This window comes from Mchenga conophoros, linkage group LG23, assembly GCF_057382185.1.
Source record: "Mchenga conophoros isolate Kocher_MC1m ecotype Shallow Benthic linkage group LG23, M_conophoros_male_GT1.1, whole genome shotgun sequence".
In the NCBI taxonomy this organism is placed as follows: domain Eukaryota; kingdom Metazoa; phylum Chordata; class Actinopteri; order Cichliformes; family Cichlidae; genus Mchenga; species Mchenga conophoros.
The window spans coordinates 24,894,074-24,964,758 of record NC_140547.1 but is presented as its reverse complement, the minus strand read 5'-3'; the positions used below and the strand labels follow the sequence as shown (position 1 = coordinate 24,964,758).

The window sequence follows — 70,685 nt, the reverse complement described above, 5'->3', positions numbered from 1 at the left end:
TCCAGGGAGGCTGATGCTGACTCCGTCTCCGTCCCCGGCTCCTTCATCCACCAGAGCCAGACTGCCGAACTCTGTCATCTTCCTCCTGTCCAGGAACTCCTGAAGGTGAAGCAGGACAACAGGATAAGCGAAACCTGTCATAATTAAAACCTCTTCAAGGACTAAAGATGCACATTTTCACGATGAAGCGTCCGATCCATCCATGTTTACTCATCTAGCATACGCTTTTAAAAAATGCCTTAAATTCCTATTTTGGGTTCACCTCGTCTCCTTAACCCCCCCCAAAAAAAAAACCCCTCAACCATCAACCATAGATCTGTTTTTCCAGGACAGCCGATGCTATTAAATATGTATGCTGCAGTCATGTGACATGGAAATAAACTCGCTGAGCAGACTGTGAGGTCGCACCTCCATAGCGTCGAAGGACAGGTTGCAGGAGATTTCAAACTTCTTTATGAGCATCTGCTCCTTGATGTTGTAGATGCAGACAAACTTGGCCTGACCCCCAGCCAAAACAGACTCCCCGTCCGCAGAGTAACACAGTGATGTAAACGACCTTAACGAGAGACAGAAGAAAAAAATAAAGTCACATTAAACGAGATGATTTGAACCAGTGGAATCAAACCTGAGGCTCAAATCCCATCCACTCACTTGCCCTTGGCGGACTGCTTGGCTGTGATTTTATCCGTCTCCTTGCGGCCTGTCTGCAGGTCGTGTCGTCCAGCAACGGAGCCGTTTTGTGTGGCCGTGTGCGGGTTCCAGAAAGAGATCTCACCGTTCAGAGTGGCCACAGCCAACTCCTGACCGTCGGGGCGGTACGTCACTGCCAAGCCTGAGGAACAAAAGACATTTAAATTTAAAAAATAAATAAATAAAAAAACACAGTGAGGGAGGCAGAATACAACATAGACATATACAACAAACAAAAGCACAGAGAGAACTCGCCCTGAAGGGCTATGCTGAAACTTGATGTTTTATGCTGATGTCAGCACTAACAATAAAAATCCAGTACAGCGTATAAATGTTTTTCTGTTACTGTGAAGTCACATGATGTTGTAGAGCTCAGCCAAAGAAAGTGCTGATGTCCCAAAATGACTGTTATTTTATAATCCAAAGGAAACTATAAAGCCTTTAAATAAATTCGTGTGACCATGAACTTTGACCTTGAAACATTGCATAGTAAAATGGTTTATTTTATCATCTTTACCTATATAATCAGAGCAAAACTGGCTAAAATCTTTGGCTTCTATAAGCTGCAAAAAGTTTAAGATAAATTTAAGGATATATTCATGCACACGTGTAATTTTACAAAACTTCATGGGGTCATAGTGACATTATAGGGCATCGTATTGAAAAAACAAGAAGTGTTGTACAGCTCTCTCTATGCCCTTTCATATGATATATCACTTGATAACTTTTATTTAAATTTTTTTCAACATTGACTTTGCTAACAATGAAGGTCAAGGCCAAATGCATAGCAAACCTAGGTAGTCAAGGCCTAGTATATTTTTGGGAAGTTTGAAGACGATCCATAAAAAGTCGTTACTGATTTTCAGTTTGGTGTGACCTTGACTTGGACGCAATTTTCACCCAAATGAAATAAGCTTGAGCTGTTTGTAGTATCTACCGTCACACAAAAGGTTGAACATGATATCTTAAAAACTGTGGACGCTAGACTGCTAACAAACAGACAAACATTACAAAAGAAACAAAACCAACTTAAAAGCAACTTGAATCTTTCAATCTGTCCCCCCTCCCCTAGTGGCAGCATAAAAAAACAAAACAAAAACAAAACAAAACACCCAAATCACAAGACGATCACTGATGGCTTCACGAAGGATCTGAATTTACCATCAGATGTGAGGGGAAGCGTTTCCTTGGTCTGCCAGCTGTCCAGCATGTCCCACAGCCGAACGGTTCGGTCCCACGAGCAGCTGGCCAGGACGGACTGAACCGGACTGAAACAGAGGCAGCTCACCGGACCCTCGTGACCCGCCAGGACCTGTCCGGTCGCAGGAAGGAAGCGTTAATCTGAGGGATCCTGGCAGCTTCAATCAAGTTAGTCTGTCTCATAAGGAAGGATGAAAAAGCGTAATTAAAAAGAAGCATGATGCCTACCTCTAGCAGCCTGCCTGTCTGCATAGACCAGAGGAAGATCTCAAAGGAATCCTGAGCTCCTGCGCTCACCAGCTCCCCACTGGCATCTACTGCGAGGGAGGAGAACTGCGCAGGCCGAGGCGACGTAAAAGTCCTGAAGTTTCGGTATCTGCCAAAAAAAAAACAAAAACCCAAAACAACATTACAGGAATACATTCTCAACCATCTTTTAAAAGAATACACCCCCGTCCTTGCCGCCAGCGCCCACCTGTGCAGGTCGAAGGCTCGGACCGTCCCGTCCAGAGAAGCGCTGACGATGACGAAGCCGCTGGAGGTGAAGGTGACGTTAGTGACGCTGCTGGTGTGTTCGGTAAATGTGACAAAGCAGAGGCCGGTGTTGGTGTTCCACACTTTCACCTGCAGGAATTTATTAACACAGTGTGGAGTCAGAGACGAGACCTTGAGTCTTCATTTATCTGGTATTGAACTAATGATTGGATTCAGGTATGTTGATTCAGGGTGATATCTAAAACCTGCAGGACACCGGCCCTTGAGGCCTGGAGTTTCCCACCCCTGTTCTCCTGTCTCAGCATGGACACATGAAGTTAAAGGCTTCACTCTGAGACTCACTTTGCTGTCGTCCCCTCCCGTCACGATGTACTGTCCGTCTGGAGAGTAAGCCAGCGACGCCATGTTGTTGAAGTGTCCCTGCTGCTTGAACACGTACGACTCACTCTGCCACTCCCACACCAGCAGCTGGCCCATCCCTGAAACAGTCGATGTGTTTACCTTTTGAGTTTTACTCTGCAACACCAGTAAGCTAACGCGCGCGCACACACACACACACACACGTAAAAACAAACAAATTCTTACGCGAGCACCCAAAGCCGATCCAGTCTCCGGAGCTGTTTATAGCCACCGAGGCAATCCTCTGGTCTGAAATACTGCAGGGAGACACATCCACACGGTTAGATGAGAAAACACATCTGTCCTGTAACTTTTTAAACCCAACCACAGCTTTTCCCTCACCTCAGGGAGTGAATGAGGTTAAACTCTGGAAGTTCGTGCAGGTGGAATATCCCAGAGGCGAAGCCTGTGACCAGGATGTGGTTCGGTTTGTGGTACGCAGCAGCAGTCAAGTTGTTAAAATCCCCTTCTTTGTTGAAAAAGTGTCTGAATGTGGAAACAAAAGGCTGTTTTTAGATCTCACTAAAATCCTAATGCCAGCATTGTCTTCCATTAATGTTACAGAGCTGGATATTCATAATAAATAAAGCCAGAGCTTAAAATAGTGAGGTAAGCATGCAAAACTAACCCCTCTGAGCAAAAAGCTCAAGAATCAGCAAGTTCTTACAAACCAAACAAAGCTAGAATGTGTTTTCCAGCCCTGAAAATTTAACATGGATTCTTCCTGTAATTATGTAGTTATGAAAGCTCATAAATGTTTCAAACAAATCAGACAAAAACAGAAAACTCTGATCCATCCCTGTGAAATTGAAGTGCCGGTAACTGAAAATATTCACAATATGAAGGTAAAATCTTATATGACATCATTAAATATACTGAAGTTGTTAGCACCCAAAAAAACCCTCATTTGATTTAACTGATTAAACTAATAAATAAAAATAAATATGTAAACTTTAGCAGTTATAAAATCAGAATTGCAATTAGAGAAAAATCAGGAAAAGAATCGGGAAATTGGAGGTGTCTTACTTGCTCATCATCTTGTATCGAACATTCTTCTTCTTCTCTCTCTCTTTGGCGGTTTCAACTTTCCCTCTGATCACCTCTCCCTCCTCTCCCTCCACCTTGTCCCTCTCCTCGCTCTCCTCTTCTTCCTCTTCCTCCCCTTGTCTCGGGAGCTTGGGTTTGTCCTGGCTCTTCTTCAGAATGAGGCCGTCCAGCTCGGTGTCGCTCTCCCACACACACAGCGTCCCGTCCTGGCTCACTGTGTACAGCTGAGTAAACATGCACAAGAGGGATGAACACACAGAACCACACCTACAAACACATATATGTATATATGTAGATTAGCAGAAGTAAACCTACATCTAAGCTGTCCTTTTCAAAGAAACAGCCTACGACGATGTCCTTGTGTCCACCCAGGGAGTAGTAGATCAGGTTGGCCCAGCGCTCTGCACCGAACACCCACGTCGACATGTCTTTGCTGCCCACCACAAAACACCTGGAAGAAAAACGCCACAATCACAATGTATTCCAGTCCAATTACAGGCTTCTTCTGCACTCTCATGTTTGACAAACTCACTTGGAGTCGTCTGTCCAGTCGATGCAGGTGGTTTCATCGTAGGGACCGTAGTAGCTCTTGTCTAAGACGAAGGCATTAAACTCTCGCTTCTTCCCAGGAGCGTGGTACATCAGAGCCACGTTTTCCTTTGTTACAATGAACTTCCTACAAATTAAAAATGCAGCAAACAGTCGTCAGAATAATTTTTGTTCTCTCCAGATAATGATTTTACAGCACACGTCTTTAATGACTTTAAAAAAAAAAAGAAGTGGATGCACAGGTTTGAATTTATTTGGGATTTTCTTCGATCCACAGAGACCTCCACTCATGTTTGCTTAAATGTCCCTGAGTAAGCCGCACCTTGATCAGACACGTTTGGAGCCTTCAACAATCCAGTGGTATAACCTGGCACAGACCCGGCTTTTAAGTGTAGTCCACAAATTTCCAAAAGGGTGGAGGTCGGGGTTTTGGGAAAGCCATTCCAGAAGCTTAATATTTGTTTTATTAATTAAAAAAAAATAGCCTAATCTCACAATCTCACATCTTAAGTTCACATTCACTCCTACAAACATACCTGTTATCATCGTGGCCAAGCTCAATTTCTATCTGGTCTTACCATAAAACGTTTTGACTTGTCCATGTGAGCATCTGCAAATTTCAGTTGCGCTTAAATGTGTCAATTTTGGAGTATGGGCTTCTCTCTTGGTCGACACCGTCTCAGTCAATGGTGATGTAAATCTGACTTCACCTTGGAAAGACTTGAGCCTTGGTGCTTCCTGAACATCCTAACCAATTTCCTCTCATCTGAGGGTCACAGTTTGGGTCTGCTTCCTATTAAAAGGCCTTGTCAAGTTAAAAGATATTGCTGAACCTTCAGCACCACTTATTAAAAGATTCAAGTGGGTGAATGTATACATAACAGCCTGTATCTATGTGCTTGAACCTGTGGGAATTACATCCATCTCTTCCGCTTATCCTTTTAAGGCAGGGTGCACCCTGGACAGGTCGCCAGTCTGTTGCAGGGCTAACACATAGAGACAGACAACCATTCACACTTGCATTCACACCTATTGGCAATTTAGACCTACCAATTAACCTAACCACACTAACTGCATGTCTTTGGACTGTGGGAAGAAGCTGGAGTACCCAGAAAGAACCCACGCAAACATGGGGAGAACATACAAACTCCACACAGAAACACCCCGGCCTGATGGTGGCAACAGTGCTGACCACCGTGCATGTGAATTACAGAAAATCCAAAATAAATGTAAACTTGTGCACCCAGTTCTTGCTTTTTTTGAAGTCATTAAAGACGTGTGCTGTACAATCATTCCACTCTGGATGAAGATCAGTTTAAAGAAATCATTAAAATCCTGAAATTACCATCACATTCACGCCTATGATGAGTGGATGTAAACGTCCGACTACAACTGTCATATAAACTCTGCTGAGCTGTGTCTTACTAACACCAAGAAGAAGTAGTGCAAAATGCGTCGCACAGTTTGAACGTCCTTACCTTCCATCAGGTGAGAAGCGGATGCTGCTCACAGGTTTGTGAAAGTGGAAATGATGAAGGATGGCTCTGGTGATGAGACTGACCAGCACCGCTGCACCATCTGTTTGACACAAACATGATCAGACACGCTTGGATTTTGTTCTCGTCCGAGTCCTGAAGAAGACCTTAACTGTAAATATTTTGTACCTTCATCCACAACGATCGCCAGGCTCCCATCAGGAGAGAGACCCACACAGGTTATATTCTTTGTCGTGGAGAACGGCAACGTCTCAGACGTGTTGCTGCAGGGCAGAGATTAAAAACACATCAGTCTTATTTTCATTATTTTTAAGATAAGGTGACTTTAATGGTTACTTACTATGCTTTTTCTTACTTTATGACATATATGAAATGTTTATGTGTGCAAATGTAGACAGAGTTTCAAATAAGAAGGCAAATGTGAAAATAATCCTACCAATAGCACAAACTTTACCTGGAGCCCCTCTGCAGGCTTCCAGAAGTTGGCAAATTAGAGGAAAAATGTGCTTTTAGGCAGGAAGGGATAAAGATGTCAAGTGACAGAAGCCAAAAGAGCAAAGGGTTCAGAAGAGAATCATGCAAAGCTACTTCAGTGTAGATTTATCATGACAAATACAACTTTTAGATGCAACTGAATGGAAAATATAATTTATTTTTCATTATCCTACCCCACCTGCACACTGAAACCTATACTGCAGCACAATCAGTTGTATTTTAATGTGGACACCATGAAAAAAAAAAAAGTCCGAATACTTTTAAGTGACCACAAAAAACAGTGCATGCAACTCTTCTCTTTGCAGATCCAATAACATCTAGACGCTGGACACTGCATCCAGATGTTGTAGGACAGGACTTTACAGATAACCCTTTCCTGTATGTGTCCTATACCACTGTTTGTCTTACTTCTTCAGGTCGAAGACAGAGATTCTGTTCCCAACTGGACTGATAACAACGTTGCCATCTCTGGAGAAGTTCAAATTTCCCTGGCGATAGACTGCGCCGAGCAAATTGGAAAACTACAAAATAAAAAAAAGTGATTTTACTTTTGATCATCAGCCAAGTGTATGCAGTTCCTGTCAAAACGTGGGAATTCAACACATTCAGAGGCAGATTCATTAAACTGTATTAAAACACAGACACACACGCACAACTAAACCGATATTTTGTTATTATATACACAAGCCGAAATAATTATGAATGATATACCATTGAAAGCAAAAACACTTGAATGTTTACAGCACTTCCAACATCGAAAAACTTATTAAGTCTAAAACTTTTTAAATGGAGTTTGGTCTGACACGCATTCCCGCTACCAAAGCATCGCGACTATAGCAAAGTCGCTAACAGCAGCGCACTTACCCTATAAGCAAACTTCATTTTACTAAATATTCATTAACTTCAGAACATTAATCTTCTTTTTAACTCTTTATAAATCCCAGGACTATGAACGTGAGACCAACATGCTTCTTCTTCCTCCACACGTGTGATGCGTTTTGTTGACAGTCGACACATCCGGTTTGAGTTGACTTGGAAAACTGCACGGCGCCCTCTGGTGACAAGGAGGTTAAAGTACAAGGTTTTAACATAAAAAAGGGGTTTGACTACATGCATAGCTCCCCCCTTCATAACATGTGTATCCACCTGTATAGGCCAGACCTTTTTTTAGAACTCATAAATCTGGATGGTGACAAATAATGTTGGACTGTTGATGTAGATGTTGGAGGTGACTGTGTTATCTGTGTTATTTTAATAATATTAATGTTTTTTAATCAGTCATGTTTATGCAACTAAAGATCATTTTGGAAGTAGAGCAAGATAGTATATGTGCTAGATGTCATTATAGCACATATATAGAGTTATTTAGTCTTTATCCTTCAGATGGCAATTACTCCACAGTGTTGTTAGAGGAGGCGAGAGTATCTTCTCTGACACTGGTAATAAACTGCTTTTATTACCAGTTTATTTCTCAGTTGGGGACTCACACCCTCAATTTATCTAAGTTAAAGTCAGACACATGGCCATTACCCCGCATGGTTGCACACCGACGTGTTATTCTCAAGATGGGATTTCTGAAGGGAGACTTATGTAAGTATTGGTCACTGGCAGAGACAGTATTTGACCAAGTATCCCAGAGCACGATGTTCAGCTTAAAATAAATATGCAATACTTCTTAAGAATAAAGTAAACAAATTCTAAAGCTATCTTAAAGGTACTTTTTATGATTAACACTGGCAGAATTTGACTACATCTTTTACCACTGGGGGCAGTGTTTCACTAGTGGTTTTCATTACCTGTGCTGATGCGTAACTTATGACAACCTGTTTCTTTTTTGCTCTCCCCATTTCCCCAAGGTGGCTTTATCTTTCCCCAGGTCTTTGTGGTTAATCTGCTTTTTAAATAACACCGGGTACAATATTGGTAATATGTGTGTTGTCAAAGGAGCTTGCAAAAAAAAGCGTCTGGACTTCTTTAAGTTGCTTGAAGACGTTTCACCTCTCATCCGAGAAGCTTCTTCAGTTCTAAGGTCAAATGGTGGAGAGTCCCAGATATAAACCTAGTGGGAGTGACCCCCCACAGAGGGACAAAAGGACCCCCTGATGATCCTCTAATCGCCTGAGCCAAGGTGGGAAACTGGGCGTGGGTCCCAATCAGCCAGAGTTTCGGGTGTGTTCATTGTGAAACCTGGCCCCACCTTATCATGCGAATTCCTGAGGTCAGATGGCCCAGGATGTGAGTGGGCGTTAAGGCGTCTGGGAAGGGATCTCAAAACTGGATTATAGATGGCAGAGAGTTGGTGTCGTAAACCCCCGCCTCTGTTCAAAGATGGTCGCTCACAGTGGACATAGATGGCTTCTTTCACTCCTCTTTCAAACCATCTGTCCTCTCTGTCCAAAATGTGAACATTGGCATCCTCGAAAGAGTGTCCTTTATCCTTAAGATGCAGATGGATTGGGACCCACGCCCAGTTTCCTACCTTGGCTCAGGCGATTAGAGGATCATCAGGGGGTCCTTTTGTCCCTCTGTGGGGGGTCACTCCCACTAGGTTTATATCTGGGACTCTCCACCATTTGACCTTAGAACTGAAGAAGCTTCTCGGATGAGAGGTGAAACGTCTTCAAGCAACTTAAAGAAGTCCAGACGCTTTTCTTTGCAAGCTCCTTTGACTACGATGACCTGGATGACTGAGAACCTTCACAGAAATATGTGTGTTGTTTTCTTTATCTTTTTTTTTTCACTGGAAAGCACTTTCGTCAACCATGTTGCTTTTAAAGTGCTCTATAAATAAAGTTGGATTGGATTTTAAAATAAAAGTTGAGCTGATTTTAATGTATTACAAGGAGTGTTTTTCATTATTATTTTTTAAATAAACATACAGTGTTTATATTAGATGCTGTACTAGGATTAAGCTCAAGGATGATAAAAGGTCATGTGATTTTGTTGCATTCAATTTGTATGCAGCAAAATGAAAAACAAGTTACCACATGTTGTTTTTTAATTTGGTAATTAATTGATAAAATGTTAAAGTGGATCTGACAGCGGTGGATGGCGAGCCATGCACACCGGCGCCAAATAACTCACAAACCACAGCTGACATGAGTTGGATATAAACAAAGTATATCATGTAAATAAAGTATATCAGCCAACATACTGGACACTGTTCTGCTGAACAAACACATATTATCCAATATTGTAGCTGGTGTTATTTAACCCTCTGAGGTCCAGGGTATAATTGGCCGTTTTTGACTACTTTTGATTTTACCTCTACATTTCAACTTTAAAAACTGTTTATCTTGCCTTGTCATCATTATTTGTTTATCATTATTTTCAGCACAACCTCAAATATCTGAAATTTGAGTTATTTTTTCATTTTGGCATACCATATTAGCACAATTGATATAATTTCAGACAAAAAATTAAAAATCAGAGTAGAAAAAAGTTATATTTTTTACTATAAAACCCACAAACATGTTTAACAAATAATTTTCATAACTTGAAATGCAAATAGAAATCGTACATTTGTAAAAATTATGCACAAGTTTTGCAAACAACAAAGTTATAAGGTACTATTTACCTAAAAATGCAATCAAGGCCTCAGGCATTTTTTTATATAACCATTTAAATCTATTTACAGAACAATCAGGTGTGCTGCATCAAATAAAAAGGTACACAAATTATTTGTGCCAGTCCAAAAAAAAAGAAAAATAGTTTGTGTCCAGTATAAGACAGAGGAGAACACCAAACCCTGCAGGTCTGACAGCAGGAGGTGCATCAGTCCTGTTTTCCATGTGGGAACAGCGTTTACACTGGAATCTGAATTTGGTGGCTTTTTTGGAACAAATGTGACATTCACTAGTATATCTGACGCACAATACCAAACAATAACTACACAACACACTAACTACAGCCTCCAAACACGCTAAACGTCACTAATGTCGCTCTGAAAACTCTCTCTCTCTTTCTTTCGATCGCCCGCTTTCCGTCGCGGGTGTCACTCCTAAAACGTCCCCCTCTCCCGAAACAACCAAGTGTCACATGTTGCCATATAATTTTTTGGATTGGCTGACATGGTAAATTTTAACACCAATAGGGAAGGGGTGTTTTTTTTTTTTCACTCGCAAGCGGAGAGTGTTTGCTGTCCACAGAAAACGCAGTTTTTTCCGTTCTTCCCGCTGTAAACACCGCGGTTTTGTTCAGAAAAAAACATGGCGTGAATTTTTTTTTTATCATAACTGGTTATACGTGGCCCATCGATACAATTCAAAAAATGTCGACCCAAGTTGAAATGGAGACTCTGAGTTGCTGCATCTTGTAGCTGTGTAGTCTTAAATTGGTCATGTGATTTTGATACGCTGGTGCATCAGTCAACCCCAGAGGGTTAAAGGTGCAGTGTGCACAATCTCACCACTAGATGTCAGTAGATGTGCCACAATTCAATTTTGAGGCAGTGATTCTGCTCACAACTTTGCCACTCACTCTCACTTTGGGTTGTGTCTAACCCTCATCTCCTTGCCTTTTTTGAAGAATAATTTTCTTCTTTTTTTTTTGTACAATTTATTTTCAATAACACGAGAGTCATCATTATGCTGATCAGGTGTGTTCAAGCCTTAACAAAATGAATCTACTTTTCATTGGAATATGGAGAGAAAAATAAGATAAAGATCAAGCTTTCTGCAATACCTGAAACACCAGCGGAGCTACTGAAAATCAGTATCAATATTAAACTATATACTATTGTGTGTATTTTGTGAGTGTAAAAAAAGAGAAATTACACTTTATTAATTTTCTTCTTGTCTGCAGGCCATTAATAATACATTTTAAGGTAGAAACGACGGGCCACCTACAGCCATGATTGGCCACAGGGGCCAGACTTTGGACATGCCTGGGTTACACTGACTCATTGCACCATCTTGTGGTACAAATTGTTATTACACAAAAAGTGCAGCATGGCTCTCTTTAAATGTACATACATAGACTTTAAGCCATACAAAATATTTGAAAGTAGAACTTACTTTTTTACATATTTTTCATTCTTACATCTTTCAGATCATCAGACAGATTTTAATATCAGACAAAGGTAACCTGAGTAAATTAAAAATTCAGTTTTTAAACAACGATTTCATTTATTAAAGCAAATTAACTCTATTAAGGGAAAAATTCTATCCAAACCTACCTGGCACAGCATTTTACAGTTTCAAGTACCTTTAATGATGTGTTCAACCAGGTGTTCACTTAAATAATAAGTTAAAATAAGAACAGAAAGATAGAAATATGTTACCCCTAAAACATCTTATTTTCCTAGTAAAAAGACATACAGCCTTGATAATAGTAGATTAGGACATAACTATTGCTGACTTTATGGCTCTTGTGTAGTTGTGTTTCTTAGCATGTTAGAAGTGCATGTCTTTAAATAAAACAATCCCAAAGGAACAAAAATAATTTTTTAAACTGAAATTCAAGCGAGACAAATTTAAAACAGAAACTCAACATCAGTGACACACTTGGAACTTGTTCCTCACTGGCCTTCACACGATCCCTCCTCCTATCTATTTTTAATACCCTCAGTTAATAATAAATCAGCTGGCAGCTACAGTACACACACAGCACACGTGCAGAAATGCGCCGGTGCCAGTGGGAAACTGAAAATGATACACCACAAAGGTACGGATAGCACCAGGTTTATGTTTACATCTTTTACTGGATCACTTGGCTGCAGCTGAAGACATGGTGTGTTGAGGCTGTCGGCAGGAGTGATAAACAGTCGCACTTGTATCACTTGTGAGAAAAAAAGGCCTTTTTCACCTCAAGGTTTTATGCCAGAGATCAAAACAGGGTACCACATGCAGCCGGACGTATTTCTGGCCCCCAGTCGAGCACTCCAGGCAGCCGTACACGGTTTCCCGCCGTTGGTTGCCCATCCCGCAGAGTGCGCAGGGGCCCTTGGGGATGTTGTGTTTGAGGAGGTTGACCCTTGTATGTGAGCTTTCCCTCAAGTAAGCGGTGGAAATGTCCGTCATGCTGGCAGCCTTCTCGTAGTAGTCGGTCACCATGTCGTCCATGTAGGTGTCAGAGTGGGTGAGCTCTTCGAATGTTCGGTCATCTACACAGGGGTTGGATTACAGTGGACTCAGTCTATCAGAAGGATGGGTCAGTTTATTTAATGAAAAATACTGTAATCATACCTGCTCTAAAGGGGTTTCCGTAGATGATCCCAGAGAGGAAGCGGCGTAGTCGCCCCATGGAGAAGCGACCAATGAAACCACCAAGCTGCTCCCTGATCTGCTCACGCTCAAAGCCTCCCTGTGACTCCGGAGCCACACAAATATCTGACACACAGGAAGAAGAAAACCAGGCGATGTGCGTTGTTTATTATTATTTTTGTAACAAATCAAAATTTCATTATTGACTTTGTATATCTCTAATAACAACTTAGTCTATGGAATGCTGGAGTAAGATTTGTTATGGTTTTGCTATGCTAAAAGTTTATTCTTGCTGCAGTATCAAACACTTCAAAAACTTTAGTAGTTGTAGTAAGGGGTGGCCAGTGTGGAGACTGAACCTGGTCTAAAAGTTCCTTCAATGCCTGGACATTAGCTTGGATGCTGTGTTCAATCACTCAAAAACATTAAATTCTTATTTAAAACACTTTATGACTTCATTCCAAGACTTCAAATGTGTGTTCACTAGCTGGTACTGAAGTGTCAGAGTCCCTCTGTGATTTTCACTACAGGAACACAAGGAGTCACGCAGCCTAACAGGTAAAGTATCTGCCATCCGACACTTTATCCATTAGATAAAGTCCCAGAAATCCAGATGAGGTTACAGGCGTTGCCCAGCTGAAATTCAGAATAATTTGTTTCTAGATGATTTCATGAAACGTGTTATCAAACCAATTCAGTAATTAACGGATGTTTTTACAACCACCATCGTCCCAAATTGATGACAAGCTTCAAACACTCAAATAAATGTCACGCAGGCTCACAATTATGGTTTCAAATCATTTTGAGTATTTCATTTTTGACTGTTTCTGACCATTTAGACTTATTTCATCACTTACACTTCACGTAGTTCTTCATACAGATTTTGTCACCTTACCTGTTGACTATAAGTTCACCTGCTTTCATAGTGACAGTTAGCCTGCAAGGCTTTAAAGACTAAAGCTAAAACTTCAAAGGGTCAGACACTTCAAAGCCATTTGAAGTGCTTCATCTCATAAACATGAATTAATTGGCTAATTAACGATTGGCATGGTTTGCCCACCTACCAAGTCGTCCATCCAGTCGAACAAAGAGCTCACAGATGCTGAAGGCGATGGTGGTGTGAGCTGGGATGACAATGGCCTTGTCTCGACCTTTGGGGTTTCTGCCGTCGTCAATCTGAAACTGGAGCAAAGCAGGAAGCTGATAATTACACATGGAAAAGGCGGTTAAACGGAGAATTTGGGATTAGGTGAGGGAAAAATGATTGAGTTAGGGCTCGTTATTTTGAGTAAATGATTGGGAGATGGATTGTTCACTGCCCTTGACGCATTTGTTTTAAATATAAGTGTTATGAATTTAAGCATGGCCCCATTACATACATAGAGACATAAAGTTTATTTCTATAGCAGATTTTCAGAACAACTTCAGCTGATCAAAGTGCTGTACACATTATGCCAAAATATACATTAACGATTTACAATCACTAATTAAACTATAAATACACATACATAAACAATAAAAGTCAATAAAACTTATCTAAATAAACAATAATTCAAGTAAATAAGACTATTTGTGCAGTAAAAGCCAGGATACTGAGCTCAACTAGAACTGGCAGTGAGTGAAAGTAAGGAGTTTTATTTAAGAATATTTAAAAATATCTGTGAAGGTTCTCAGTCATCAAGGTCATCGTAGTCTAAGGAGCTTGGAAAGAAAAGCATCTGGACTTCTCTAAGTTTCCTTAAAGATGTTTCAACTCTCATCTGAGAAGCTTTTTCAGTTCTAAGCAACTGGTGGAGAGTCCCAGATTTTCAGCCATATGGGAACGTCCCCAAGAGGGTCATGGACCCCCTAATGATCCTTTATCTAATCACATGAGCCGAGGTGGGTCACAATCAGCCAAGGTTTCGGGTGAACCCATTGTGAAGCCTAGCCCCACCCTATTATGTGACTTACTGAGGTCAAATGGCCCAGGATGTGAGTGGGCGTTAAGACACATTAAAAATGGTTGAGTAATTGGGCAGCTCTTGTGTGAAAGAGTAAATTGTTCCACAGAATGGAGACAGCCACTGAAAAATCTAGTTTTTGAGGCTGGATCTAGGAACATTCAAGAGCAGTTGGTTTCCAAACATCAAGAGTGTAGGGCTTTAAAGGTTAAGTCAAGTAGGCTGGCACCAAATCACTGAGACTCTTAAAGACAAGTTTAGGTATCCCAGTAAAGGTGTAAAAGCATGAACTACTCTTTCTTCATCTTACCAAGGAAGCTTAATTTAAAAAACTCATCAAACAGCTAAAAAAAAACTTATGAAAAGCCAGTAAACATTAATCTAATTCTAACCCTGGATGGGTCTTGGTCCTGGAGGGTGTTAAGATAAAACAACTACAGGTATTTTTACCCTCATGGTGGTCCCTCTCATGCCAGCATGCACGGTCAGAGAGCATTGACGCGTGGTGCGAATACTCTCCACGACAACACAGAGGACACTGCGTCCGCTCTCCTTTGACTGACGAATCAGGCAGTGATCCAGGTCCACCTTCCTGGAAGATCAAAAAATGAGAGCTTGAATTAAACATGAACTCATTAACACCTGTTAAAGTCAAGCAAGGCAACATCTCTGGCTTGTATTGTCCAATTGCATGTAGCCCCTGTATGTATGTATGAAGGTGTAGAATAACATGATTGTTTATACAGGGAAACCCTCTTCTCACATTCTCCGTGTAACAAAGAGGTCGAAGGTCAGACAACTTATTGTGGACATAAGGAGAATACTTCAATGCAGATACCTGAAATATCCGATTTACAAAGTGCCATAATTTAAGAACTTTTCCTAGGGTATTTTATGCTTACTTTTCAAATTGATAAATAATTGATTAAAGAAATATATCCTTCTACTTGATTATTAATAAAGCACTACCTCAAAGTAACTTCATCTAATCTGTATTGAGAAACTATCATGATATTGATGCTTTAACATCCAGCACATGTAGATAAAAGCCCCTGCTGAGCTGCTGTTATACCCTGTCTGTCAATGCATATACCTGGAGTTGAGTTCACGCAATAACGTTGGCACCTCCAGCTCGTGTTTGGTCACAATGCCAAAGGAGGCTTTTACAGCCACTGAGTCTGACCCGCTGATGTTGAACCCCACATCATTGATGATGTGGTTCCCTAACCGACCATTGAGAGCTACATCAGATTTATCTTCGTAGTTGAGGAGTTGGTAAGAGGAAACCCCTGCAAAAGAAAACAATAGTTAAGATTATGGTTAACTTATGCTTTTGTAAGCATTAACTGTAAGTAGGTCCGACTCCAGTCCCAACAGTAAAATGGTATCTGTTCATGCATAGGTTAAATAATACTTATATAACATATAACATATACTTTAACAATTAAAGTACATTTTAGAATATTTGTGGCAGCAGTGAAACATTTTTTATAGTGTTAAAATGTTTATTTAAGAAATTAACTGTTTTTTTTTTTCTTAGAATGAAGAAAATTAATCATGTCTCAAAAACTTGAAAACTATAAAAATGTTTTATGTCTCACTCTAACAAACTACAGGAAGCCAAAGAACTCAAAGAACTATTTGTTATGACAAAAATTTTCAGAAGAGCGTCTCTGAATGTACAACATTCAACCTTGAAGCAGATGGGCAGCACCACATTGGTGGAGGAATTGCTTTATCAGTCAGATTAAGCTGGTGAATATATGCAGCTTTGATGTCCTTTTCACCACGGAAATAATCAAAGTTGTGATTCTCTGCACATTACTTTAAAATTATTGTCTAACTACAGTGAAAGTATTAACAACATGGCTGCTACGTGCTGAAAAATGCTTTCAGAATGACTGGCAATAGGCTTAGATTAGCTTGTTAGCCTTTTTTTGTCTGTTTTATTATTGCGTTAGATTGATAATACTCTGAAGAACTGTATAGTGATAAATAATAACAAGAAAACAGTTGGTTATCTATGTATGGATTAAAAGCTAGGAGCAAGGGGAGACAACTAGCCTAGCTAATAGTAAAGCTCCCAAATGAGCCATATTAGATGTTTTTCTGCTTGCTAACTAGCTAGCTTGTTAAGCTCCTGGGCTCCTACTCCACAAACATAAACAGTGGTCACCTCAGAAACATAACAAGCTACCAGATTTGCTCATGTGGGTTGTAAATGATTAGAGAAAACAAAGTTCGCCTAAGTTAAGATTTGTTGTGAAACCTAAAGATGACCATATTGCAAACATTACTTATTATAATTAAATAATATTAAGGCTAAAGATTATTAGAACCTACAGAAGTTCATTTGAAACTTTAGTGGAGGTAACAACGTTTTCAGATAGTAAATCAGATATGTTGGGTTTTATATTTCTTTTTGTCCATGTATCCATATAACATTTTAATTGAGGTTTTACTGACATAAAACCACTACAGACTACAGACATACTATGATCATTTTGCGTCGCACTTTTTCACTTGCAGCCAATTGCAGACAAGCATGAGAAAACTACCGGTGACCATGGCAATCTGCTAGCAACAAAGCAATGACTGCAAAGTTTTTGGTGGGTTGCGTGACTATAAAGGCTTTATGCTTGTTTTATGGTTGCGTGGTTACATCTGTTTGGGGTGTTTGCCTACACAAAGCTTATAGATAAGCGTTTTCAGATTAGATTAGATAAAACGTTATTAATCCCTCGGGTGGGTTCCTCTGGGAAATTCAGCCTATGCAAATGTGTTCCCGTTCAGTCCTTAAGGCGTGTAGCTCATTGGTGCATAGGTTGCTTGGAATCAGCGAAAAAACATCAAAGATTTAAAAAATACTGTATGTAAATTAGAGACAGTGGCTGCAGTGGACAGCAGTCTTTATATATTCAACAAAATGCAGGAGCATGATACAATACTTAGAGTGGAATAAACTTATTTTTCCCCAATCTTAAACCTTTTAAAGGGAAAAGGCTCATGTTTCAACATAAAATTTAGTTATATTTACTCAGATATGAATTTTCTGACATTAATGTACCTGCTGTGATCTCTTTCTCGCCCACCAGGATGTCTTTCAGTGAGAAAGGTGTTGAGGCATACTTGTCCTTCTTCCAAAAATGCTTCCTCCTCTTTCTGGTAACCAGGCTGAGGGGCTGGTAGCGGTCAGCCTCACTCAGGCTCGGGACAGGGATCAACCTCCCTGTGTCTCCCACCTGCTTCACAAAGTTTTTGGTCGCTGCAGCAAACATTTCTAAAGATGCATAAATATCGAACCAGGTAAAAAAAACAGCTTGTACTCGACTGCTGGGCACCCTTTGCTTGTATTGGTTATGGTGAGGAGTGCTCTCTCTCAATGGGGAAGCTGATTCGGGAGTGTTCTTACAAACTCGTGAAATGTTAAATAATGCAGGGAATTTGTAAGGGAATATGGGACAGTGAGGTGTGTGTTAACCTGATAGGTTGCTGTAGGCCTGCACCTTCCTGTCACCTCACAAATAAGGTGGAAGAAGTAATTATAAGTGCCTGTTTTGTACTTTTTGCCATCTGTATTTGGAAAATTTGATTTTCAAGGCATACTTAAAGTATGGAAGTCTATTGCTATTAAGTATTAAAGGAATTATACAGATGGTATTGTTGCTACATGTTCCTCTTTGAGTCTAATACACGAAACATCTGCTATGGCCATTAGTCTATCTTCATTCAGCCTGAAAACGGTCTGGACTTTTTCTCTTTGTCAGGGATGCCTCTGTGGTTTTTGTAGGATTAAATGTTTTTGCATCTGAGCTTTTTTTAGTTTGGATAATGTCAACCTTTCTGACTGGTGGCTTCCACACACAGTGTGTCCTGCATGCATGATGGTGGGTTGATCTCTCCTGTGGTTGCACTGCTTTCTAGTCTATACAACCAGAAATAGTATGTTTGAAGGTTTAAAGCTTTCTTGCCACAGAAGCTAAAGACAGCGTTAGCTTTCTATGCATTACACTCCCTTTAATTTTTTAACTTTTAGGTCAAAAAAAGTCATGGATTTGCTTGTAAGTATTATTTTTGTGTTTAAAAAAAATCTTGCTGTAATTCACAGTTATATTGTTCTAAGTTGTAACCTCACCTTCTGTCACCAGTTTAGGCCATTTCATCAAGAAAACAAGACTCATTTTTCTACATAAAAATGTAGGTTTATGAGGTTAGGGTCGTATACCAGCTTTAACCATTGTGACAAATCACATTAATGAGAGTAAAACATGTACTGTTGACATGCTCAGTCTTCCCAGAGAAAATCAACAGGCAACAAGGTTGTTTGACAGTCTAACCCCCATGACCTGAAGTGAAAAGGATATCTTCTCTAACCATTAGTCCATCACAGCAGGGAAAAAAGTGCATGGATATACAGAACCTGAGCTCTCATTTGACAGAGGAACTGACTTCCCATCTGCCTGAGTTTTTGTCCCTGGTGGCTTCATGATGAGAAATCAGCGTGTTCTTCAAGCACCTGAAACACTTCCTGTCTTGTTCAGCAAAGGAAACAAGTGAAATCCACCTCACCCACTGAGAGAAATGTTACTTTAGGAAGACCCTGACAACTCAGCTGAAGCTAATATTACTCATGAAAACAAACATATTCTAGTGGAGACAATGACAGAGGAGTCATGGTGTTTGTTTTGCCATCCACCTCTGGGACATCACTTTGGGGACTGAGGATCAGCTTGACATAGTGACTTGGCAAACAGCTTTTATCTGGAAAACAGATTGAATGGATGTAACATGCGCACCGTATACCGCTCCAGCTGGAGTGCACAGATGTTGGACAGATATATCAGGTTGATAGCAAAGTTTCCAACAAATTCCTTCTGGTACTAAACAAAGAGATAAGGATTTGTATAAACCGCTGTAAATGTAGTTTCATGTGGACACTAAATGTTCCCAAATTACACTGAAATCATCAGAAATCATCAGCTAGAGCAGCGGTCCCCAACCTTTTTTGCGCCACGGACCAATTTAATATCAGACTTTATTTTCAGGGATCAGCCTTTAAGGTGTCGCAGATAAATACAACAAAATAAAATGATACAAGCAAGACAAAAACTGTGGTATTTTGTAAATATAACAATAAACACAAATTCACTGTGTAGTTGTATTTAACTTTAACTGTATTAGCAGCGTCCTCCTTAAATGCGCCAACAACATTGAGAGCAACTTCTTCCTCTCTGCCCCTTAATGCTCTCTGGTTGCTATGGTAACACATAAATATTTCTTTCAAAATAAGACACACAAGTACAACTCGGGAAAAGACCCAGGAAACCGAGTTAACGATAAAACCCCTGAAAACCTTAAATTTCACACCTGAGCCTCAACTCTCGTGGCCCGGTACCAAATGACTCCCCAACCCCTAGGCCACGGACCCAGGGGTTGGGGAATCCGCTGAGCCGGATTATCCCTAATGGCGGATTATTATAATCTAGGAAAAATGCCAAAGATAACATAGTTTGACAGACATAAAATAGATTTTTTTCACCAATACATTGATTCTCAAAGCGCTATTAGCTGAAAACTTAGCATAGCACGGTGGAGGCTGTGTCATGGTTTGCGTCAGCCAGTGGTGTTCTGTTCAGTGGAGATCTGTTAAAACTGATAATTTATGAACTCAGAAAAGTACAATGAGATTTTGATACAGCATCTGGAAAGTATCTAACTGGTAACAGCTTCATTTTTCAGCATTACAATGATCCCAAACACACTGTCAATGCAGCAAAATCATACCTGAATAGAAAAACACAGTAGAACACTATCGGTCATGGATTGGCCTCCCCAGAGCCCAGACCTCAAGATTATTGAAGCAAAAGGCAGTCAACTAGACTAGTTCACTAAATGTAATTCAATTCAATTAGCACCAATTCAATATAGCACCAAATCACAACAAAAGTCACCTCAAGGCGCTTTATATTGTACAGTAGATACAGAGAAAAGCCCAACAATCATATGAGCCCCTATGAGCAAGCACTTTGGCGACAGTGGGAAGGAAAAACTTCCTTTTAACAGGAAGAAACCTCCGGCAGAACCAGGCTCAGGGAGGGACGGCCATCTGCTGCGACCGGTTGGGGTGAGAGAAGGAAGACAGGATAAAAACATGTTGTGGAAGAGAGACAGAGGTTAATAACAGATATGATTCAATGCAGAGAGGTCTGTTAATACATAGTGAGTGAGAAAGGTGACTGGAAAGGAAAAACTCAATGCATCATGGGAATCCCCAGCAGCCTATGTCTATTGCTGCATAACTAAGGGAGGATTCAGGGTCACCTGGTCCAGCCCTAACTATATGCTTTAGCAAAAAGGAAAGTTTTAAGCCTAATCTTGAAAGTAGAGATGGTGTCTGTCTCCCGAATCCAAACTGGAAGCTGGTTCCACAGAAGAGGGGCCTGAATACTGAAGGCTCTCCCTCCCATTCTACTTTTAAATACTCTAGGAACAACAAGTAGGCCTGCAGAGCAAGAGCGAAGTGCTCTAATAGGGTGATATGGTACTACAAGGTCATTAAGATAAGATGGGGCCTGATTATTTAAGACCTTGTATGTGAGGAGCAGGATTTTGAATTCAATTCTGGATTTAACAGGAAGCCAATGAAGGGAAGCCAAAACAGGAGAAATATGCTCTCTCTTTCTAGTCCCTGTCAGTACTCTTGCTGCAGCATTTTGGATTAGCTGAAGGCGTTTCAGCGAGTTTTTTGGACATCCTGTTAGATGCATGGGGGCCCAGCCCTGGCGCAGGGTGCCGCTGGTGCATCGAGCCACCTGGGGGGCTCTTCAACTGGTGGGGGAGATTGTCACATCTTGCAGGAGCTTTCCTCTCTTCAGGAACTCTCTCTGCAGGAAGGGGAGATACAGGAGAGGTGGAGGAAGATCTCACCCTGGGTGTCTATTGTCTTATGTAGTCTGGAAGATGAGTGGATGGTGGGGTGGGTGCAGTTTTCTCTGTGGTGGGGTTGGGTGGACTGTCCCGGGCTCTGTGGGGCCGGGAGGCGCTGCTGCACTGGGCCCCGGTCTGGATGGGCCTGGGCCCCCTTTCCCTGGCGGGTCGCGGAGTATGGGGGTGCCTACTGGGGTCAGCGGGGGAGCTGGCCCCAGGGAGGGGTCACTTGCCCCTCCCTTCCTTCCCTCCCCATCTCCAGCTGCCTCCCTCTTCCCGCTCCACCACAACCACCCACACATGCAGGGCCTTGGAATAGGGGTATGTCACCAGGGTGCAGAGGAGGCTACCCCCCCCCCCCCCCCCCCCCCGTCCCCTTCTGGCTGCCTCTGCCTCAATTTTATCCCACAACTTAGACATTTACATTACTCACACTCTCATTACACATACATATAGGATCTTGGGGGTGGGCACGCTACACGGACTCCAAAAGACCATCAGGGTGTACACCTCACCCCTGGCGTCGTTGCCCACCCCTTAATTTTAAATACACATAGACATTGAGGGCTAGCAGGAGGGACTATGCGCTTACCTGCTGCTCCTTGGCAGGTACCTCCATGCCCTCCTGGGTTTTAAATGCACCTTAGAACACACATGCATCAACACTACAATGAGCGGGTGGAGGGAGGTTTGGAGTCTTCTCTCACCCCCATTCTCTGCAGCCTGCTGGAGCGGGGGGGCTAGGAGGAGGAGTTGGCTGTCCGACTGTGGTCTGGGGTGTGGGGCCTCCCTGCTGCTGCGGAGTCGGGGCGGTCTGCCTCTCCCCACCGCAGGGAAAAGGGTAACACCACCTGGGTCTGGGTGCAGTTCCCCCTCCAGGGGCAAGGGTACCTAGACCTGGTTTGTAGAGTACGCTTGGGGAGTGTGATTGTGTGTACAGCGTCTCTTTATGTCTGTCTCCACGTTGGTTGAGTGTGGAGTAAGTGCATATGAGAGCATGAGGGTGGGAATGGATGTTTGTGTCTGTGTGTGCCTGTATGTCTATGTCTATATGTCAGGTTGGGTATCAGACGCCACCTCTCTGGGGACATCTCAGGCCCTCCAAGGTTTGGAGGTCTATCTCCCCCCACCACCACTTCCCCTGCCAGTGGCAGACTCCCTCAGACATCGGTGCGTTGGTGGTTCTTTGTGTCTGGGGATGGGCGTCTGGGTACACACCGGCTCACTCCTTGGCGGCCGCTTATCGGGGCCTGGAGCCTGGGGCTCGCTCGGGCCACTTCGGAGGTGGGGTGCCCCCGGCCTCTCGGCCTGGGGCTCGGTCACTCAGGCACGGCTGGCTGCCGGCGGAGCTCACGGGCGCGTCACTGCAACTCCCCCTGGCTTCTGCTCCGCGGCTGCTGAGTGAGCCCTCATCTGGGACTCTCCTCAGCTCTTTCTGGGACAGTGGTGTGGCTGCCCCTCTGTTGGTCTTCCTTTGTCTCTTGTGTTCTGAGGGCCTCTGGATGTCTGGAGTTTTGATCTCCTCCATACCTGCTTCATGCCCTGGAGGACGGGGCTGTGGCCCCCCCACACCCTCTAGCAGATCATTACATGAAGAAACCTTTTAAAAAACAAAAAACAAGCGCGTCCATGCTCACAGGTGTACACACGGGTGATCACACCCACAAACTACACCCTTTTTGGCTCCTACCTCAAAGCACACTGTGTTCTGTTGATCTTATGTGCTGCACAATAATGTTTAATATTTAGTATTTACTGTCATATTCCCATATATCATTGTGATGTTGTTTATTCTATTACTCTTGTTCTCTTCTGCTTGTTTTCTTTTTTCTTTCTCAACAGGTGATCCAGGTGATTGATATATGCATTTTTTTTTCGGTTGGTTTTTGTTTTTTGCCCTTCTCCCCCGTCCCTCTTCTCAGCTGTTTCTCTTTCCCTCTTTCTTTCTCCCCTTCTTTCCTCCAGTCAAGTCTGTCCCGTATTCAGCAAGTGAAAATAAAATAAACAATAAAAGGTGAATCAAATGGACCATTATGGCAAGGCTGGGATGGTCAATTTGGTAAAGTAAATCCGTTGGGCATCTTTCTTTGCCTTTAGACAATAATTCTGATGGCAAAAGAGCCAAACGGGACAGGCAAAAAAAAAAAGAAAAAAAAGAATCTGGTTAGATACCATATTTCTAGGCTTTTCAGGGCCGAGTACAATAACCTCAGTTTGATCTGAATTAAGAAGCAGAAAGTTAGCGGCCATCCAGGTCTTTATGTCTTTAAGACATTCCTGCAGTTTAACTAATTGGTGTGTGTTATCTGGCTTCATGGATAGATAGAGCTGCGTGTCATCTGCATAGCAGTGAAAATTTATGCTATGTCTTCTAATGATGCTGCCTAGGGGAAGCATGTATAATGTAAACAGAATTGGTCCTAGCACTGAACCCTGTGGAAATCCATAATTGACCTTAGTGTGTGAAGAGGACTCTCCATTTACATGAACAAATTGGAGTCTATTAGATAGATATGATACAAACCACTGCAGCACAGTACCTGTAATACCTACAGCATGTTCTAATCGCTCTAATAGGATATTATGGTCAACAGTATCGAACGCTGCACTAAGGTCTAGCAGGACAAGCACAGAGATGAGTCCACTGTCAGAGGCCATAAGAAGATCATTTGTAACCTTCACTAAAGCTGTTTCTGTGCTGTGATGAGCTCTGAAACCTGACTGAAACTCTTCAAATAAACCATTCCTCTGCAGATGATCTGTTAACTGTTTGACAACTACTCTTTCAAGGATGTTTGATATGAAAGGAAGGTTGGAGATTGGCCTATAATTAGCTAAGACTGCTGGGTCTAGAGATGCTTTTTGAGTAAAGGTTTAACTACAGCCAGCTTGAAGGCCTGTGGACACGTTGATGGTTTGGAGGAAGTAATTATTGAAGTTAACTCAGAAAGATCAATTGGAGAAAAAGAGTCTAACTTAACATCAATGGTACTAAGAGTAGCTGTAGATAATATTACATCTGTGGGATGATTACTGGTAATTTTTTCTCTAATGATAAAAATTTTATTTGTGAAGAAGTTCATGAAGTCATTACTAGTTAACGTTAAAGGGATGGTTGGCTCAAAAGAGCTCTGACTTTTTGTCAGCCTGGCTACAGTGCTGAAGAGAAACCTGGGGTTGTTCTTATTTTCTTCAATCAGTGATGAATAGTAAGATGTTCTGGCTTTGCGGAGGGCTTTCTTATAAAGCAGCAAACTATTTCTCTAGGCTAAATGATGATCCTCTAAATTTGTGACACGCCATTTCCTCTCCAGATTACGAGTCATCTGCTTTAGGGTACGTGTTTCAGAATTATACCACGGAGTCAGGTACTTCTGATTAGAGACCTTAGTTTTCACAGGAGCTACAGTATCCAGAGTCGTACGTAGTGAGGAGGTGAAATTATTAACAAGATAATCGACCTCTGTTGGGGTACCGTTCAGATCGCTGCTCTGCTCTATGTTGGTACAGGGCATTGAAGATGATAACAGTGGGTGGATTATATTCTTAAACTTAGTTACAGCGCTTTCAGAAAGACATCTACTTTGATAAAGTCTACTCTCCACCGCTGTGTAATCAATTATTGTAAATGTAAATGTTATCAGGAAATGATCAGACAGGAGAGGGTTTTCAGGAAACACTGTTAAATGTTCAGTTTCTATGCCATATGTTAAAACAAGCTCTAGAGTGATTAAAGTGGTGGGTGGGTTCTTTTACAGTTTGAGAGAAACCAATTGAGTCTAATAACAGATTAAATGCCATGTTGAGGCTGTCATTTTTAGCATCTACATGGATGTTAAAATCACCCACAATAATTATTTTATCTGAGCTCAGAACTAAATTAGATATAAAGTCTGAGAAATCAGACAGAAACTCTGTGTAAGGCCCAGGTGGACGATAGATGATAACAAGTAAGACTGGTTTCTGAGTTTTACAGCTGGGGTGGACGAGGCTAAGCATCAGGCTTTCAAATGAATTAAAAGTCTGTCTTGGTCTTTCATTAATTAATAGGCTGGTGTGAAAAATTGCTGCCACACCGCCCCCTCGGCCTGTGCTTCGAGGTTTCTGGTAGTTAGAATGGCTCGGGGGTGTTGATTCATTTAAACTAACATAATCATCCTGCTGCAACCAGGTTTCTGTAAGGCAGAGTAAATCAATTTGTTGATCAATTATTAAGTCATGTACTAACAGAGACTTGGAGGAGAGAGACCTAATATTTAATAATCCACATTTCACTGTTTTACTCTTTGGTTCAGATGTGGATACTGTATTGTTCTTTCTTTGTGATTTTTTAAGTTTAAGTTGTTTGTTGCTGGTTTTTAGTTTGTTTTTTGTCTGTTTGGGAGCTGACACAGTCTCTATGGAGATGGGTTTTTGGGGGGGTAGCAGGAGGAGAGAAGCTGCAGAGGGGCGTGTAAGACTGCAACTCTGCTTCCTGGTCCCAACTCTGGATAGTCATATTTTGGGGGTTTAATAAATTTGTCCATATTTCTAGAAATGAGAGCTGCTCCATCCAAAGTGGGATGGATGCCGTCTCTCCTAACAAGACCAGGTTTCCTCCAGAAGGTTTGCCAATTATCTATGAAGCCCACATCGTTTCTGGGACACCACTCAGACAGCCAGCAATTTAAGGAGAACATGAGGTTAAACATGTCACTCCTGGTCTGATTGGGGAGGGGACCAGGCGTAACCGGGTGTCATTACTGCCGACGTGAATTATGATTTTACTGAATTTACGTTTACCCTTAGCCAGCAGTTTTAAATTTCCTTCAATGTTGCCTGCTCTGGTCCCTGGAAGACAATTGACTATAGTTGCTGGTGTCTCTAGCTTCACATGTCTCAGAACAGAATCACCAATTACCAGAGTTTGACCCTCGGCGGGTGTGGCGCCGAGTGGGGAAAAACGGTTAGACACATGAACGGGTTGGTGGTGTACCTGGGGCTTCTGTTTATTACTACACTTCCTCCTCACCGTGACCCAGCCGCCCTCTTTCCCCAGCTGCTTGGGGTCTGCCGGGGAACAGCTAGCGGGGCCTACGCTATCTTCGGCTGCACCAGCTACAGGGGCCTGGCTAGCTATGGGTGAATGAAGGGTGCGAAGCCAAGTATCCAATTCAGTAATCCTGGTCTCCAGAGCTACAAATATCATGAAGATCATACTATGAGAAAAGAATGTATTTTAAAGTTGTTAATTAAATTGCTAAGCAGATAAGCTACTCAGAAACACCACTGTGTTTGAGCAGGAACAGGAAGTGATACTCTACCGCAGAGCGAGCGAACACCAAGTGACAGCGTCACCAAGTTAAGGAATCAAGTAATAGACTTTAAGAAAAGATTGTTAATTGGCATTAAAATGTTTGCTGGATATGATTATCTTGAGGTTAGGCAACAGTTTTAGAGCTCTGTTTTTGTCTTCTGCAACCCCAAAGTGAAAGAAAATGTATATTATCAGCTAGAACATTAACTTTGTTGGCTGTTAAACCAAAGGCCACTGAAGAACACCCCAAACTCACAGACGTTTTTCCTAAACAGACCACTTCTATGAGCTGAGGTGTCCCTTTTCACGCAGAGTAGCAAGGGAACAAAAAGAGCGAACTCTCCTGCAGATCTTGTTCTTAAGCCTCAGATTATTCAAGGAAAATGTTCATGCAACAAACTGCAAATTATGCGCAGCGCTCAACTGTAGCTTTCAAAAGAAATTTCTTCAGATTCACCGTCCAACCCATCTTCTTTCATCAGCCTTTCAAATGGACTAATTTCATGCAGCCTTTAATTATGCCATCTTTCAAGGCAAATGCAGTAGGAGGAGGAGGGTGGCCCTGAAATAGAGCAAAAAGAAATGATGATGATAGAGGAGACTAAAGAGAGGGAGGGAGTTTGAGAGAGAGAGAGTAAAAGAAGGAGGTGTTGGTGGGGGGGTTGAAGAGGGAGCTCCTTTCAGTTTGCAGTAATCGCTCATCCAGGAGCCGTGTTGCACTCAGGGATATTTGGGATTTTTCAGTCTGGATTCTGTAGTTCGGGGTCGTGCTCTCGCTGACTTCCTCTCTTGCACAGCGATTTGTGTGTGAGGACGCTGCATGTCTGGCATGCAGACATGGGCCCCTCGTTGCACTCTAGGATTATCGTCTGCCTGGCCCTCACCTTGGCTCAGGTGATCGCCGTGACCTGCCAAGAAGATACTAAGAATGGTGAGCGATATCCACCAAGTTATGACTTCTTTTGCTGTCCTCTGATTGGCTTTCCGTGTTGATACCTGATAGGGATCCTACCTGTTCTTCTGTGGGCTTTTGTTCTGATAACAGGTTTATAAAATCACCAGTTCATGTGCTTAATTGATCAAGGTTTTCATGTTTTTCTTATATAATAACAATGTTTTCCTTTGATTTCTTGCCTTCTGATTTTTCATGATTCAACAAGGCTTCTGAAAACACTTTAATCGGTATTTTTATGAAACTTTTATGTTCATATTCCGTGTTATCCCCCCCCCATTATATCCACGTTTTATTTATTTATTTATTTCAGAATTTCAGAATGTGGTTGTCCTGTAAAGTTAAACTGGGATGTTCTGCCTCCTAAAGCTCAGACCGCACTGGCCTTGTGGTTTAGGGATGAAAGGTTAAATTCACACCCACAACCAACACCAGAAAGGCTTATCTTGCCTTAATGAGACACCATTCAGGGAAAGCTGCTACAAGCCACTGACCAGGTGACGATTAGTAAAGAAGCTAAACTGAAACTGTTTGAAAGTCTTGAAGTTGATAAAAAGCTTTGACACTGAAATGACAAAATTTGTGAGGATTTCTCAAAGATGGAGATGTGGCTCATTTCTAAAATTAAATGTCTGAGTAAATGTGATCCTGGGTCAAAAATACTTCCCCCCAACAGGCTGCAGTGCACACTTAAAGAGCACACAGGGCTATTTCAGTGCGAGGTCGAGGCTGAATGAAGGGGTTCGGAGTGCCACGGCTATAATGATGTGGCCTTGTGGATGGAATGGACAAAAGAAGGCCACTAATTTTGGTCAGACTTCAGGCCAGTTGCAGACAAGACACACCCAGACTAAGACTATGCTGAATATGAAATATGCATCTCTTACTTTCATCCAACTATACCTCCACTGAAGCATTCATGCTGCAAAGGGATAAACAACAACCTCAAAATATCTGCACCAGCTGTTTTTCGGTCTGAATCTGCCTTCTTTTCTTTTTTTTAACAGTAATGTTTATGTATGACATTTTCTCCAGCTATGGCCTGATAAGTATCACTTTAGACCAGAAATTATATTTAGGGTAATTTTTGAATAATTAAAAAGTGAATAAGTCATAACCATGTTTAGAGCCAAGAGGCAAAGGTTTACATGGATATGTAACCTGAAATTCTTTGAAGACTGCTAATTATTAAACTATAAAGACAGGGGCATTCAAATGTTAATTGTAAAATTGAATAGTTTTGACAATTTTCACATGTCAATTTTTTTGCTTGAGACAACATAATTTATAACAAATACCAAAATATGAAGCTAATTGTGGCAGCTGCTTAGCTTTGTTTTCAGTCAACAAACAGGCTAGATGACTTACTAACTTACAAGTTTCATCTAATTTTTTTTAAATCTCTGCAAAACTTTCTTTTTTGCAGTTTCTTGACTTTTGTGCTAATTAAACAAATTTTATTTTAATATAAAACATTAATTAGCCTCAGAGGGGCTAATACTTATGTTTTACTAACTTTAAACACTATCTTGCTAATGAACAGCTAGCTGTAGCATCATCAGTAGTAAACAATTCATTCTTAACGAGACATCTAACATCTAAGCGTACCTTACATCTCCTCTAGTTGCTAGCTTAGACCAAAATTAGGCTTTTATCACATTTCACTTTTTCCAGTCTGTGTGCTAAGCTAAACTAAGTCTATATGTTCAGTTTAACATACAGACAATAAGATTTCTCCTTAATCTCAGCAACATAATTAAAAAGGTGGCGTAGCATTGCAGTGTATTCTCTGGTTTCCTGCTTACTTTGCACTGAGTCAGTTATTGTTAGTTTCCAGACGGTCGAATTGCTGCTTAAACATGGCTGACCCCAGCGTCAAGTGTAGCACACAAATTAAAAAGTGTAATTAACATTTTTCATTTCAGATTCAACAAAATATATAAAAAAATAAATCTATACCAAGTGAATGTAACTTTGTCTAATCTTTATTGGTGGACTGCTTATGTTACAGTCCTACCTTTTCCAGAGTATATGTAAAGTATATGTAAAGCTAAGCTATTTGGTGTCATTAGCTTATTTAGCATGAGAGTTATTCTAACTTTTAAAGAGGTTCACGAGTTATTTGGAAGCTCTCGGTGCATATGACCTTGAAACGAGGTAGGTGTTATGCATAAATATCTGACAGAAAGTAAAGATTAAAGTAAATCTGTGAATAAGTTTAATTTTGTGCAGCTACAAACTGTAAATTTGTTGTGGGTTTATCCTCCATTTTTAACTGAAATTTCTGTTGTTTCCTTACAGCAGAGAAGTTCACAAGTCATTTCAAGTCATTTCTAGCTGAAATGCATATACATTTACTGTCACAATACATATGTGACAGTATATGAGTTGTTATGAATGAACTGTGTGATTTATGATGCTGGCCACACGCTTGTTCAGAATTAGAATCAGAATCAGAATTCTTTACTGCTATCCCACATGAAATTATATTTTGCTGGTATCCTATGTGAGATCTCTAGGTCAAATTTTGGATTAGATTCTGGAAACTTTCAGGAAACTTACTCATAAGTAAGTTGATCTGATTTGTTTTTTCTAGTGGCAGAAACAAACTTCCATACTATCAATATCAGCAAGTCTTAGTTTACTTATGTGTGCAAGTTTCTGCACATGTTTGCTTTTCACTGGTTCTTATAGATTTTTTAAGCAGTGTGTGGATTGGGATTCTTTATTGTGACCCTTTAAATCTAAGGTATAGCCTTCAGGACTGTTCCTGGTTACTCTTGAAACCAAGTTTGTAATGTTGGATTTCTCCATTTCAATCATTTTCATTGTTTTTGAACCTTTAAAAGAGAAAGTATTCAGATGAAAAAAGTAAAATAAAAAGTCATCAAAATATTGACTGTTGGTGTAAAATAAGTATGAGAAATTTTATATCACCTTCCCATCCTATTTATTGAAATAAGTTTTAATAAATGGTAAAGAACAATATCACAGTTCCTTTTTCATATCATAAATCATCTTAACATGACTCATCCCTCACTTTGTGAATCTCTAGTCGGAAGTCCTGTTTTTGCGAACTGAATATGGTTTAAAAACTAAGCCTGTAGTCAGAAAGCATGGGTGGAAAGCTGAAAAGAAAACCACAGCTAGTCATGATAATTGACCTCATGCTGTACTGTATATATAAGCTATAATCACATAAAAATAGCTGAGGCACTGCCCAAGAGTATAAAGTCTGCAGTATAAAGTTTAAGTGAAAAAAACTACATTTTATCTGCAGAAGTGATGAAGAAAAATGAGCTTTTGCAGATTAAATACCAGCGTTAATTACTGGTATTAAGAGCTCTGCTTGGTAAAGACGCTGCAGCTACAGGGTGAAGCAGGTTTCATGGCAGGAGGTTTCTCCGGGTGTGGCACCTCCCAAATAAAGTGAAACCACAGCCTCTGAGCCCAACGTATAATAATACAGCTGCTGTGGTTTCCACTGAAATAACTGCTGCATTCAAGAAGCAGCCTCTCTGGTGGGGAGCGGCTCTACCACATAATTAGTGCTTAGGGACGTCACTAAACTGCCAGGATTAAAATGCACTCAGAAAGCCTGCAGCAGGTGGCTATTTGTACCCCCCCCCACCCTTTTTTTTTTTTTTAAATGTTTTTACTGTTTTGGGATGATTTCATGGCAGGGACACGGCTTCATCCAAGGCCAGCAGGATGAAAGTGCCTAAATCTGCCCTCTTACACTGCATAAATATGTTAATACGTGCTGGCATGTACATTTAATTCAAGGAAAATTTATTTGGGTCAATGTAGGTATAAAAAACTTAAATAAGAGGGTTCTGAAAATGAGTGCATTTTTGTTTATTTTACCCCCAGGACCTGCTGCTGAACGAGGCAGCTCTGTTTTCTGTCATTTTTCTAAATTACAATATTTAAACAGGCTCCTTTCACCTTATATTTTAGCCCCTGATTAACTGACATGCTGATAGATTTTTGACATGAAAACTACACGTCTGGCCTTGCTTTATGTATATAATTGAGTGACAAGAGACGTCGCTGTTGCAGACATGATTGCATACTTGCATACAGACACTTTTATCGTCGCATGCAGCCAGAAGCTGTCAAATTCAACCACAGTCTAGTCACTGACTGCTCAGAAGCAATTTACCTGAAAGTGTCTGTCATGAGGGAGAAGGATGTTCGTGGAGATTCTTAGTAATAAGATCAAGTGTCTCAGTTTGAAATCAATTTTTTTTTCCGTTTATGTTTAGCTGACTTTAAAGGTAAAAGACATCTTTGTAGTTTGCACTGTCCATAGACTGTATGTAAAAGATGGATGAAGGCACCATGACATCACATAAAACCTCAAGCTGAGCATTTGAAACCTGTCACAACAAACAGGCTCTAACCACAAAACTAATAGTCACTGGCTCATTGGCTACTGAGGTGTGGTTAAAGTTCTGTTAGCCAATGAGCATATACTGGCTTGTCCTCTTTCGGACTCAATTAAAGACCATAATGAGTTTCATGCTTTATTCAGTTTGACCTGAGTACCTGAATACCTGAGCCCCGAAACTCATCAGGAAACGGTTTACTAAGGAAGCTGAGACTTCTATGCAACCACAGTCGCCCCCTGCAGGCTGTTTTAAAATATGCACAACATTTAAATCGATTTTTCCTTCACAGAGTTTTATTGCCAAACGATCTACTTTTACTGACCTGAGGGGGAAAAAAACATATATACTGATGGGTAGTTTTTATATCCTTTGATATGCCACTTTATTAGGTACACCTTGATAGTGCCCAGTTGAGAACTTTTTTTGCCTTCAGAACTGCTTCTTCATGGCACAGAGTCAACAAAGTGCTGGAAATATTTTTCAGAGATTTGAGAGATCTCCTGTTCCATCACACCCCAGTGGGGCTCTACTGGTTTGAGATCTGGTGACTGTAGAGGCCATTACAGTTCACTTAACTCCTTGTTATCTTTAAGAAACCAGTTTGAGATGATTTGAGGTTTGTGATATTTCAGCGTGGACCAAAATCTCTGAAGAATGTTTTTATGGCACAAGGAATTAAGGGCGCTCTGAAGGAAAAAGGCGCTCCAACCATGTAATTAGTAATGTGTACCTAATAAAGTGGCCAGTACTAACTGACGTTGGGTGGGTGCACTTTCAAAGATCACTGTTGCTCAGGTTGAAACTTGCTGAAAAGCTGCTTTGATAAAGGACTTAAACAGCTTTGACAGGATTTAATCATAATTACGGTAACAAGCGAGTCTGCTGGGCGCCACATGCTCCTAAAGAAGTTTTAAAATCCATATATTTTTAGTAAGAAATGTGAGTGAATCATTCGTCCTGTTGGTGTGGTCTTCCTACTGTATTTCCCACACCAGTGAGGAGAGACTCTTCCTGTAACCTCATAGCAAAAACACTGAACATTTCTTGTTCAGGCTGTGAGGTTTTACAGTACATGGTAGGGTCACTGAACTCATGTCAATTTGATTATTTTAGATATTATATTGCCTTAAATTGAAAAAAAAAAAAAAGTAAAGACACTGCAGTACAGTAGTACCTCTCCTTGTAGATAAGGTGCTGTTCTCCACAACCCTACATGGGACTGAGTCCCATGTAGGGTGATTTTTAATTAACCTTCACACAGCAGTTTAGAGAAATTAAAAAGTGCTGCAGAGTGCACTTATTCTATATCCCAAACAGCACTGCCTCCATTTTACATATCTATTGAATAAATTAACTCTTATTTAAAGGGCAGCTGGTGCATCCTGATGGATTAATATACATCACATTAAAGACGGGGTTTGTGTTGCTGTAGATCTACTGCTCCAGAAGAAATACCCTCTCTCTGTGGTTGATTTAAAGAATATTAATACACACATACCTCTCCAGATGTTGATTGCTGCTCTGCTTGACTCAGACAGCTGTACAGAAAATGGAAAAGTCTACCGCAACTATGAGACATGGAGCCCAGAGCTGTGTCGGGTCTGTGTGTGCGACTCGGGGGCTGTAGTGTGTGAGGACGAGGTGTGTGAGGAGCTGAGTGGCTGCCAGATGGCGGTGACTCCAAAGGGCGAGTGTTGCCCCGTGTGCTCAACTCACACGACAGAACCTAAAGCAGGTAAACCACTGCAGCTCTACCTTCAGTATGGGGATATAATCCACCTGCAGCTCCCTTTCAGCTGGTCATTGTGAGGTTTTCAGTACAATGTGTTTTTGTATACAGCTGGTGATATGATAACAAAGCTGCTGGCAGGAAAACAGATTCAGTTGTTTCTGGTCAATTTGTGGTTTGAGCCAAATCTGCTGAAGCTGCTTTTAGCTGCTATGCTACTCACATCTGGAAAAAACCTTTAAATCTAAATTGTGGAAACATCTACTTGCATTTTGTAGTGATGTACTGTTACAGTGCTTAGCACCCAAGAAGGCCTCTGTTAGCCAGCTGAGGACTTCCTGAGTTGAGTTGTCTGTGTGGTTCTCTGCAGTACTTCCAGTTCATCCCACAGCCTAAAAACATGCAAGCTATGTTAGGCCCAGGCCACAGAATGACCTCAGTTGCGACCCCTAAAAATTTATATTCCCATGTCAGTCAGTCAGTCAGTCTCCACACCAGGATCGGGATGAGTTACCACCACCCCAAGTACTCAAGTAAGTAAGCATCTGTTGTGGAGAAGAGAGCTGAGCAATAAAAGCAAAGCTTTTGATTTACCATCATTCTAAGTCTTTACCCTCAGCAGTAGTCATGACCTCTGGGTAGTGAATGAAAGAATGAGGTCAGGGATACAAGTGGCTGGCCTCTCCCTTAGAGATAGGTTTAGGAGCTCCATCATTTGGGAGGGGCTCGGAGTAGAAGCACTGCTTCTCTACATTGAAGGGATCCAGTTGAGGTGGTTCGGGCAGGAACCAGGATGCCTCCAACATCCTGCGTCGTCTCCTAGTTGACATATTCCAGGTATATCCTACCAGGAGGAGGCCCAGAGGCAGACCTAGGACACGCTGGAGAGATTATATCACTTGATTGGGCTGGGACCTATTTTGTCTTTCCCTTCAGATGAGTTAACTGGATAAGTGATATTTAATAGATGAATGGATGAATGGCTGTAGTTGTCGAGTGGATGGTGAAGGCTGATGGCAATTGCCATGAAATCGGTCACAAAGAGGCTGCTGCACCAGAAAACTCCTTATGATTGCCTTGGTCTGTAGCAGTTTTCATGGGAAGCAGCAACTCATCTGAAATCACTGGCCAACTTGGGAATGAGTGGCAATAAAACTGAAGAGCATTCACCTTCAAAGTAAAAGTTGACCTTTTGAAACAACCTTTACTTTGAAGGTGATTGTTCACCATTTACACTTTTAAAATGTAACTGCAATTCAGCCAGTAGTTAGCAAGTGCAGACAAGTCATTGTCTTGCTTGCAAACTACGGGAAACTGCGGAAATCTGCTAGAAACCATTACATTGGATTCCTAACTTACTAGAGAGGGCAAAAACTGTGTCTCATTGATGAAACCCTCACAATGTCGTACGGGCTGAAAGGGACTCACCCACGATACTCATGCAGCTGCTGTTCTGTCTCATGAAGATACCTGCACAGAAAATGGCACGACCTACTCCAACAATCAGATATGGAGCCCAGAGCCGTGTCGAGTCTGTGTGTGTGACACAGGGACTGTGGTGTGTGAGGAGGTGGTGTGTGAAGAGCTAGGCGACTGTGAGACCACTGTGGCGCCTCAGGGCGAGTGCTGCCCTGCGTGCTCAGCAGCCACGCAACAGCCTCCGAACACGGACAATAAAACTGGTAATAAATATTTTGAGCTTCATGTTGGACAGATTCAAACACTGGGATGTCTGTTCCATAAATATCCACACTGCTTTCCCACTTTTTATTACCTGTGGTATTCTTATAACAAGTGTGATTTGTCCTGTGTGCTACAAATCACGACCTTATGGCCCTTTTTATTTACTACAGCACATCTTCACAGCACTACAGAGACAATAATTGAACATTTTGTTAGTGGAAATCAAAAAAACCAAAGGAAAGACACAAATTCTCAAGTCATAGAGGTCCTCTAAGTATTGCTTGAGTTTTCCTCTGTATTGGTTATGATCAAAACCAGTATAAAAGATGGACGTTGCCTCTGTGACGTCACTCGCTGGTTGTTGACGTCCTGTTTCCACCATTGCTATCTTGGTTGCGAATAACCAAATGTGTGTGTTTTCATTAGCAAGTTGTTAACCAATGAGTGAGCAGTAAAGCACTGCAGTCAATCTATTTTTTCACCCAATCAGAGCTATCGCCATCTTGTGGCCTTCAGGTAGAATGCAAGAATAAGGCACCCACATTTGCTTCTGTTGTTTTGTTTTTTTAACTACAGTTAACTTATTTTACTATTGATGGACAGGATACTGCCACCAGAAAAATGTGTATTTCCTCACCTGCTGGCGGCTGGTTGCTGGATGGCAGTCATTAACTGAAATCAGCAACACCAAAAACCTACTTACAATTGCATTCGATGTTATCAGCCTCAAGTTTGCATGGAAGATCCACAGTTGACTACAACCAATTGTTGACTACTTGCTGAAAAGTAGAGAAACTAAAAAAAGGCACAACTTTTACTTTGATGGTGAATTGTCTCCATTTGTGTGCAAATTTTCACAATTTTACATCTACTCCAGGATTAGCTAGTCTCTTGAGACAAATCCCAAACTGCCAACAACCAAACTGGTCACAATGAGTTTTTCATCAGCCAGTCGGGGAATACATTCTTCACCATCATGGCCAGTAGATGACCAATGGTCATTGACCAGTCTGTAGGGCTGTGTGACTGGGACCTTATTCACTTAATGCTCCAGGGTCACATGCTCGAAAGAAGATAGAGGTCATATGATTGAAAGAAATTAATAACTGAAAAAGAACAAAGAAATACATGTAAAACATCTTAAGACATCACCTCATCCAAACTGCATAAATGCGTATCAAGAAGTCAAAGGAAGTCCAAAAGTACTTCATCAATTTATTAAGTAATTTTGTAAAAATTGTTTTATTGCTAACAGGTAGCTTGAGGTTTTTCTAGAAGGAGAGTTCATCAGTAGTGAGATAAAGTCTGGGCTAAATGAGATTAAAACAAAGAACGTTTTAAAAGGGATTTTATTTTAAAAAAAGTCTGTTTGCTAACTTTCAGTAAGTGTAACGAGTGTTAGCATGCTGACCTGTGAGAATTGGCCCCAAACACAGAGCAGAGCTAGTGCTTATGGGAATGCAGTGATATTGAGTGGAAGACAGAGACTGTGAATCAAGTAATTATGATGGGGGGCAAAGGTGGAACTGAGTTAACAAAGTTACAGTGACTATGCACATAGAAGGAGGTGGTTGGGGTCGATGGAGGGTCAGTAAAACACAGTTAAGTTCCCATTTCAAACTGTTTGAATTAAGCATAATTATTCCATACACTTAAGGAGAATTTTTTGTGCTTTTTCTCAAAATACTGCGGCATACATTCATATTAAAAATTATCAAGACTTCAAATAATATGTGATTACTTTGTTAGAGTAATCACTCAGTTTTCTTGCTCTGACTAGTTAGTTTTCAAAAGTATCCTACTTTACCGATGAGCAGACTTGTCTTAACAAAGTACAGGAAGTAGTAGGAAGTTGCTCATAATCATTGGGTGCTGCCCCTTGGCTGTTTTCCCAGAAGTTGTCCAAACAGAAGAAAGTGGCCATTTAAGGTGGGATCAGTAAAAGGCAGTAAAATGAAATAAGGGGCTACATAATGGGCCAGTATGAGATAAATAAAACTCTTTATGAACTGTGACACAGAATGTTAGTCTGATGGTGTCACAGAGTGAAAGTAGAAAGCTGGGAATGAGTTTAACTGGTCCTCTGTAATGGCATTTTAAGTTGCCTCATGGCTCCATCTGTGTTGCAACCCAGTAACAGGGCAAAATAGACACACAGTCCACTGTGTACATTTTATGCTTTGCCTCTCCAAAAACTGAAATGGACACACAGGCAGAAGTTGCTTTATCAGCAGGGGGAGATCATATTGCTTTCTTCAGTAAAACTGGCAGAGCAAAAGTGCAAACCCATAAACTACTAATCCACAATGATTTTTTAATGATCTTTTAGCTACTATATTATATACAGCTGACAAAGAAAATGATACTGAAGTCAGCTGCTGTTCTTTGTCATAAAGATTCCTGTACAGCGGATGGCAAACTCTACTCCAACAATCAGATATGGAGCCCAGAGCCGTGTCGAGTCTGTTTGTGTGAAATGGGGACGGTGGTTTGTGAGGACATGGTGTGTGAGGATATAGGTGACTGCCAGACCGCAGAGATCCCAGAGGGCGAGTGCTGTCCTGTGTGCTCAGTCACTCAAACTGGTAAAACTGGAATGAAACCTGCACATTTGTCCCGGCGTCAGTGGTACTCTGCTCTCTCTTACAGCCCGATGCCCTCCTTTTCAAGCTCCGTCCTCTGCACACCACTGTGAAATGTTGTTCTTGAACCTGTACCGAGTTTCCCTTTCAGTTTGCAAAAGGAATACATGAAGTTTTTGCCAGATAAGTTCACTTCTCTCAACTAAATGTGTGCAATAAAAACTTTGGAGGTAGCTTCATTCTTTTGTTTCTTAGAAGAAATAAGGGAGCTGCGACCAGTTTTACTGCCACACACCCCAAAAAAAAAAAACAAGCTGAGAAAGTAACTTATTCAACAAATAAGGTGTATTCCTCTGGGAAATCAACATCTTCTTTGTCATGTTTAATGCTTTTTTATAATTTCTTTACATGCATCTGTGATGATGTATTTCTGCTGCTCTAAGCACAAAGTTCGGCTTAATGATGCACCAGAATGATGATTGTGGGCATGGTCGTGAGATTCATGCATGTTAGAGTAAGATGCTGGTATTTTAAGGACTAGAAAACACACATACTTTACATTTTTTGACTGTATTTTTGAAGGAACCCAACAGTATGGATTCATAAATGAGTATGTTTTATTTTTAAAATGTGTGTTTTCCAGTAAATTTGCAAAGTTGTGGGAATTTCCATTAAAATGTAGATCCTTTTTTTAAAATCCAGTGACAGCCCGTTGCAGCACATACTAACTGAGTTTCTCTTTCATGAAGACACCTGCACAGAAAATGGAAAAGTCTATGCTGACAATGACATGTGGAGCCCAGAGCCATGTCGGGTGTGTGTGTGCAATAAGGGGACCGTCATGTGTGAGGATGTGGTTTGCGAGGACCTCGGTGACTGCCAAAAAACGGTGACCCCAGAGGGCGAGTGTTGCCCTGTGTGCTTGACTGCAGCTTCAACATTGATTCCCAGTACAGACCCCGCAACAGGTAAAAAGTCCATTTTATGTGATTGAAAATATAATTTACTATATGGTTGATCCAGGGCTGGACAAGCCTTTAATGAGGCCCCAGGGCAGAATTTTTTTGCTGGTCCCCCCGCAACAAGTTTTTGATCAAATATGTGTTGATTAGCTGAAATTAGCCTGAAAAAACAAAACAAAACAACAAAAACTCGTTAAAAAACTTTTTAAAATGTGATGAGTGCTCTGTGAACAGAGGTGCCGCCAGAATTTTTTCATAGCGGCGGCCATATGAGGGCCAGTAAAAAATATTGGGTTGGCACATCTGTTGTCAAATATAGGTTACTTGAAAAAAAAGCAACCTAACCTATAAATAAAATAAGTAACCTATAGAACAGAGAGACAGAAAATAATTATATGTCTAGTTAATTTCCTGATATTAAAGTTGACATCACTGAAAAATAGGTACATATGAAAACCAAATAACATTTTTAAATCCATAATTATCTGTTTTAATTTATTGACTGACTGATTGATTGGCAGTCCCAACCAGCACTTTAAAGATTCTTCCTCTCTATTGTGTTCACATTTATTGAAATTATTACCAATATTTCGCAGTCTTGCCGGGGGTGGCCAGTGCCCCCCCAGACCCCCCCTTGGTGACGCCCCTGTCTGTAAATGGAACTTCAGTCCATACCACAACAATGAGTATGTTATAAAATGAAAAATCGAATTTTTAAAATTTTCTAATTCATAATGTAAAAAAGCAAATGCTGTTATGATGATGTATTGTTTATGACTTTATGTGTACAGGGGAAGGAAAGGAGATCACGGTTGTTTGTTGCTCCCAAGAATGTGTAAATGAATTTCCTGGTTGTCTGTCCATCTGTTTGAGCCATTTTGGGGGGTTTTCTTGCAGCTGCAGATGAGAAAAAGGAGGAAAACTGCAAAGTCAATGGGGAGGTCTACCATCACAATGACATCTGGAAACCCGAACCTTGTCGCGTGTGCGTCTGTGACAACGGCGTCACTGTCTGTGATGAGATACAGTGCGAGGTCCTGTCAAACTGTGAGAAGGCTGTCACGCCCGCGGGAGAGTGCTGCCCTGTGTGCGACAACTTCGCAAGTGCCAGCAGGATGATAGGTGAGACAGATTTACCTGCATCCAGAAGAGAGATGGTCACTTTGTGTTAGATTTACACCCCTTATAAAACTTAGATACTTTATTTTATGTCTTATCTTTATTTAAAGGGTTCTTTAAAGGGTAAGATTTACTACATAAATTGTGAAAAATAAAATAAATAAAAATATTTTTTTCTCTTTTTTTCCCAAGAAATTATGGGCCTCAAGGTAAGTCATACAGTCAGATAAGAAAAATATCTTAAATTGGGAACATTGTCACTAAAAAGTGCTGCTTGGCTTTATTTTTAGGGGCAAAAGGGTGAACCAGGAGACATCCCATATGTAAGTAAAAGGAAAAAGTTAGGCGTTAGTGCACTTTGCATATAAATTTAACTTTTTTAATTAATTATGACTAGATAAAAGTCTTAATAATTCATTTAATGAACTTAATTTTTCTTGTGTTGTGAAGGTGGTGGGGATTCCTGGACCTTCAGGACCCTCGGTGAGCTTTTTTCTTTCTTTCATCCCCCTGTCTGTCCTTGTTATCTTTCTGTTTGCTGTCACAGTATTACACATGATAACTGGAGTCACAGTAGAGGGCAGCAAAATGCAATACTAGCATGTGTTATTACAATTACCAGGACAAATGCTTTCATGTACACCGTAAAAAAAAAAATCCTAAGAAAAAAGTAATATTCCGTCAGCTGGGGCGCCGAAATAATACCAGAAAATAACAGAAAATAACTTTCTCATGAAAATACGGTTATTTCCAGTAATGACAATACAGTTTGTTGCCCTAATTTTACATGCGATTTTGCCTTTTTCAAGTGCTTTTAAACATTAAATTAGGAACATTTTAATGTGATTAAACAATGAACTTACCTATAAACAAGGTCAATGAATGCGGCAATACGAATAATAATACTTCAATGTACAGAAATATACAGTTAACAGTTGGTTTAAATAATAATGGATTGCATTCATATAGCGCTTTTTGAGACCCTCATAGCGCTTTACAATTCCACTTCATAATTCCCCTCTGGCCCTCACCAGTAGGTGGTAGGTGAAGTGTCTTGCCCAAGGACAAAACGACTGAGAGTATTTGAGCCAGGGCTCGAACCGGCAACCTTCTGATTACAAGGCGAACTGCCAACTCTTGAGCCACGATCACCATAAATAACAATAATAATAATTATTATTTGATGTAAAAAAAGTTCATAAGAATCATTTTATATATTTTTCCATAGCATTACATTTGAATTTAACAGTTCAATCTTTCAAATAACGGACAAATATTTGTGAAATTATGATACATTTGTGAATGTATTTTAACAATCTAAATATGCATATGTACAGACAGATACATTTAAAAAACAAGAAAATTATGTTTTATGACACTTACAGTGATTTTACGTTAATTTACATTTGAAGTCTATTATGTGAATAGACTAGAAGAACAGTACAGAACTGTAAAATACACAGTAAAATACTTTTATATTATAATTTTTTTTACAGTGTATACTATTTTCACTGCATGATTATTCCAGTAATTAGACAGTGACCAATGTTTCAATGCTCTTATGGCTTGTTCTCTTTGCTCAGGGTCCTCCAGGGGCTCAGGGAAGCCCTGGACCAAGAGGCTTTAAAGGCAGACGGGTAAGTTGAAACCAATACACAGGGAACTAGTGGACCTATGAGTTAATAGGTGATGTCCACGATGAAAGAAAATAGCTCCTGCAACTGTTATACTACCACAGTTAATGTTTAATTGCTGGATAGTTTAATTTAAACACAACATCATAACTAAAAATCTGTTTGTTTGTTTTGGTGAGAATGCTACATAGCAATGCTACAATGCAACTTCAACTGCAGCCCGCAGTTCATCAACATGTTAAACAAGATGTTTTTTAGGTGCTGCCTCTTTAATGCTGGGCTTACACTGTGCGATTTTTTGCCCCATTTTGAGCCGATTTTTGAGTCGTGCGACCGTTTTGGTGATCGGCCTGATTTTGGCCTTCATCGTCTGTGTCTCGTGTAGTATACGTGGGGTAACGAGAAGCGATTAACAACTCACTAGTCATTTGTCGGTTGCGAACTACACGGCTCTTAGACCCGGATCTTTGACGTGAACGACGCGAGCCGGCTCCTTATCGCAAGCCGTGGGTTTTTTTTTTCTTTCTCTCACCCTCTCTCTCGCACTTTTTTTCCACTTCACTCTGCATGCGAGCCTTGTCTTGTGCTTTTGCGCTGGGAAGAGGGGGAGGGGCGGTAGTTACACTCACAGTAGCAAAGGAACAGAGCGGGAGGGAGAGAAAGAGAGCCAGGGGCAACAGCGTCACATTAGAAAGGTATAGTAATCATCCACAACTATTTTCAGTTGTGGATGATAAAGGATTCAGAAAGTTTATTCATGCAGGTCCATATGACAGAGAATATGCATCTTCTTTTTGTTTTCATATTTTAATTTATATTTAATTGTGTTGTGGTTTGCAGTGTTTTGTGTTGTTTCACTTTAAATTTGTTTAAAAGGAAAAAGCTGAAAATTTAAATAGTTAAAAGTTGAAATGTGAATAGTTGGTTTTTGTATTATATGATTTATTTATTACATTTTATGTGGAGTGAATAAATAAAAGTATATTTACGGTGGCCCCTACAGACAAAGCACGTAAAAACTCAGAAGCACGTAAAAACTCCAAAACACGTACAAAACACAACAGAAGTGCTCTAGGATGCTAGGCGCAGTAGTGTTGAGCTTTTGTTACTTAGTGGCTACACAAGCCAGGAAGTACCAACAACCGGATTTGGTGTGTGGTAGTAACAGGTAAATGAGCATATTTTTTTATTTATTATTTGAATATATATGAATGCTTGTGTATAAATACACAAACAATACACATATGCTTTCAATTGTGTAATTTAAGTGATCTAGGTAGCTCTGTTTTGGAAATTCAGTTAACGCTAGAAATGTGTTTTGGAGTTTGTACGTTTTTTGTCTCTAGGGGCCGCCGCATATATTTATATATAAACATATATAAATAAAACAATCTTTTTTACATTAGTAATTCCTTTTGTGCATAATTTTATATTATTGTTAATAATAAATTAATTAAAGCAACATAACACCCTGAAGAGCCGGTTCGGAGCCGAAGGAGCCGGCTCTTTTTAGTGAGCCGAGCCGAAAGAGCCGGTTCTCTGAAAAGAGCCGGAAATCCCATCACTACACCTCACGACCAGCTCCCGATCATCAATCGCTTGGTCGTGACCATCGTGAGGCTGTCACCGCAGCTTCTCACACTGCGCAGGCGCAAACACAAATGTCAGCGAAAAAGACGGCGCAGCACGGCAGTGCAGCGTGTGATCCGGACACAAGCCATGGAGGCACAACTTGTAGAACTATGGCAAGCTTATCCGAGCCTTTTCAATGTGGCCTCACAAAATTATCACGACCACAACAACCGTGAAAATAGTTGGATCTACATTGCTGCTCAATCACAGCTGCCTGATCAATGTTTTTCATTTGCAATTTAGCAAAGTTGATGGTGGTGGTGTGTCTGTGTGAGTGAAAGACGGAGAGGGAGAGTGAGCGACAGAATTTCTGTTATAACCTTCATTTTACGGTGAGCACTCAGGTCACATCAGAGCATCGGTGTGTGAGACCCTGCATCGTGACCTATGAACTTCTAACCCCTGCGAGTCAATCGTGCAGTTTGAGCAGAAGCTGAAACGCGACTGAAAAAATTGCACAGTGTATGACCAGCTTTAGGTCCACCTCCTTTTAGTCAGTTTCTTCTGATTGGCTGACTTCTGGACAGCTGTAGAGGGGCAGCACAGTGTGCTTGTGAGCTGTAGTGAGTCTTTAGCAGTTTAACATACAAATAAGTTGATGACAGGCTGATGCCAGATATTGATAAAGATATAAACAACATTGGCAATCATGTATTACTTTAAACACGTTTTAAAGTTTATCTAATATGTTTATTTAATATGAACATTCAATAGTGTAGCATAAAATAGCCAGTCGTGGTAAAGATTGTAGTGTTTTGCTTATCAGGATGTAATAAAAGTCATCAGATCCTTAGCAGGTTCAAAAATGAGGCAAAAACCCAAGAGCTACATGTCAGACTCTGTAGGCCTCTGTTATAGGTTGTTTGGAGAGGTTTCCAGGAAAACGCCTCTTCTTTCTAAGAAAAAACATGCCAGCACAGTTTAGGTTTGCAAAGCTGCATCTGAGCAAGCCACAAAAGACAGATAAAGCTTGACCTTAACAGCACAGCAGCAAATCTACAACAGAATGAGTGAAAAAGAAAAGAATCAAAGTGCTGCAGTGGTCCAGTCCACGTCCAGACCTCAATCCAGTTAAAATACTGTGATGGGACCTTAAGAGAGCTGTGCATAAATGAACAACCAAAAATCTCAATGAAAATCTCAAGCGTGGACCGATACTCCTCCACCACAGTGTGAGAGACTGATAAAGCCCCACAGGAAATAATTTTGTCAAGTTACACATTATTCACATGTGGATAACTGTAGTAAAATCATAAACTGCAAACAAAATGTCAGAATTAAGCTTCTGGTCATGTAACCAGTCAGTACCTTCTGGGTGCCACTCATTAACCTATGCAAATTGCAGGGTTTCCCAGGGCCTCCAGGATTTGATGGTGAGCCCGGTATACCAGGAAATCCAGGAGAACCGGGACCACCTGGGCATCCCTCGCACCCTGGGGTGAGCTGCTCTCCAACTTCTTTTAATTAGTTAATGCAAATTTAATAAGAAAAAAACCAAACAAATCAAATTTTCTCCATGAATGATTCATTTTGGATCAACCTCTTCCTGGTAGGGTAACCTGGTGACACAGATGGCTTCGGGTTTTAGCGAGAAGTCGGGTCCATCTGCAATGCTAACAGGATCCAGGGTGAGCACTTTTAAACTGCATATTTTACATATGCAAAATCCGGAAGCTTGAAGAGTTTAAACTGCAGTGCATAATCGTTTGCCATTTCAGGGTGAAGCAGGACCACGAGGACTTCCAGGACCGTCTGGACCACCAGTGAGTCTTTATCTCTAATGAAGTTTTAGAGCCAAATATTAGTTTTACTTTGTAGGAAGTGTGCCTAAAAATGTGACCTTTAATTTTCCTGCTCAGGGTCCTGCTGGTGGTCAAGGAATTCCTGGAGAAGCTGGAGATCCAGGACTGATGGTACACTCGTTTCTTCATCTTGGATTAACGCTAATGCTTCTTTACATGTTAAAGAGTGAAATTTAAATGTGACTGTACGTGTGTGTCTGCAGGGGGAGCCGGGTCATCGAGGACCTGATGGACCACCAGGAAAACCTGGACTTGATGTGAGTCATGTAACAGATACTGATGAGGATTCTTCTTTTATCTGTAATTATTCCATAACCACCTGATGGTCTTTTCCAGGGACAACCCGGACCTGCAGGAGCAACCGGAGAACCAGGATACCCAGGATCAGCGGTAACCAGTTGTCATGCCAAAAAATATTTAATCCTACTATTGTCATGATAATAGTGATACAATAACCTACTCTAATCTGAGAGACAGTGAGCGAAAACGCGGTCAGGAATGATGTGATTACTTTTGAATACAGGGTGCAAGAGGATTCCCAGGACTTCCAGGTAATCCAGGACTGAGAGGGCACAAAGTAAGTCCTTTTTCCTCATTATTACTCATTAGTTTTCATGTATGAAATATCAAGAACTAACCAGTCTGTGAATTTAAACCTCTACAACAGGGACACAGTGGACTTGTTGGACCAAGAGGCAAGGCTGGAGCAGCTGGAGTGAAGGTAGCTAACTCTCACTTTTGAGAGAATAGTAGGAATTATAGTTTAAGTCTTAAAGGAACAATATTCAGTGCAGTTGCTTTAAATTATCTAAAAAAAATTATTTAATGGTTCGACGGTGTCCAAATACAAGCTTGTGAAGTTAGCTGGTGATTCCAGTGACTGTAAATGTCTATGTGCTTTAGCTTTAAACAGAGACACTTTTAGTTAGACAGCTACATCTCAATCACCTGAGAGATGAAACAGAGAGGCTAAATTGGCCCTAATGTACTGTATGTAAATATATCAAATTCACTGAATCACACGGCACTCATTTGGTACTGGATTAGTGTTAAATGCCCAGATGTACACTTGTATGCATCTTCGTGCTATCAAGGTGGTAAAAAGATGTTGACCTGTTTAGATGAAATTACCATTGACCCATTGAAGCAAAGAGCATGTATGACCAATGTTCTGTTCTGTGAGGGAGGTTAAACTTTATGGAAGTCAGTTTTTCCAGTTAGGAAGCAGAAACCATCCTGAGCCATTGTGCAGCCTGATTGATGTTTGTCTCAGAACAGCAGAACTGGCAGGCCCGCTGCTGGTGGTGGTACTTAAAAATGAAGTATAACATTTGCCAACGATTCTGATACGTCTGACACACCTGCTCATATCAGTGAGGAGAACAGGGCACCAGTGATGGCCGTGCCAGTTCTGTTGTTTCTGCACAGCGTTGGGCTGTGATTGCAGGTCCCAACAGCCTTTAGTGGGACCTAAGCATGTGGCATGAGGGTTACGTAACATCAATGGACTCTTTGACCTCATGCCAACCTCTTGAAGTCTGTTCCTGACACATTTTGTCAGAAACATCCACGAATAGCCCGATGTGGGTCATTTTGTGGGGCACATGTGATGCTCCTCCTGTTCCTCGGGAGTAGATATCTTTCCTCCTGCTCGATGCTCTGTCCTTCTACACCAAACTCTCCTCACTTGTGTAACGGCCCGTCTCTGGTACACACAGCAGTGTCAAGAACACACACAAAAAAGGCTAAACTAGAGAAAAAACAGTCAGTATGGATAAGGAGAACGCTAATCTATTTAATTTGTGTGAATTGTTGTTGCCTCTACTACAAGCAGCTGAACTGGAATCACACTATTTTACATAACATTTTCATAACAAACACTTCATTGCATTTATCTCATGTTTTAGTTTCAGAATGAAACAGGATTTTTAAATTAACTCCAAAATCAAACTCCAAACAGAAATTTGATCACTTGTTTCCACGTTTGAAAGGTTGTTTCGGTCACATGTGCTGCACAATCTGTGCATAACTGCTCGGTGTCTATGATTTGCAGGGTGCTTCTGGTACTCTTGGTGCAATGGGAGCTCCTGGTCCAGTGGTAAGTTAAAAAACACAGTTAAAAAGAGAGGATATTAGTCTGCTGCAGAGATACTGACTCCATCTTTGGTTTCAGGGACCACCTGGGATGCAGGGAGAAAGAGGCCGAGCCGGAACGACCGGCTCTGTGGTATGAGACAAATAATTGAGCCACATGACAAGAAAAGGAAAAAAAAATGCAAAGATATGTTTCCACATTAAGTTATTTATCTTAATCTGTGTTTTTCTCTTAGGGTAAACGTGGCACACCCGGCCATGTTGGTAAACCAGGTCCTCTGGTAAGATCTACTAAATCTACTTTTTCCAACTCTTCTGACCACACCGAGGGACACACCTCCTTTCAGACCCTGAGATTTTTCCAAAACATAAAAATATAATTTTAATCCTCTAACATGCTTCTTTTTTTAGTGTCTAGCACATCAGAAAATAGAGAAAAATCTCCCTTGTGATTTGAAAGCAGAAGTTAATATCTTTAATTTGCATGTTTTGACTGAACAAAAACCACATAGGACAAAATACTGGATATATGATATTACTCATTATTAAAAAAAAAACCTTTAGATTAGTTAATTTAATTTGTTTAGTAGAAAAATACTGTTGCTGTTTCCAATCGCAGGATGAAAGTGCAAAATCTGATGGACGATGTAAGTAAAAAAAACAAACCAACTGAAGTCTTAAAAGGAAAAAAGAAACAAAAACACAAGGAAACAGAAGAAAAGTAACTCAGGTAGCAGATAAAAGCAAAGGGGGACAAGACAAGAGTACCGATACACTCAACAGGAGAAAACCAAACCAAACTCCATAGAAACAGACCAGAACAGTGAAGTTTTCCAAAAAATCTCCAAAACTCAACCAATACAGGAAGAAGGAAACTCTGAGCCAAAGCATCTTTATAATCAGTCCGTCATCAACGAAAGGACAGAAACTCAATCAATGGACAATGTGGGTTTATTATTAATTTATCTGTTCGATAAGGGGCTCCTGTTTTAAACTGCACATTTTTTATTACCACATTTACAGCCATATGTGGTGTTAATGTTAAATATAAATCCTCAAATCAAATCCACAAAGTTAAAATAAGATGTTGTATTTAAATCCAAATGTTTGTTGTTAAAAGTGAAGACATCAGGTTGGTGGTTCGATCCCTGGCTGCTCTGATATGGATGCCAAATATCCTTGGACAAGATACTAACCTCAAAGATAGAGAGCACTTGTGTAGAAAAAGTGCTTGTGTGAGTGGGTGTGAATGGGTGAATGAGGCAAGTTGTATAAAGTGCTTTGAGTGCTCAGGTAGAGTAGAACAGCAGTCCATTTATCATAAAACACTAACCAGTGGCTAATATTTGTCGTGTTGTAATTTTGTTCACGTTAACCTGAATATTTAAATGAAAATTGAGAAAATTAAACAAAATTAAATTTAAATTATCAAGAGTCTGAATGTGTTCTGACAGCATTTCAGCATTTGGCGATGTTTTTATCTTCAGTCATTTTGTCCCTGTCAGCTTAAAGTTGAGGCCATGTTTGGAAAACATATCCAAATTAAAAATTGTCATGCCCCGTCAAGAGCATGGCAAACCAACAGGTGGCGATATAGCCCAAGAAATGTTAACCTATCAGGAGCCAACAAACAATAACACGGTGCAAACTTCGTTGTGAGACAAAATCTATTTTGTTGGTCCACACATAAACACATAGTTCTTTTTTTAAGCTCAGTTTTCAGTGACCTAAATCCCATTTACCAATGGAAAAAACATCAAGATGAGTGGGAAAAACACCGGTGTACATGTGGACAGTCTGAATAATTAGTAATTCAAAGAAAAATTGTATTGACATCCAGCTGTATCCGTTTAGGAAGAATTAACTTGGGGATGTGTTTTTTTTTCTTATTTCTTGCTCCACTGGATTAAAATGGAGGTCCCGCTAGTTTTTTACCTGTTGCCATGGTAAATGTTGGATAGTTGGTGTTGATTGGGCTTAATCGAATCAGCCTATCTGTAACAGGAAACTCAGAGTTACTTACCTGGGCTCTCACAGACCCAGTCCCTGTCTTTGAACCAGCAAAAAAATCACAGCTTCGTTGCACTCGATCATAATAATTTTGGTTGCTCTGCGGTCTCCAACCACTGTTATCCTCAGTGTGACTGCAGTACAGCAAAAAATAAAACTTTAGCTGCTAGAACAACAGTGAAAACCAAACAGAAACCAACACACAACACAAAAACATCCACCACCACTACATTTATCCTGTAGTTGTTCTTAGTAGCCCATTTGTTTATATTTGGAGCACCATTTACCCAGATTGTCAACAAAATATCAGATTAGATTTTTCTTAAGTATTAAACATACTTTCCTTTAACCACAGGGGCCAATAGGAATCCCTGGTATACCAGGATTTCCCGGTAACCCTGGAATGAAGGTGAGATTATTTGACGCTTGAATTGTAAGGAGTCTGTTTTCATTCTCAGACACACTTCGATTAGTATCTAAGTGACAGATGTTTCTGAGTCACTGAAGTCACCCTAGAAGTACTTTAATATTTCCTGAATGTACCTGCTGGTGTAGGGTGAAGCGGGACCGACAGGGGTCAGAGGAAGTCCGGGACAGCAGGGGCCAAGGGGCGACGTTGGGCGTGTCGGGCCACCTGGACCCATCGGACAGCAGGTGTTGTACTTTATCATTCTTGTTGCTAAAATAGCTGTAGACCCATTCTGGCCTCACATTACCACTATTCCCAATTAATATTTTCGTTTTTGAACAGGGCGCGTCAGGACAGGATGGAGCTCTGGGTCCCCGCGGCTCAGCGGTAAGTGATTGCAGCAAAGCTCTTTAACCAGCTGATCTTTGTCTACAAATGTCTTACAATAAAGGTCTTTATTTAATCTATTGCTGCTCTGTCACCTGACCAGGGTATAGCCGGTCTCCAGGGTCCACCTGGTATGGTTGGTCCCCCTGGCCCCCCCGGCCCCCAGGGTTCAACAGGAGCTCTTGGAGCAAAAGGCCAACTGGTATGAGCTCTCATTTTTTTAATTTTCTCTCTCCCTGTCATGTGAGTCTTCATTTCTCTATCCTAAAATATCTGTTTTAAACTCTTCTTCAGGGTGATGTTGGAGCTCCTGGATTCAAGGGAGAGGCTGGATTGAAGGGAGAGCGGGTAAGACCAAAGCTACCCCAAAATAAAGACCCTAAAAGTTCATCTTAGATGTTATTTTGGTGGTTAGGTTAAGGATTTGTCAACTGATTCAGTGGGTATGAATTTATGTTAGGGTGACCATGGTGCACCAGGTCCCTTAGGGCCCATGGGAGAAGATGGAAAGCGTGGACCCCGAGGCGATGCTGGATCCATCGGGCCTCCAGGATCCCCAGGAGAGACAGTGAGTCCATCAAGAATATTCACAGTCCAGTCATGTATAATATATTTAATGTATTCCTTTTTTAACTCGAAACTACACGCTGGAAACAAGACAGACTAAAGCTTTCTTTTTCTTTGTTAAAGGGACCACCAGGAAATAGGGGTTTCCCTGGTGCTGACGGTTTACCAGGCCCAAAGGTGAGTATTTATGACTCTAATTCGCCATCAGGTTCGTCACATTCATTTCTGTGATTTTTGAATATTTCACACTTTCTCTGAACAGGGAGCCCAGGGCGAGAGAGGGCTGCCAGGATCTTCAGGCGCCAAAGGTTTATCTGGAGATCCAGGACGCAACGGAGAGTCGGGCTTGACAGGAGCTCGGGTAAAGTCGCATGTTGTAATTCATTGCCTAGAGCAGAAGGTTTATTTCATCCTTTTGCTCATGTTTGCAGGATTTTGTATATAAAAGTGAGCGTCTGACAACCTCTGCTCACGAGGGAAATGATTCTCTTCTGAGTGGTTGGCAAGTGGTTGCTGCAGGTTGATGACATTTGCTGTGAAGCTGAAAAGCCAAAGTCATGGCAGCATAGAAGCCAGTCAGTGAGTACCTGAAAATCTCCAGTCGCAGGAAAAAATGTGTATTCCAGAATTATATTGGTAATAATGATTGATGATATTGGCTGCAAAGAGGTATTCGGTGCTGGTTGGTTGTTAGCAGGTTGCCTGTTATTTACATGGAAGATATCGATTTGTCTGCAAACATGTGATAACTATTCTTTGAGTCATAGTGAAACTTGAAAAAGTTGCAACACAACCTGGAGAAGTAGAAACTTGACTTTCAAAGTAAAAATTGAGCTTTCGGAAATGTGTTGGCTGCAGCAATAAGGCACAACGTTTACTTTGAAGGTCAATGTCGAGGAGCAGTTGGCAAGTGTTTGCCTCCTGCTCCTCGACATCAGGGCAGCAGGAAAGAATTGTCAAATCATTTTACCCATAACAGGCCCACTGTACACTTAGACCTTAATGACCCCGCCCTACCAGATACCTACCTCGGCACCTTTTACTCTTTGAGGCCACCAACCACAGGAGGGTGCACAGGCTAGAAAGCTGCTGGATCAGACAAGGTACCAGTGTTGAACAACTGTGCAATACAATAAAAGGATGGTTAAATGGTGATATTTAACTTCAGAGTAAAGACTTCTGACCTCAGCAGCCATGAAATCCTTCAAATCCTTCAAAAGCAGAGGTCCCAGCATCATAACTGATCCTTCTCAACCTTCTCACAGCATCTTCTCTATCACAGAATGCTAAACCAGAACCTGTGATTTCAGAGTGTAAACTGCTTTTAAGTTTTTATTAGGCACAAGATTTTATTCTGCTCTAATAGTCGCATTTTATTCTATACTGCCTCTTGATTCTGTTTTATATGACCCAAAATCTCACGTATGATCCATATTTATTCTGTTTATTAATATTTATTATGGCACTTTATTGTGATTTAGGGCAGGGATGGCTCAGTAAGGGCAGGGATAGCTCAGTAGGTTGAGTGGTTGCCCCATGATTGGAAGGGCGGGGGTTCGAATCCACTGAACAGCTACCATGAGGTACCCCTGAGCAAGGTACTGTCCCTACACACTGCTCCCCGGCCGCCTGCTTAGTGGCGGCCCACTGAGTGAATGGGTCAAATGCAGAGAAAAACAAGTAATTTCCCCACGGGGTCATTATATAGTATACATTATTTATTATGGTTCAAAGTTCAAAACTCCAGCAACTGCTTGCCAACTGGTCAGGGAATGCACAGATTCATCTATTCAGATTGCTGCACTGCAGGCTGCTTCAACAGCAAACTGACTTAAAGTTAATCTGAAATTAGTTGGTCTTTAGGTGTTGCATCTTCATTAAATTATCCTTGAGAAACTTGCATGTGCCTGAATTTTATGGCCATACTCTGTTTTAAACTGCAATCTTCAAGAGCGATTCTAAGTTGGTATTTAAATAAACATGCATAGCAGAATTAGCTAGTGACAAGAAGTGCTAGCTTTGCTTGGAGTCTTTATAATGCATATAAAAAACTGCATATAAAAAATATGTGGCCTTGCAGCCTTAAACCTGCATTCCTACTTATGACCACTGGAGAGCGACCTTTCTACTTAAAAAATAAGTCAAGTTATGTAAACATGTATGAAAGAAATTATTCTACTATGACTTCAGTAACCTTTTTCGGATGAGCTTATGCTATCAAACACAAATCTGAAGTCTGATTTATTAAAATATAGTACTTAGTTTGCAAATTATGGTCCCCAATAGAGTCAGAAAGGATGATGAAAAAAAACCTCAAACTCACCTGAACTTAACCAGAAACTCTTGTTTCATTCAGCATTTAAAAGACTTGTTTGTGTTACTTCACAGGGTCTCACAGGTCTCATAGGTGCCCAGGGAGCAGAGGGGAAGCAAGGACCGGTGGTATGTAATCAAATGCATTAACTTTCACCACTTGTAGATTTGCACACACATGCTCAGCAGTAAATGTGTTTCTGTCTTCTCAGGGATCCGCTGGAGACGACGGCAAACAAGGCCCAGCTGGTTCAACTGGAAACAGAGGCCCAGCTGGGCCGATGGGCCTGCCGGGACCAAAGGGCTTCCTAGTCAGTACGAATGAGTGTGGCTAGATAAGCCTAATGAGAGAAGCCAGATGAATATATTTGTAAAAATAAATGCAAAAAAAGCTCCATAATAACACAAAATATGCTGATTGATGGTCCCTGTTGTTTTTTAGGGTGATGCTGGGAAGGCTGGAGAAGCTGGAAGTCCAGGAGCTCCAGGTCAAAGGGCAAGTTGATACAAATACAGCTCATACTTCCTGCTGAGGCTTCACGCTCTTCATCTCAAGCACAAACATGCTGATAAATGCTGCTCTTTACTGTCCTCTAGGGACCAAATGGAAAAGATGGAGAGAGAGGCGCCGCCGGCCCACCTGGCCCAGCTGTAAGCATCCGTATCAGCTGAGAGTTTCTCATTATTAATAATGTAAACAGTTATGTTTTTAATATAATGTGTTTGTTTGTCCTGCAGGGTCCTGCAGGGAAGAGAGGAGAGCAGGGATCTCAGGGAGTGTTTGGCTTCCAGGTACTCTTCATCACATAACGCAAAGAATTTAGTTCCTATCACTGGAGCTCAATCTCACTTTTAATTCTTTATTTTATTTATTTAACCAGGTAAAAAAGGAGATTGGCCACGATTAAAGTTCTTCTCTATTGTTTTTATGATTATAAAATAAAATAAAAACTGTTTGGGGTGTTTTTAGGGTTTGCCCGGAACACCAGGCCCACCCGGAGAGTCAGGAAAGCCAGGTGACAAGGTACGACTCGGGTATTTTAAAATATTTTTCAAGTTAACCCACATAATATAAATTGTGCAGGGACTTCTATACAGCATGTAAAATCTGCTTAATTTTTTTTTTTTTTTTTTTGTAGGGTCTTGCAGGAGAGATTGGGGAAGTTGGCGCTACAGGACCAAGAGTAAGTCCGTTAGTCCAATTTCCACTTTTCTATTGCTCAGTTCTGAAACTTCAGATCATCACAGTCCAGCTTGAAACATGAACATTTTCTGTAACCCACCCATAGCTCTAATCATCGTATGAATAAGAATTTCGGTGCATCCCTTTGTGTTTTCATTGATTGATTTTGATCGTCTGATGATTGTTATAAATTTTACTTTTCTTTTCGGTTGAACTTGTTTCCAGCTAATGATGATGAGCTGTAAGAGTTAAGGATCTAAAATAGAAAACAAATATTAGTTTCATAACTTATTGATCATTTAGTAGTTGAGTTTCTTCTTGAAATGTCAAAAGTTTTAAAAAGGTTTGATTTGGTAACCAGTCTGAAAGGATTTTTAGAACATAAATGGAAATATATCCTAAAATTGTATAAAATGGGATTAACTTAATTAAAAGATGCATGTATTATTATTATATGTGAAAAAACAGCGAATACAAAATGTTCTTTTTTTTTTAACTTGTTCGTATTTTATAAAATGTCAAAACCTGTAGATTAACATGCAGCAAAACAGATTTATTTAAGATAACTTATAAAGATAACTCTTTATTGTCATTGCACAGTCATGCTTAGTACGATAGTACAATGAAATTGGAAAACTGTTGCACGTTAGCACTAAGCACATCCAGTGTTGGGAAGGTTACATTTAAAATGCTACAGATTACAGAATACATGGCTGTTAAGTTACTTAATGTGAGTAACGTATTCTGAATACTTTGGATTACTTGATATATTATCATGCTTTTTACAACTACATGAATGTACTATTGCTGTGTGATTTCTATTACTGAAGTCTTCTCGCCACCGAGTTAACTTTGTTAGCTGGCGTTAGCTGAGGTTAGTTCATGGACTGCAGACTGTTAGACTTGATGGATAGAATTAAAAACCTGCTAGCTGCAAATAATCATGTGCAGTTCTGAAAGCAATACCAACTAGATTTTGGTTGTTCTTGCAGGGAGAGAGAGGTTCTCCAGGAGAAAGAGGTGAAACTGGGCCCAATGGGCTGCAGGGACCCAAAGGTAGTCCAGGTGCACCCGGACCAGATGGGCTAAAGGTATGGTAACCATAAAACTACTGATGCTTAACCCTGAACAACAAAAAGACTCATTGCTTGCATTAAATTGTTTATAATAAGCCTTGCTGCTTACTTTGCACATTTTAGGGTAGCCATGGACCCAAGGGTGCTGCTGGAGAGCCAGGAGGTCCAGGACTTCAGGGGATCCCAGGAGAAAGAGGCATACCCGGATCTTCAGGCCCGAAGGGAGATGCTGTAAGTTAAAGAATACATTCATTACACCATCTCCAAAGAAAAAGACAGCAGCTTTACCAATAGCATGACTGTAAGAGGAGCAAAATGTAAGGTACTGTGAGACCTCGAGATATTGGGGATAATCAGAACCAAAGGAGGGAAAACTAAGAAACCATTAAGTGAACCTGATTTGTTCTAACAGGGCGCTACTGGAGAAAAAGGACCAGAAGGAAAGGCGGGGGCTGATGGAGCGAGGGTGAGTCCCCATAACCGTGATCCTTACTGCAGATGAAAAAACTGTGTGTCGAAATATTTCACTTCACCTGAAGCAAGTTTGTGATTAAATCCAAATATAAATCCCTCGAAATTCTGCTGGTTTACTTTATGATTTCTCTCCAAGTCCACTGTGCAAAGACAAAATCAAGATTGTTAATGTGAAAAACAACATATGAAATCATAGTCTACTAATAAAAATAAAAATAAAATTCACTACCTGCAGCCTGCAAAGACTAATATATGTCTAAATTATGTCTAATATATTTCCTCATGTCATTGCACCAGGGGCTTCCTGGTCCCATTGGACCTGCTGGTTCCAGTGGACCAAACGGAGTGAAGGTAAGCATAAAAGCTGTTTTTCAGCCCAGAAATGTGTTTGTTTCAGTTTAATGATTTATCACAAAGCACAGCTACAAGATGATTAACAGTGACCCTGCACTGTTTCTGTAAAACTGATTTAGAGCTCTTCAAGTCCCGTAAGGTGATTTTGTGATGATTTTATGATAACTTGTGAACATTAGATAAAAAATATATTGTTTGAGGGCTTTAAGGACTTTGTATTTATGTAAATAAACTCTTGTTAATAAATACTGGTTATGTATTTTTGTTTTTAAATATTTACAATATTTCATTTCAGGGTGAAACCGGCCCATCCGGACCAACAGGGCGCAGAGGAACAAGAGGAATCGCTGTAGGCACAATATTTTATTTTACATTTATTTGAGCTGATATTCACTTTTTTCAATGCTGTAATTTCTTCTTGATTGTGTGTATTGGTGTGTGTGACCATGTTCACAGGGATCTACTGGTGAGCCTGGTCCAACTGGTGCTGCTGGCTTCCCTGGACCTCCTGTAAGTGGCCTGTTACAGTGTGACGCACAAAACCACCGAAGGATTAACAGAATATTAAACTAGAAGGTAACTGAAGAGAGATTCATCTCTTTTTTTCTTTCCCAGGGTCCTGATGGTCAGCCTGGGGTCAAAGGTGAAACAGGTGAGACAGGTCTGAAGGGAGAAGCAGGATCACCTGGACCTCAGGGCGTGGCTGGAAAACCAGGAGAACAGGTACGCTGCCAAATGTTTTAATATATAAAATCTGAAACAATCCTTATTAATGTGGGTTTACAGTTTCTGTGAAGCAGAATTAATCACAAAGTTTTAGTTTTACATGTTCCAGTCTGAAAAGTACAAAAGCAGTGCACATATATTCAGTATCAATGGCTCTAATAAAAATCTTAATTAATATGAAAAGGAAAAATGCCTCTTTTTCAACACTTTCAACACATTTTTACAACACTGTGAAGGAGCCACCCCTCTTTTTTGAAGGATTTATTTGAAAGTTTTCACTCATGCATTTGTTCTTAGGCAAGCGTCACTGGACCATGAGGGTGATTGGCATGCATTTCGTATGTCGCTTGGATGTAATTGGCATACATTCTGAGAGAAAAAAGTGTCTCTGGTTATGCTTTACTTATTTTGAGAGCTACATTTGACCTTCGTTTCTCTTAATGAGTAACTTGACAGGAAGTAGATGGGTCGCGTGAAAAATTGTCCTGTGTCTGTGTTTTTCAGGGACCTGTTGGTGTGACCGGGCTGAAAGGTGGCAGAGGAACAAAGGGTCCAACGGTGAGTATTTTGACCCAGACAAGGCTCTCCAAAACTCGGTGATGAACATATTTGAGGTAAAACTTGTCTCCTTCCCACAGGGCTCCCCCGGTTTTCCTGGATTGCCTGGAGGAGTTGGTCCACCTGGTCCTCTTGTGAGTTCCGTATAAAAACAAACCTTGAAGACCTGATGCACAAAAACATCCAGTTTTCTTTTATTAAGTCACTTTTATGTTTGTATTTCAGGGTGCAGTTGGAGCAGACGGGCCTATAGGTGCTCCAGGAAAGCAGGGTCCTCCCGGGATTCGAGGAGAGAACGGAGGTCAGGGACGTCAAGGCGAGCATGGACCTCCAGGGCCACCCGGCGGATCTGGAGAGAAAGGAGAATCTGGAGAGGACGGTCCTCCTGTAAGATGAAGTTTTTTGTTGTTGTTCAAATTCAGAGATGTTTCAGTTGCTCATCAGCTCTGGTGCTTCTCCGTCAGGGTCCTGATGGGCCTCCAGGACCTGCTGGCGCTGCAGGGCAGCGAGGAATTGTCGGCCAACCCGGAGTCAGGGGAGAGAGAGGCTTGCTGGGACTGCCAGGTCCTGCTGTGAGTGCTCCCGCTAATGTTTCCTCTTTATTGTTATCGCTCACAAAGGCAACTTGCTCCTCAGCAGTGCCATTTTTTATGTTAGAGTTAGATGAGGAGGTTTGTGTTTATTTGTGCCTCAGGGTCAACCGGGAAAAGCAGGAGCACCTGGACCTCAGGGAAGCACTGGTCCTCCTGGGGGTATCGGTTTACCAGGAGCCACTGGGCCAAGAGGAGATCCTGGACCCGAGGTTTGTCCTTGAGATGGAGCTGTATAAATCAAATCTGACTTTTATTTAAGCGGTTTAAGGCTTCAATCTAAAGTGACTCTCATAAAGTGCTGTTTATGTCTAGAAAACATAACTAGAATGTTTCTGTAGCTCAAAAGCAGATTTCTTTGACTGTTCAGTATTCACCAACTTATTAAAAGTTTATTAAGACAGCAGTTTTGTCACATTTCTTTTAACCTTTCAGTTACAGGCTTGCAGGTTTGTGGCCTTTAGCAACGACAGCACATAAAATTTGTTTTCAGTATCAGTACATTCAGCTAAACACCTGGAAATCATAGTGCCATGTGAGTTTTTGTAGATGACTCAGCCTTATATATCACAGATCTGGTTTTTCCTTCCTCTTATCAGAAGTGAACAATTTCTTGTTTTGTTTTTCTCAGATCTTAAGTTTCTAATATCATTTGTTTATTCAGGGTATTGTTGGAGCTGAGGGGCCTCCTGGTAAGGACGGCCTAGTCGGAGAAAGGGTAAGATAAAATGTATAAAATGTATCTGTGTGTTTGTTTTAGAGGCTTGGTGTGGTCTAATCTCTGGCCTGTTTGTAGGGTGACAGGGGCAATCCTGGCCCAGAGGGTCTGGCTGGTGGTCCAGGGTCTCCAGGTACTGAGGGTCCAGTGGGAATAACAGGCAGTCCAGGTCAAATGGGTGTAAATGTGAGTTTAACAAACAGATCAACCAGGACTACAAAAACTAGAAGGTCTCTGAAAAAAAAATGACCACAACAAAGAGGGATAAATTTCTAACTTTTTTTTTTTTTTTTTTAAATCATGGATGGTACCAGATGTAAAACACGAGGACACAGCCATGTGGTAATTAACATGTAATCCAGCAGCCTAGTAATACTGATAATGATGTCAGCCTCTCATGTTTACGCTGTAGGCTCCACAAAACGTCCCCTCAGAAGTCTAAATCAGGCCTTTCAACTTTAACAGCTGTGTAACTGACAAAGGTGTGAACAACTGACAGTTAATGAGTTATGGCTCATTTAAATGCCATTATCTGATTGGTCATCTCCTTCCTGTCTCTGATTGGTGGATACTTTTGATGTGTTTTCACTTGCATTTCAGATAAATGGCTGAATCTGATTGTAAGACTCCTTGAAATGGACGTACACAAATGTAATCCTGTTGAGAGTTAATTATTTATTTATCCATACAGTATTGGATAGATATGTAATTCCAGCTCAGTTTAAAGCCAAATCATTACAGCTGCAGTGTCTCAGCTGCCATTCATAGTTTAAAGCTACTCTCACTCTCATGTGGACACACATAGTAATGGGCAACAATCCCAGACACCAACATAGACACTTTGTTCTTTTGCTGATTTTCAAAATAAAAGTATATTATTTATTTTACTGTGAGTACCCACTGTTATCTCCCATCAGATATTTTAGCCAATTAATTTTTTTAGTTCTCTTTTTTTTAACAGCAAGCAACAGATTAAAGTTCAGCATTAAACTCGAGCTACATCTTTAAATCCACAACTGTTACGTCTCTTTTGACTTTAGGGTGAAAGAGGCCCTCCTGGACCCCAAGGACAGCCAGGAATACGGGGAAAAGTTGGCCCTCAAGGACCACAGGGGGACAAAGGGGCTGCTGGAGAGCCTGGGGAGAGGGGTCAGAAAGGTCACAGAGGATTCACCGGGCTCCAAGGCCTGCAAGGAACAGAAGTAAGAAAGATGTGTGGACATTAAGGTTACATCATGGAAACAAGAAATTAGAAGTTTTAATGTACTCCTTTGTGTTTTAGGGTGCCACAGGAGACGCAGGAGCTATAGGAGTCGTTGGACCAAGCGGTCCGAGGGTAAGCAATAATCAAAATCACATTAAAAACTAAACATAATTTCTCTTCCTGTCGTCTTGTGAAAATGTTTTTCTGATATCCACACAGGGGCCTCCTGGAGTGGTCGGTCCTCCAGGTAAGGAAGGAAACATTGGCCACCCTGGAGCGATGGGTCCTCCTGGAAGCAGAGGGAGCAGCGGAGATATCGGAGCACAGGTGAAAGAAGCGGGAAAGAAGCTGTGATTTTTTTTTCCTGCATAGATGAAACAAGCGTGTACAAAAATTTCCATTGTGACATATTCCAGGAACATTTCTGCACTCCGCAGTCAGACTTTGAGCACTTTACCACACTTATTTTATCAGTACAAAATACATTTATGTGCTTGTACAACGGTTTTCTCTCTGGTTCATGCATTACATTGGATACATCTGATAAAATTACAGTGAATGCTGTTTGTTCAGAACAAACGGGGAGGCCAGACAGACACGGGGGCACGACTGGGAAGATGGAAAGATGTGATTTGGAGCTATATAAATAAAACTGAATTAAATTGCATTGTAAACAAAGCATCATTCTGGACAGAGCTTAAACTTGTTGCTTTTAGCCTGTGATTTCTCAACAAAAGCATGAAAATATTAGCTGAAAACTCACGTTTGCCAATCGCCAAAGATTCGGTGGGATGGATTTTCATCGTCACAGCATAATGAATCATATTTTAGGATGGCAATGTGATACTTTACACCTAAAGTTAAAGTTAGAAGTCAAAGAGAGATACTCAATAAAATTTCAAGAGGTAGAAAGTCATAGTAGATCATCCTCTTTGGATCAAAAATAGCTTTATATTTTAGTAACTAGAAAGGTAATTAATCATTTTCATTATTCAGGGCCCACCTGGTGAACCAGGCCCCCCTGGCCCTCCAGGATCCCCAGGACCTCCCACCTCACTTTCTGAAGACCTTTTTGCTGGCCTGGTCGATTACGAAGCACAAGGAATTCCTGAAGCCGTGGAATTCATTGAGGATGCTGTGGCCGCCGAACCTCCTCTGCTTCCCGAGTTCAACAAAGATGAAGCCCTTCCCAACAAGAACTCGGCCACACTGCGGGCAGACACCGGCATCCACGCCACGCTGAAGAGCCTCAGTGGAAATCTGCAGAACTTCCGCAGTCCTGACGGCAGCAAGAGGAACCCTGCCAAAACCTGCCAGGACATCAAGAACTGCTACCCACAGAAAAGCAGCGGTCAGGATCTGCACTTCTTCAACCATTTACTGGTTATTAGATTTTGATTTTTCTACAGTTTCAGTGATGGCGCTTGTATTTCTCATACAGGTCAGTACTGGATTGATCCAAACCAAGGAAGCGTAAAAGATGCCATCAGGGTCTTCTGCAATATGGAGACTGGTGAAACCTGCATCTCTGCCAACCCACCCAACATTCCCCGCAAAGCCTGGTGGACGAAATCAAGGCCCAATGACAACAAACCCATCTGGTTCGAGGCTGACATGAACGGTGGCACCAGGGTAAGGGGTGGATGCTTTTCTAGAAGTGGCATGCATGGTGTAGTTGCTTAAAAAAAATCACTGAGCTGTTCATATGACGTGTGATTTCAGTTCCGCTACGGCAACAAGGAGGAACAACCAAACGCGGTGGCCGTGCAGCTGAAGTTGCTACAGCTTTTGTCCAAAGAGTCGCACCAGAACGTCACCTACCACTGCAGGAACAGCGTTGCTTACAACGACGAGAACAGTGGGGATCTGAAGAAAGCACTGGTCCTCAGAGCCTTCAATGGTCAAGAACTGAGAGCCCAAGGCTCCAACCCGCTACGATATACTGTCATTGAGGACGGCTGCTCGGTGAGTCTTCGATAAAATGCCTAAATTAGTTTTTCCTGGAAAATACACTGACTGATGTTTCTGTTGTTGTCCTTAGAAATCAAATGGCGCATGGGGTCGGACGGTGATTGAGTACAGGACTCAAACTTCAACCAGGCTGCCTATCATGGACTTGGCCCCCATGGACATCGGACAAGCTGATCAGGAGTTTGGCCTGGACATCGGCCCTGTGTGCTTCTCATAAAACAAGAATCCCCAGCACAGGGTTGACTGAAACTGAGTAACATCATCATCAGGGATTATAGGGAACAGGACAGGGAAGGGGGGACTTCTTTTTCTGGGAGAAAGACGAAGGCCAGATGTTTCACAGAAGTTGCTGAAGCACAGCGAACGAGAGCTTCGCAACCGCTAGGATATAATTTATTCACCTCGTCGATAAATTCACCGAACTCTAGACAAGTTCTCTGCAGTTTAGATGGAATGTAACCTTGCATGAACTGTGGAAAAGTCTTTGCAGACGAGTTAACATAAGAAGTGAAGGTTTACAGTGAATAAAAGCATTCAAACCTTTTCATTTTTATGGCTTTTTTTTTCAGTACATGCACATCCAAAGGCCAGGATAGAGAGACAGAGAGAGAGAGAGTTAACAGTAGTTTTTAATTTTCATTGAAAAGTATGTTTGAACTAAATTATTAAGTTTTGTGCAGAAACTCATTTAGCGGAAACCATTTGTATCTCCTTTTTAACACGACTGTAAATGCGAGGAATGACTGTAAATGGCAAATTATTTGTTTATTGTTGACTATGGATGTTTGAATAAAATGTCTTTCTTTGGACTGACTCTGCTCCTCCTCAAAACCAAAGCGAGAAAAGGTGAATAAACGTTCATTTTGATTGAAATTATGCAGGGTCACGAGTGCCAAAATGAAATTAATACATATGTTAGATTATTAATCAATTTTAATTAATTCATTTGAACTAGAAGTGATTAATTAAATATGTTAATACTTAATATCAATTTATTTCATTTACAACATTTGATACAGTTATTTAATTACAATTTTAATAAATAATTACATTTAATGAATTGCTTGTATATTTAGTTAATTTATTTTGGCCCTCATGGCCCTCCATTCTACCCAACTCAAAAACCCACTATCTCACCACTAGAGGGAGCCAGTGCTTTAGATTTCAACATCTGAGCACAACAACCCAGGTGGCTTGGGTAAATAAATGCTGATGATTTTGTTTTATAGATCCTCCATTATATAAATATATATTTAAAAAAAATTACAAATCCAATATAAGTGTATACTTATTAATCTGACTAAATATTTTTCCAATGGCAACACTTTTTAAAAAAAGACAGCCGGAAAGAGAGGGAGCGGGAAGGCGTCCTTACAGGAAGAAAAAGCCAAAGGTCAGGCAGCATATGTTTCTGGGTCGACCTCTCCTCTCCTCGCTTGCTGAAAGACGTGACACTCTCGCCATTTCCTGCTGCCCGAGCTCGCTGCACATCTGTCGAGGTGGTCATTTTTAGTCGGGCCCTGCTATTTTCATTTGAAGTGTGGAAAGTTGTACGGAGCCAGATTGACAAGTGTGGCTATGCACACGTTTCCATCAGTTTGCTGCAAAGAACCTTTGCTGTAAATGCAGCTCGAGTTTATCCACTTTGCACCTTAGATGTACGTTATTTCTGCAAGTAAAATTCAGCAGGAGTAATTTAACAAATGAATCCCTCACTGCTTTACAAATCAAAGACATGAACAACTCTTATTCATTTATTGTACCGTTTTTAAGACCACGTTGAGCATATTACCTCATTGCAATGAGCTTATATCTTATATGTTTATACATATTCTTAAAATATGTAAATAAAGATCATTTTTATTTGCATTTAATTGATTTTCTTAAAATATCAAGAATGGCTATGCTGTGTATCTGTCACTGGTGGGTTTTATCCTGCCTGTCATGCTAATGCAGGAGCTAAAACTTAAGGACTGAGTATGCATATAAGAGCATGTGGTCTGCATGTAGTCTGTGCATTTCTGACAATCTGACAAACCAAAATTTATGTTTCCCCATTTGCATACCTTTATTCAGCTCTGATTTGCTCCCTTGGGTCCAGGAGACTGGTCAACAACCAGCTGTCACTGAGTAAAATTGGTTGCAATTCAATTTGTTTCAATTCATTTTTACTTATAGCACCAAATCACAACAGCAGTCACCACATGGCGCTTTGTATTGTAAAGACGCTACAAAAACATAGAGGAAACCCCACCAATAAAAAACCCAGCTATGAGAAAGCACTTGGTGACAGTGGGAAGGAAAAACTCCTTTTTAACAGGAAGAAACATCCAGCAGAAAAAGGCTCAGGGAGGGACGGCCTTCTTCGGTTGGAGTGGGGAGTTACTGGCTGTTAGCACATTACCGGGGTTGCCTGTAGAGAATAGCGTCTTAAAAAATTATATTTTGTGTCATGAAACAGTTTCTATGAGCATGCAGATGTGAACATAGAGACACTGTCAGCATGCAGGGTTTGGAAATTTAAGCTTTGGACTTAACTTTTGGCTGATGGCACTAAATAAAAAGTGAAGCTAGGAGGGTGTGATAGATGTTTGAATATTATAACTAAGGCAAATCAGTATAACATGAAAACAATTCATGTCTATCACCCTGATGGAGCGCTAAATGAGCACTGTATGAATGCATATCAATAGTGTTATTATTATAAACGGGCATGTGGAAGTGCTTGTCCCCAGAAACTGTGCAGTCTTCTGCTAATCTCAGAGAGGAAGTCATTCCTCATCTCCTGAGGAAACACTGCACATGAGCACCAAGGCTCCTTCTCCTCTTTCCACGCCCTCCCGCTCACATGCATGTTTACATTTTGGGGTTTTCTCTGCAAGGCTTTCTGTGCCTGCTTCACCGAAACGACGGCCGCTGCAGTCTGCGACCCTGAGATGACTTGGCAGCGGCGCCCAGATCCTGACTGGGGTGTCCTCTTGTTCGCTGAGGAGCCTCGATGAGATTTCCCAGCTACACCTTTTCCTTCCTGTGCACCCTCCAACCCCACCTCACTGACGCCCCTCTAAAAAACACTTAAAGCACACTGGGAAAGGAGCATGAGAAAGGATCCAGCCTCTGGCGTGAGTTATTCTCACTGGCGTGAAAACTCTGGGCTGACAACAAAATTCTCACCATTGAAGGACGGCGTTCAGTTTTCTCTGTCAACAACAATTTGTTGGATATCCAGGGAATATGTTTTCTTGGTATTTCTTCTATAGCCTTAGCTTAATCTCATCTTTATTTCTTTTACAACTTCCCTCTGGTTTTTAAACACCTCCCACTGCAAATATCACTTTAATTGACACATTGTTGCCTACAAGGGAAATATTGTATTGAAAAAGTGATGTTAAAAAAATCCTCTGAACAATGGTTTTATAGCCAGAGATTGGATGTTAATCATATTACAGACAAAAACAGCAGAACTGATTTAAAACCAAAGTATTTTGAATGCAGCCTCATTTTCCAGACCCTACGGTTTGGTGGTAGTGGACAAAGTTTCCCTTCAGGGCTCCAGGAAGTCCCCTGTGAAACAATAGTGAGTGTTGACTTGTGATTTTTTTAGTGGCAGTTTGGTGAAGCAGCCAAAGCACCCCAATGGACACATTGGAGAGTATGTGAGTTTCAGCATGATCAAGAACTGGAAAAACTAGAGACTGAAGCACCAACCGTCATGGCTGCTGACTCTTTTCTGGGTTATGAGTCCTACACATACTGCAAAACTCTATTGGAGGTCTCCCCCAGATGGGACTCAAACCCATACCCCCTGGTTTATGAGGCCAGGGGTGAGTTGTGCCAGTTTTTACTTAAAGTGACTTTAAAGAGAGGCCATGAAAGTAATGCTTCCACCTTTCAGGATGTTGTGCATCCCTGGGAATAATCACTTTGGATGTGAAATATAGCATTTAAGAAATATAGCTTTCTGAAAAAAAGGTGGTCTTGCAGCACAACTTGCCCCCATTGTGGGGTAAGTTGTGCCTTTGAAGAGAATGACTTGAATTGTGCCACTGATTATTAAAGTAAAACAGTATATTTTGATCTCAGAAATTGTAATGCTCTATAAAAGCTAGACAAATTCAACACAAAATTACTTATCTAAGGTTTATTTAAAGTTATTTCACAACATCAGAGGCCAGTTTTATACAAGTCAATTGTGCCATATGAGCACATCAAAGTCAGTTTTATTAAACAAGGCCTAGTGTCACATGAACACATGTTCAGAACAAAATGAAACTCAAATGAAGACGAAATTAACTGCAATTCTCTTCACAGATCTGGTCTATTTCATAACATCCCACATGTTGATGCTACCCACTGCTCCCCTCTGGCTGTGGGTAGTTTTTTATGCACATCTTCTCTAGGGAAGACTCCGTCATCATTTTCTTTCAAAGTGAAAATGAGCACCAGTGTCGACACCATCAACCGTCTCAACCAAAGACTTGATTGGCCGGTCCAGATCTTTTATATCCTTTTATAGCCTTGTTTCTTTTCCATCTACCTTGTCCTTTACATGTATCGTTTTAACGTCATCCTGAATACGTTCATCTTCCTCGCCACCTGACGAATGGACTTCCCTTTCTCCACTTCATTCACTCTAAAGGAGTGGAAGCCCTGCCTGTCCTCCTTATTATAAGTTCGTTGCATTATGGTCTATTTCTATTTTTGGCCTGAAATTAAGAATGTCACTGTGAAAAACTGTAAAAATACAACCTACAATTACAATAAAAGAATATGTTTAAAATATTTATAATTTGGGGGAGTTGTGCCACTGGCCAAACTTAACCCAGGCCCCTTAGCACAAATCATGCCAACCCCAACATTTTGAAAAAAAAAAAAAAAAAAAAGCATGGCGTATAGACTCATAGTGTAGCTTAGCAAAGGACTAGAAAATTTGGGAAGTGTTTTCAAACTTGTCTATAACTGTTCAGACAAAAAAATCAGAGAACCTTGATTGTAGAAATTTTACAGTTTTTAAGTGAGCTTATTTCTCATGCAGTGAGGCTCTCTTCTTTGCAGGATGAGTAAAATGGCTGACTCTTCACAAATGTACTGCCACTTGATCAGTTTCTTCTATGGCTTCCTAGAAAAAAGGGGTGGCACAAATTACCCCACTTTCCCCTACTGAGCAGAGGTCTTGAGCCACATCTTATTTCTTCAAGAAGTCAGACTTTCTTTCATTTTTAAAAGTGCTGTTGAGCAATATTTCTCCAGGCTTTTTGAACGTCTTTCAATGTGTTTCTTTGTACATTTGCTGCTTTTCCACTCTGACCATTTAGGGAGAAATGTTTTCGTTGGTTAAGCCCATTTAACACAATATATGACTCATTCAATCATAAAACAAAGTTCCTAACTCAAGAGATGAACCAGTGTTGTGTCTGCACATAAGAGCTAAGACTCAGTGTGTCCTTAAAAAAGATTTGAGGAAACTGGACAACACAAGTTCAAGGCCTAAAAAACAGAAATGGTCTCACTGGAAAGGCGGCTGTAAAGAAGCCTTCTTAAGAAGGGAAACAGGGAGAAAAGGCCCAAGTATAAAAATTACACAAGAACAGGACTGAAAATCAATGACAACAGGTCTGATAGGTTGATGAATTGGAAAGGTCTGGTTAAAATCCGCGCCAATATGTTTTTGTATGCTATATTTAAAAGATGATGGAGGCTGTGTCATAGTTTTGAGGCTGAATTTTGAACCAATGGTGTTGGAGATCGTGTCAAAAATAATGGAATACGACCTGGAAAGCCCGGAGAACTATTCCTAAAGAAATGAGGGTTGAGTCAACATTTTTGCACAGTACTGTATGTTACAGTAACGACTCCAACTATCAGCTGTACTTCTCTTTGTTCTCATTTTGGCTAAAGTGCGCTTTTTTTTAGTTGTTGTTGTGGGTTTCATGACAGCTTAAAAAAAGCCAGCTGTGTTGTAAAACTCTTTAGGGAAAGCAAACCTTTTTTTTGTTTTGGTTTTTTTTTGCATCAACACTTTCATTCACATGACTAAAAACGTCTTTTCTTTTTAAGCAGTTAATGCTGTGACGGCCTTTAACTTCCAGCTGAAGGTCAACAGTGGTGTTTTTCAACACCCCTGTGCCGTAAATCCACAAATCCGCCTTTTAATTGATTTAACTGATTAGATATTTTCCAGGAGAAACTCACTCATATGGTGTGACAGGAAACATTAAGAATAGATTGTAAACCTAAACCGTGGGAACTCACTGACATCACAAAATTTCAATCAGATCTGAATCTAAATGGTACTCTTAAATCTGTATACAGTACTTTCTAAAAGTATGATTTTATCTGGGTTATTGTTTAAGATCATGTATTGTACATGCCAGAGCTCCAGGCTGGTGTTTTTTCTGTTTTGTTTTGTTTTTAATCTCTTTTTGAGGTGGTATTTAAAGTCAAACGTCTCACATACACACAAAAGGCCAGTCACTTTTATGGATTCTGCTCCTAACACACCCCTCCTCCTCCAGCTGTGATGGTAGCTGATCAAAGGGGAAATGGGCCGCTATAGAATCCCACCTTTTCCCAGATCCTGGGAGGAGCCTGCGCCTGGTGGCAAAGAGAAGAACAATGGCAGGAAACTAGGAGAGGAGCTAGGGAGTTCCTGTTGGCAAGATGATCCCGAAGACGAGAGTGATGGCACGCCTCGTACAAGTGGACACTGGCCCGCTGCCCTGAGCAGGAGGAACTGTGCTCTTTAAAACTAGAATAAGGTTATTGTTTGAGATGTTTTCAAGAGTTTGATTCAAAATAACTGATGTTTGCAAGGAGGGATGTCTTAGATGTCCTGCTGCAAAATGTAAAACAACAAAAAACAAACTGAATATCAGAACACAATTGTTTGCAAGGTAAACAAATGGTAGATGTTATACTATGGTTCATTTAGACTAGCATCAAGCAGGGCTGAACCTAACCCAAGGGGTACTGCTGCAGTGGGTGGAGGTAGATGGAAAGATTAGCTCAACTATTACAGTTAGAGAATTACGTGGATCTTAAGTTAAATCTAAAGTTAAGGAGTTCAATTGAACAGATAAGGAATAATTAGGTGACTTTTTTCATGTTTTCAATGTTTTGATACTAGTGTCCGAACAGATTGCAACATAAAAAACTGTTGCGTGATTTGCCTCCAGTAATCTAAAGACTGATTTCCATCTATAGTATTGTCTAAAGGATTAACGAAACACATGCAAAAACAGAGTCTGTAAAATTCTAATAAACTTGAAAGGCAACATTTGGTGTGACCACCTTTATTCTTCAGCAGTCTGAACTCTCTTAGGCAGCCTTCTTTTCATGTCTTTAAGTCGTCTTCAGGAATAGTTCTCCAGGCTTCTTGAAGGACATTCAAAGCTCTTCTTTGGATGTTTCTGCCTTTTGTTCTGTTCTCTGTCAACATGATCCCACACTGCTTCAATGATGTTGAGGTCCGGGCTCTGGGGAGGCCAATCCATGACTGATAGTGCTCCACTGTATGTTTTTATATAAAAGTATGATTTCACTGCATTGGCAGTGAGTTTGGGATCATTGTCATGCTGAAAATGAAGCTGCTGCCAATTAGATGCTTTCCAGATGGTGTTACACGGTGGATCAAAATCTGAAATTTGACAAGATCTCCAACACCGCTGACTGAAATCCATTGATTTGAACAAAGAATCCTGTTTTCAGATTTTTTTGTCCTCTACTTGTTCAGTTACCTCAATTTTTAAGGACACATTGCACACCACACTGATATGCAAAGCTTTCAGCTATTATCTCTCTGGGAATCACCTTGTTGGTGGAAAAATACTATTTTATGTCAAACTGAGTAATCTTTGGCATTTTTCACAGATTCAACTAAAGAAATGGAAACAAATGTGTTTTTGTGACAGGCTGCTCGTAACAAATTTCCTTAAGTCAGAATTTAAACTAGTTTTGCTAGGTTGTCTGTTAAATGTCTTTTTGTGCTTGAAGGATTCATAAGTCAGTGTTACGTGGCTTAACAAACAAAAAAATTCTTTTGAAAATGGTCAGGTACAAGGCCTGGACTGAAAAATGAGTAAAAAAGCAGTTATGTCCAAAGAAAACCTTGACAGGCCTTCAGAAAGCTTGGAGAAACATTGCTTAAGATTACTTTTTTAAAAGTGGCAAGAAAGTCTGTCTTTCTCCAAAATATAAAGAAATGAGGGTTGGCTCGAGACTTTTGCACAGCACCTGTGATTTATTTTAGCTGAGCTCACTTTTGGATTTTACTTTGAAATAAAATTATTAAGCTGACTAGTTTGACACCTGTCTGGTTATATGTGCCCTACTGCAAACATGATAAAAATGCCTCACCCTACAGCAACAGAGTATTAAAGAATATTTTTCCTCCAAGATAATGGCTCGAACGTCATACAGCTGCAGAGGACAAAAAGAAAAACAAAAAATGAAACAGCTCAGTAGGATTAATTAATACTGCCTTAAGAAATACAGTATTCTGTCATGGGTCCTAGCTACACCCCTGGCTGGCTAGAACTCGGGAAATGAACTCTCCACATGATATATTCACACATTTGATCGTGACATTCCTTTTGGAGCCTCTAAAGTCGACAACGAAGTGTTGACATCACGCTGTGATGAGTCGCTTAGATAATTCATGACCTTGCAGCGGTCTGAGAGGGCCGTGCAGCAAGCGGCAGACTTCCTGTGGTCCCACCCAGGCCCGGGTCACATCCACACGGCCGGGGCCACATCGCTCACCCCAACCCTTGTGCTGTACACCCTCCACGCCCTCAAGCACAGCCAAGAACTCATTCCATTGT

General features: G+C 40.9%; 3 protein-coding genes across 5 annotated transcripts in view; 1 reads left to right on the top strand and 2 right to left on the bottom strand.

Moving 5' to 3' along the window:
* The window catches only part of pwp2h (PWP2 small subunit processome component), a 9,130-nt gene extending 1,740 nt beyond the window's left edge, over window positions 1-7,390 (bottom strand). The window contains exons 1-16 of the mRNA XM_085265569.1: window positions 7,236-7,390; window positions 6,780-6,892; window positions 6,045-6,139; window positions 5,859-5,958; window positions 4,364-4,507; window positions 4,147-4,282; window positions 3,811-4,055; window positions 3,127-3,270; window positions 2,971-3,041; window positions 2,728-2,864; window positions 2,366-2,514; window positions 2,119-2,266; window positions 1,852-2,002; window positions 652-832; window positions 409-556; window positions 1-99 (exon numbers count right to left, since the gene is read on the bottom strand). The exon at window positions 1-99 is cut by the window's left edge and continues 10 nt beyond it. Coding sequence (XP_085121695.1) covers window positions 1-99; window positions 409-556; window positions 652-832; window positions 1,852-2,002; window positions 2,119-2,266; window positions 2,366-2,514; window positions 2,728-2,864; window positions 2,971-3,041; window positions 3,127-3,270; window positions 3,811-4,055; window positions 4,147-4,282; window positions 4,364-4,507; window positions 5,859-5,958; window positions 6,045-6,139; window positions 6,780-6,892; window positions 7,236-7,253 — 2,079 coding nt within the window. The 5' untranslated portion in view covers window positions 7,254-7,390. The remainder of the gene's footprint in view (window positions 100-408; window positions 557-651; window positions 833-1,851; window positions 2,003-2,118; window positions 2,267-2,365; window positions 2,515-2,727; window positions 2,865-2,970; window positions 3,042-3,126; window positions 3,271-3,810; window positions 4,056-4,146; window positions 4,283-4,363; window positions 4,508-5,858; window positions 5,959-6,044; window positions 6,140-6,779; window positions 6,893-7,235) is intronic.
* A 4,782-nt stretch (window positions 7,391-12,172) lies between these two features.
* pjvk (pejvakin) lies at window positions 12,173-17,795 on the bottom strand. Its single transcript, XM_085265948.1, has 6 exons — window positions 17,585-17,795; window positions 15,611-15,806; window positions 14,968-15,109; window positions 13,639-13,756; window positions 12,557-12,700; window positions 12,173-12,474 (listed from the first exon to the last, which is right to left on the bottom strand). The coding sequence occupies exons 1-6, from the start codon at window positions 17,793-17,795 to the stop codon at window positions 12,173-12,175; spliced, it is 1,113 nt and encodes a 370-aa protein (XP_085122074.1).
* Window positions 17,796-27,418: 9,623 nt separating this feature from the next.
* On the top strand, window positions 27,419-62,672 carry LOC146547286 (uncharacterized). 3 transcript variants are annotated; one of them, XM_085264530.1, is made up of 57 exons: window positions 27,419-27,671; window positions 33,621-33,821; window positions 35,282-35,497; window positions 37,895-38,083; window positions 38,830-39,048; window positions 39,940-40,164; window positions 40,354-40,370; window positions 40,452-40,484; window positions 40,612-40,644; window positions 41,745-41,798; window positions 44,773-44,865; window positions 44,981-45,055; window positions 45,146-45,190; window positions 45,287-45,340; window positions 45,433-45,486; window positions 45,566-45,619; window positions 45,753-45,806; window positions 45,897-45,950; window positions 47,283-47,327; window positions 47,403-47,456; window positions 47,560-47,604; window positions 49,689-49,742; window positions 49,889-49,987; window positions 50,085-50,129; window positions 50,233-50,331; window positions 50,424-50,477; window positions 50,590-50,697; window positions 50,820-50,873; window positions 50,959-51,057; window positions 53,085-53,138; window positions 53,222-53,320; window positions 53,452-53,505; window positions 53,607-53,660; window positions 53,748-53,801; window positions 53,980-54,033; window positions 54,149-54,193; window positions 55,185-55,283; window positions 55,392-55,499; window positions 55,681-55,734; window positions 56,040-56,093; window positions 56,392-56,445; window positions 56,553-56,606; window positions 56,712-56,819; window positions 57,327-57,380; window positions 57,461-57,514; window positions 57,606-57,767; window positions 57,845-57,952; window positions 58,075-58,182; window positions 58,635-58,688; window positions 58,767-58,874; window positions 59,729-59,890; window positions 59,971-60,024; window positions 60,112-60,219; window positions 60,889-61,243; window positions 61,334-61,524; window positions 61,615-61,857; window positions 61,934-62,672. In XM_085264530.1, the coding sequence occupies exons 1-57, from the start codon at window positions 27,578-27,580 to the stop codon at window positions 62,078-62,080; spliced, it is 5,373 nt and encodes a 1,790-aa protein (XP_085120656.1). In that variant the 5' UTR covers window positions 27,419-27,577; the 3' UTR covers window positions 62,081-62,672. The 3 variants fall into 3 exon arrangements, with proteins under 3 accessions (XP_085120656.1, XP_085120658.1, XP_085120659.1); XM_085264532.1 differs by lacking the exons at window positions 33,621-33,821; window positions 35,282-35,497 and having other exon boundaries at window positions 27,420-27,671; XM_085264533.1 differs by lacking the exons at window positions 33,621-33,821; window positions 35,282-35,497; window positions 37,895-38,083 and having other exon boundaries at window positions 27,421-27,671.
* The last annotated feature ends 8,013 nt before the right edge of the window (window positions 62,673-70,685 follow it).

Coding starts and splice junctions, on each gene's coding strand:
- pjvk (XM_085265948.1), bottom strand. CDS start 17,795: ATGTTTGCTGCAGCGACCAAAAACTTTGTGAAGCAGGTGGGAGACACA. Junction 15,110..15,610: donor TTGCGTGAACTCAACTCCAG/GTATATGCATTG, acceptor TTGATCTTCCAG/GAAGGTGGACCTGGATCACT. Junction 12,475..12,556: donor CGGAAACCCCTTTAGAGCAG/GTATGATTACAG, acceptor ACCCCTGTGTAG/ATGACCGAACATTCGAAGAG.
- LOC146547286 (XM_085264530.1), top strand. CDS start 27,578: ATGGGCCCCTCGTTGCACTCTAGGATTATCGTCTGCCTGGCCCTCACC. Junction 49,988..50,084: donor CTGGACCCATCGGACAGCAG/GTGTTGTACTTT, acceptor GTTTTTGAACAG/GGCGCGTCAGGACAGGATGG. Junction 50,698..50,819: donor CAGGATCCCCAGGAGAGACA/GTGAGTCCATCA, acceptor TCTTTGTTAAAG/GGACCACCAGGAAATAGGGG.